The sequence below is a fragment of the Perognathus longimembris genome, chromosome 2, assembly GCF_023159225.1.
Source record: "Perognathus longimembris pacificus isolate PPM17 chromosome 2, ASM2315922v1, whole genome shotgun sequence".
In the NCBI taxonomy this organism is placed as follows: domain Eukaryota; kingdom Metazoa; phylum Chordata; class Mammalia; order Rodentia; family Heteromyidae; genus Perognathus; species Perognathus longimembris.
The window spans coordinates 109,903,876-109,957,760 of NC_063162.1; the positions used below are offsets into that span (position 1 = coordinate 109,903,876).

The 53,885-nt window shown below is 35.0% G+C and overlaps 1 long non-coding RNA gene across 1 annotated transcript; it reads left to right on the top strand.

Annotated features, from left to right (window-relative positions):
- The first annotated feature begins 43,050 nt into the window (after positions 1-43,050).
- On the top strand, positions 43,051-53,557 carry LOC125345910. Its single transcript, XR_007209815.1, has 4 exons — positions 43,051-43,179; positions 44,461-44,465; positions 48,574-48,580; positions 53,545-53,557. It is a non-coding gene; the product is annotated as an uncharacterized LOC125345910 (long non-coding RNA).
- Positions 53,558-53,885: the final 328 nt, after the last annotated feature.

Genomic DNA, 53,885 nt, shown 5'->3' on the forward strand with positions numbered 1-53,885 from the left:
TCTTCTATTTCCTCCATAAATTAAAGCAATGTAAGGTAGTAAAATAGGTCCTAGTAATCTAGTATGTAGTTGACAATAACTGTTGAGAGAATGAATAATCCAGTTTAGGAGGTAATATTATTTATTATGACATTTTAATAAACTCACTATACCCTTAATTACAGAGATAGACCATGTTTATTGGGAAAATAATGCTGAATTCGTTTAGATTTTTATTTAAAAAGTAACACAATTGCCTCCAGTTAGAGTTGTCATTATTTAAGGAAAAAGAGGACACATTTTAAGGAAATGCTAATGATGTCAACACTTTTTTCCTTCTTAGAGTGACAAAAGAACTGAACAAAGTTTTATGACAATAACTCCATTATCTATCCACACTAACACATGCTTCTGTCTAGGAAATTTGGAATTTATGGACAGAGTGGTTTAGTTGGTGGGGACAAGCTCTTGTATTTGTTTGAGTATCTAAGTGATTACATAATTACACAAATTTGCTAGGTATATCAATACAGTGTTAAATTGTACATGAGATTAGATACTTTAGACATGATCTCTTTGCTATGAGATTTGTTGGGAATCATGTCAGTGCATACAAGAATCTAAAGAACCAAGCCAGATACAATAAAGAAAATAATTAATGCTCAGATAGCCAGATGTCTGTGCAATTCTTTAGCCTGAAACTTGCTAACATTTATCAATTGCTTAGACTTTCAGTTTTGATCTGAATCCTAATCTTAACCCCCCATGCCCACACAAAAGATTCTCTTGTAATTATACTTGTATATAATCTTCAACTCTATATCTAAAGATTCCTAAAATCTTCCTGAAACTATTTTTTCTAATTGAAAGGAATTTTTCATATACCTATAATATATCAAGCACAGGAAAATTTATAAAGTATTTTATAGATAAATTATAATTCAAATGAATATATTTTAAATATTTTAGAAGGTATGTTTTAATATTCTAATGTATAATATACAATAAATATTTTGCTGATTTAACTAATTCCATTAGTAAAAAAAGTAGCCTCAAAGCCAGATGCAATCCCAGAGGTACTCATCTGAAAGCATAGTGAATTCCTTTGAAAAAAATACTGGTATATTGGTTCAATGTAGACACTTAGTTCACTAAATTAATTTGAATTTGGGGGGTCTCAGAGGGCAATATTGACGTTAAGGACATGGAGAGTATAAGTTGGTTAGAATTAAAAAGTCAAAGATGTCAGAAGAGTTAGAAACTATTTTATTCGTGCAATTGGAATGCTTTCCCTGCTTACCTCAAATTTTCTATTTACACAACTGGCTTCTGCTTAAATCTCTATGTTTTGTCTCATACTCACTGATGAATGGCTTCTCTGGTCTTACATTAGATAGATGCTGTCTATAGTCTCTCAGTATTTTCTCTACTATATGAACCTCATTTCTCTGCAAAGTGTTTCCTTTGAAGCATATTACCCTGTGCTTCAGTGACAAATACTCCTCTGTTCTAGCTCTGTTCTAGCTCTGTACTAGCTCATTAAAACAGCTTCTTTTCTGATTTTTTCCACCCTTATATACCACACAATTTTGTCTCAGAACTACTATCCCAATTCTCTTTCTTACATTCTGAACAGTATACAATCAAATCCAATATTGTATTTTAGCTCTCTTAGCATTTCTGTCCTTGAAAGTGTATACTAATTTTAACTTATTTCCCCCATTTTCCTTAGTATTTAAACAATCAGAAGGACTGCCAATTTTTATTCACTACATCCCTCGTATCTACCTAATCCTCTATTTTCCATTCTAAAAGGATCTGGAAATAGATCATTTTCTAGAACCTAAAATGCTACACACTTTTAAATTCCTAATGTCAATATTCTTTCCAGCTGGTCTTTGCCAGGAATTCAATCTTCTATGAATATTTTCCTATTTCTGCATGACCTGAAATTTCTGAACAGTACTGACAAAATAGATTCAAGAATAGCTGAATGGTAAAGATACCTTTCAAGGAATTGCTCTGGAAAACATCAAGATATTTACTATGGTTTGATATTGCATGTCCCTAAAATATAATGTAATATAAAATATATTATAATAAATATAATAAATAAAATGTAAAATATATAAAATGTGAACTGTAATACACAATATAATACAAATGAGAAGTAGTATGTTTTTAGGAAGTGATTAGGCAATGAGAAAAAAGGTCCTATGAGTGGAATGAATGCCATTCTAAAAGATGCCCAAGGAAATGTTTGTCCTTTCCACCAAGTGTGGAGACAAAGAATATGCTATAATCTAGAGAGAATAAGTCCACATACTTTACCCAACTTCTGGTATCTTTCATAACTGTAAGGACAAATTACTGTTACATATAAATTACCCAGACTAATGCATTTTGTTATGGGAACCTGAGAGGACTGAGACAACTCCCAAAGTTGTTTTCTTACATGTTTAATGTAATAATAAAGAATATGTTTTTCCTTTCTCCCTTCATGAAGTAAGAATGTCTTACAGCAAGGGTCAAGATGTAAGTTTCCATTATTTTCTCTATATATAATGACTTTTTTGATGGGCTTTCTTTTTCAGGAGGTGAACTTCTGATGCTTAAACAGAAAATATTTAATCAAGGCAGCCAAATAGAGTCTCAGTGAAAGTATTCTCACTTATTACATAAGTATACTTTTGTTATATAAGTAACCTCAAAGGTACAAACAGTACTATTAACTTCATTTTTATTTCTGTAAAACAAAAAGATCAGCTTCATACTTGGCATGCTAGAATTAAGTCTCATAGCACAATCCACTTTCCTTATCAATTGTCAAGGTCTTTTATGACAAAGTAATCACTCTTTTGTTAGCAATTATTTGCTATATAGCATTGTATAACAGTTTAGTTGGTAAAAACATTGAAAAATCACATATATTTCAAATATTTTAACTACCTGTCAACAATTATATGGATTTAAATAGATTATAGAATCATCCAATAATACCAGCCCAAAATTTGTCTTTCTTTTGTATTAACCCTAATTTATTATTGATTTACATGGCTACACTTTTGGTAACACATTTTCTGAGTAATTAAGAATTTCAATTTATCATTGATTAGGTTTAAATCTTCAGGCCAATTATTCATAGGTATAACATGCTAAGAATATTTTAATTTAATCTTATACGGTGGATCTTGAACATTACTAGTAATCATCAGTTTTATTAGATTCTACAATTTAATTTATCTCTGTATAATACTGTATGAATGTGGTGTTATAGTTTCAATTATAGTTATAATATAAATCAAAGCCTTCATGATATAGTTATTTTCCTTGTAATAATGTTTACCTTTTCCATATGAGGAAAATACCTATGTCAAATTCATAGTCATATGCTCTGGACTAAATTATGTGCTTCCAAAGTTCATAAACTGCCTAATCTCCAATATTTTTTATGAAAGAATGCAACTGGTGTTTTCCTGCTATTATTGCTTAGGTTGTATCTTTTCTTTTATGCACTAAATAATCTCATATTCTTTTTTTATTAATTAAATTTTGTTGACAAGGTGCTTTGCAAGAGGGGTACAGTTACATAATAAGGCAGTGTGTACATTTCCTGTGGTATCTTACACCCTCATTTTTCTTTCCCTTCCCTATATCGGGTAGGCATATATACAATACCCAGTGTACCAAAATCATATACAGTAACCATGTGGCATACGCCAAAGGAAATATTTTATCCAACGTTTTATCATGAGACAAACTTTGAAGATGAGATCTTTAGATATGATTAGTAAAAATGAAGTGAAAAAATGGACCCTAATCCAATAATATTGATGTCTATATGAGAAATGGACGTTTGAGATATCAGGGTTACACATACAAACAGGAAAGTTCATGAGAGTTCGTGGAGGAAGGAAGCCACATGCAGGTCATGAAAAGAGGACTCAGCAGAAACCAAACCTGCTGACAACTGGCTCTTGGAATTCTTGCCTCAAACTCAAAATAAATTCATTTTGTTTAATCTATCCAGTCTTGGTATTGCATTATGTAGTCCCTCACAAAGTAATACTCCATGTCTCTGTTACTTTAATATCCCAAACATCTTGAGGACATAGCCTGATTCCCAAACTCAGATTGTACAGTTTAAGTAATATTCATTCTCATGAGAGTAGGCCCATAGCAGGGCTCATTATCAGCCACAAGAAATGCATTTAAAGTCTGTCTGATACCCACAAAGTGAGCCATATGAACAGAATCATTAGCACTTAGTCATGAACTTAAAGTTGTTCAGAACTCAGCAGGTTGTCTTTTCCAGTTAAAACTAATCTACTGGGTAGTTGAACAGTCTGCCATAGGTGTTTATCTTCAGCTTCCATTTTAAGAATTTGTAGACTTATTTCCTGGTATGACTTCAAATTTCACCTAAATCAATACACATAATAATAATCCATCTTGAATTAGTGTGAAAGATCATTTTGTGGATAGTTATGACATGTAATTTTAGTATTTGCTTTAATTGAAAGGTCTATTTTGCTAGAATTATGATATAGTTCTGGCTAGTTTGTCATCTTTTACCTCCCTCTTAGAACAGGATCACATTATGGTACACTGTTTGAAACAGAAAGCTTTTTCATTTCCTTAATACATTAAAAACAATCTCCAGAAGGCAATTACTTTTATCTTTGTTTCTAAATATTTTAAAGCTCCTTTTAAAATTTTTGAATGCTAGTAGTCTTTGATCTATTAAAAGTGAATGTGGCAATAAGGCATTAAGCACTATAGAATCAGTTAGGGACAACAATATTGAACCTATCAAGTTAAGGTACATGATGAGTAAGTAGGCCCTACTTACACTTCTCAATGTCATTTACATTGAATCTCTGGTTTCTCCTTCCTAGGAATGTAAACTGATCAAGTTACATCAAATTCTTTTCCTTTGTTAAGCCTTAATATTTTTTTCTTCTAATTGCCTACAAGTTTCTACACCTAAAATAAGGCAAATTGATAGGTTCTCACGTAAAATTATAATGGATAAAATCTTAACTGATTTTAAAACCACATGAGCACAATTAATAACCACTTAGTGTTCATCCAGATCATTTTTAATCAGCCTTTTCCTGATTCCTCTGGACACATGTTCTCACTGGTTTTTTCATGAAAAATATCCTTGATAATAGTTATATTTCAGTAAATTAAAACTCAAAGTAGTGGCCACACTAACATTGTTCTATACAGCCACACAGTCTTAAGTTCTCTATGTTCATTCATCCTTAGATTATATTCCATTCCCCAAACATTCATTAGGCTGACCATTGACATCACTTCTTGGTTCTATAAGTTAAAAAGAAACAGCCTGCAAAGTCCTTTACCCCAAGACACTTTTGGGACTAAACATATAAGTCTTATTTTCTTTCTTTCAACCTTCATTGCTCTTTTAAGTTAGAATATCTTTTAAAATTTACTGATCTATCAACTGTTTTTCCATTCAGCAAGAGTCATAACTTTTTTCAAGTTATCATTCATTTTAATCCAAACTATTTTTTATTTACTGATATAGCACCCCACTCCACACACACACACACACACACACACACACACACACACACACACACCCCACACACTTTAGCTAATTGGGTTAACTGTCTAACCTGAACAACAAGTGTTGTGTCAGCGCTTTCGATTTGATCCATTTGCAATATTTATGGAGTCAGAATAGATATGTATGTACAAGAGAAATAGAATAATCATCTCTGATTTAGTGAGGTATAGGGGAAAGATAAACCATTCACACATATTTTGGAATTCTATCAGTGATGTTTGACCTACCAGATGGTGAATTTTGGTACTGAACATTACTAGCTTTTGAGGTCTTTACTGTCAATTGTATTCAAAGACTATTGAGTCTGGCACTGACAAGAAAAAGTGTTACATAGGAATGATTTGTATGTTGTTCCCTATGAAATTTCTCAACCCCAATATTTTAATTCCATTTCCAAAGCATAAAAATTCATATAATGGTGACATGAAATTTGTTACCTCAATTGAAGTTCAAATCAAAATGCTGCACTTGTATAAATCAATTCTTCAATTCTTTACCACACCCCTTGTAGTTAAAGTACTTTTTACATTCCTATTTTAATTTCCTATTAATAAGGACTTAAAATTCTACTGAATATATTCTTTTGCTCACATTTTTAACATACCATGTGGGAAATAAAGTATATGCTTAGAACGGATAAGATGCAAGTTGGACAGTTAAATTATTTACAATATTTGGTGCATTATTGAGAATATCAGCAACATTAGTTTCCCTCAGTCATAAGCATAAACAAACCTAAAACCTTCAATATCTACTTAGTTTTGTCTGTCTAGTCTCAAAACTATGTTGAAGATATTTACTTAAACATCTTATTAGAACTAACAAACCACGTCTGAAGTTTGGTAAGAAGGTATTTATTCCCCTAGATGTCTCCTTCTATTAGATATTTTTCTTCTTTCCTGTGTTGGAATACTGGGGCTGAATTCATGGATTCAAGTATAGAAGACAGTTATTTTCCATTTCCTAGGCTGCATTTCATTGTCATAAAAAAAGAGAAAAGAATACCATGCTGGGCAGGAAAATCCTTAGTTTTCATGGCTCCCTATGTGTAATGAGATTGTAGGGGAGAATGTAGGAGTATGAAATGACACATGTTCATAGCAGGAAGCTGTTCAAATATGTATTAGGTTTTTTTTAATCCACTAAGCACTAAGTTGAAATAGTATTTTTCTATATTTGACTTAATCTTCCTTTGAATTAATTTCCAAACAAATAATGTAAGATTTTTACTGGAGAAATGAGTAAATCCTGAAATAAAAATTCAACTTTCTAATTAAACAGAAAACATGTCATCAATCATTCATTCAACTATAGATGTCACTCCTTTCTCAGTTACCTTTAATTCCTTACTAGCTAAAGGGCACAGAGTAGAAGCTAAATGGAAAAAGATGTTGGAGTAGGCATGGGAGTTTGAGGAGGTGGAGGGAAATAAATGGGGTGTTTAATTATCTAAAAGTTATTTTTGTTACTAGCTTTTCTTTTGTTTCATAAAATAATTCAACATGAGTTTAAGCAGATTTACTTATTACAGTAGAGATCTCATGTTATCCTTCAGGAGGGTGTTTATTTGTGTTCACTAAGTCATATTTAAAACAAAAAAAAAAGAGGAAAGAATACATGTGTATGCTGTAAAGCAAGATTTGTGATCCGTTGACAGCTTATTTGCAAGCATACATTTTATGATAGCACTACAAATATATTTCCTATTTTTAATTGTGCCAAAATACACATTAACATTTTAAGATTAGAGTTTAGTGACAATTTAGCAATTATACTCATAGTGATGTGCAGCCATAAGTACCAACATCTCTGTGATTCCTTCCTTCTCTTAAAGCAAACTCTACACACCCATTAGCAGAAAAGGTCTGTTTCCCTCTTTCTCCAGCCCATTGGCAACCAACATTCTTCTATCTGTCCCTTTGATTTTTTATTACTATTTTAACTATGTCATATAGGTATACTGTTTTTCTTTTTGTGACTGGGTCATTTTATTTAACATAATGTCTTCAAACTTCATTTATATCATCCCATATGTCATGATTTCCATCCTAGCTAATAATGAACAGCACATTATATTAGGTAAAGACCACATTTTAATTCGATAAATGTATCAATGGACTCAGATTGCTTATATATTTTAGTGCTGCTCTGAACATAGAGACACAAATATCTCTTCTTGACTTGATTTGTGTACCTACTTTATGCATTTATTCAATTATTTATTAATTCATTTATTTATTTATTTTTGCAACTCCTGGGGCTTGGGACTCAGGGCCTGAGCACTATCCTTTGCTTCTTTGCTTAAAGCTAGCACTCTACCACTTGAGTCACAGAACCACTTAGGCTTTTTCTGTTTATGTGGTGCTCAGGAATCGAACCCAGGGCTAGGCAAGCACTCTACCACCAAGCCACATTCCCAGTCCACATTCATTTAATTTTTATCCTAGAGATTGAACCCAGCATGTTGTAGATGTTCAACAAGTTATATCCCTAAATTTTTTGATTTATTTATTGTCAAAGGGATGTACAGAAAGGTTATAGTTTCATATGTAAGGCATTTAGCACTCTTCTTATAAAACTTGTTACCTCCTCCCTCATTTTTCTCTCACCTTCCCCAATTCCCTTGCCCCCTCAAGTTGTATAGTTGGTTTACAGTATATAGTTTTGTAAGTATTGCTATTGCATTTATTCACCTTTGTCTCTCTATTTTGATGTTCCCCTTCCCTTCTCTACTTACAATAAATGTATGTACAATACGCAGAGTACAAAAATCAGTTTTGGTGATATCAGGGGTAAAACCATGGGAAAAAAAGACAAAAGAAAATGGAATAATTTTACATGGTACATTGAGCATAACAACAATAATAAACCAGTTATTTCCATAACTTGGAGTTCATTTCCCTTAGCATCATCTTATGGGTTCATATGTACAAAGCTATTTAACTATTGTGATCTTCTGCTAGGACTATCCTAGACTTATACTAATTATTACCAATGAGGGAAACCATAGACTCTATGTTTCTTTGGGTCTGCTTCATTTCATTTATTATGATTTTTTTCCCAAGTCTTTCTATTTCTTTATGAATGAGGCAATGCCATTCTTTCTGATAGAAGCATAGATTTCTGTTGTGTATATGTACCACATTTCATTGATCCATTCACCTACTGAGAAGCATCTGGGTTAGTTCCATATTTTAGCTATTGCAAAATGCACTGCAATGAACATACTTGTGCTGGTGGCTTTAATGTGGTCTTGTCGTAATCTTTTGGGTAGATGCCCAAAAGCTGAGCTTCTGGGTCATAGGGAAGCTCCATGTTTAGCCTTTTGAGGAACCTCCATACTGCTTTCCAAAGTGGTTGAGTAAGTTTACATTCCCACCAACAGTGTCCTAGGATTCCCTTTTGGCCACATCCCCTCCAGCATCTGTTGTTATTGGTTTTCTTGGTAATGGACATTCTTTTTGGGGTGAGGTGGAATCTGAATGTTGTCTTGATTTGTATGTCTTTTATGGCGAGTGATGTTCAGCATTTCTTCATGTGTCTCTTGGCCATTCTCATATCCTCTTCAGAGAAATCTCTTTGTAGGTCATTAGCCCATTTATTAACGGGGCAGTTGTTTCTTTCAGGTCATAACTTTCTTAATAAAGACCTGGCAGCACAACAAATCAGAGAAAGGTTGGACAGATGGGATTGTATCAAATGAATACATTTGTAAGATATTTACTATTTTATAAATAAGTTTATATTATATTTACTATTGTATATTTAATAATCAATATTCTATCTGTGAGGTATTCACATTAGAACCAGCCATGGCTGTCATTGATGCTTCTGTGAGACTGTTCATAATGGCGAGCTCTAAAATAATAACATTTGTTTTAATCTTCAGTATTATTTTCTTATATTTTCTATGAGTTTGGTTTACTCTTTTTTCCCTAGTTCTTTTGTTTTTTTGGCCAGTCCTGGGGCTTGGACTCAGGGCCTGAGCACTGTCCCTGGCTTGTTTTTGCTCAAGGCTAGCACTCTGCCACTTGAGCCACAGCACCACTTCTGTCCGTTTTCTGTATATGTGGTGCTGGGGAATTGAACCCAGGGCTTCATGTATACAAAGCAAGCACTCTTGCCACTAGGCCATATCCTCAGCCCTTTTCCCTAGTTCTTTATGGCTGAAGATTGGGGTTTTGATTCCAGGATTTCTCTCCTGATATATACATCTGATTATACAACATCACCTACACTTTGATATGCTATGATTGTGATTTCATTCATCTAAAGCAATGCTTATTCATGCATTCCACTTAGATGTCTTGGTTGATGTTCCTATTTAATTTCCATATATTTGTGAATTTTCTAATATTTTATTGTTATTTCTCAATAATTTCATTCTGTAGCAGTCAGAAACATTACTTTGTGTGATTTCTGTTTTTTTCAATTTATTGAGATATTTTTTGATAGCCTTACAAAATGGTAATTCTCAATGTGAGCAACAGAAAAAATATATGTTTTGCTGTTACAAGATGATATTTGAAAAAAAATCACTGGTTATCTTTTCATTTTTTTATTTCAAGTATTCTTAGTGTAGAGAAGTTTAGGCTAATTTTCTTCTTTCACCACTCTATGATGTTCTATGTCGGTTGGATGGCATTATCATGACCAGTAGTTGTATTTCTTACCATCACTTCCATGAATCTTTCTTCATGTCTTATTTTTGGTGGGGCAGGGGGATTCCTAGGGCTTGAACTCAGGGCCTGAGCACTATCTTTGGCTTCTTCTTCTTTTTTTTTTTAAAGTCAAGGCTAGCACTCTACTTGAGCCATGGCACCACCTCCAGCCTTTTCTGTTTATGTGGTACTTAGGAATCAAACCCAGGGCTTTGTGCATGCTAAGCAAGCACTCTACCACTAAGCCACAGTCCCAGCCATTTCTTTCTTTCTTTTTTTTTTTTTCAATTCAACTCTGAATTTCCTAGGTGAAACTTTGTATTCAGGACAAGAAGTTACTGAATGTACAAATTACTTTGTGCTCATGTACATATTTTATTTTAGAGTCTATTATCTTTTTCTGCCTTCACCTTCAAATTTCATTTCTATTTTGCTCAGTAAAGTCATTTCTCACTTTTCGCTCTTTCTAAATTACTCCTTCATGAGTCACTCAAATTGTTTCTTTACAGAAAATATCAGAACATTAAAAAAAGTGGTTCAGTCTTACCAACAAGATATTGATTTATTATTTCTTAGACTATTTCAAGAAAAATTTATATGGCATGTTGAAAGTAAATACAACAATTATATAACACTCCACATTTTGGAAACGAGTGTTATATCACTGTTATAATTACTTTCAACATGCCATGTGAAACAGTAGCTTTGTTTTGTTGTTGTTGATGATCCTCTTGCATCCCTTCCTGTGGTTGTCCCTGCACTATCAGTGTATCTCATCTGAGTACCCTGGATACTGTATCTACTGATATTAGAACTAGGGAAGGGAAAGAGAATATCAAAATCAAGAGGCAAAGGATAAGACAAATGACTCCAAAAGCAATACTTGCAAAACCATTTGGTGTAAACCAACTGAATAACTGATGGGAGAAGAGGGGAAGGAGGAGGGGGGAGGGAGGGAAATGAGGGAGGAGCTAGCAAGTTGTACAATAAATGTACCCACTGCCTTACTTATGAAACTATAACCCCTCTGTACATCAATTTGACAATAAATAATTATTTGAAAAAAGAAAAATTTATAAATCTCAATGCACACTATTACCCCCTCAGTTACCTTTACTTATTTAATAAATAATAAATAAACTTAGCAAGGTACTCTAATTAATATAGATCAGTTCTGGAATAGAAGAAAAAGTTCATTTGGAATTGTCAAGGCAATGTACAGAAGGGTCACAGTTACATATGTAAGGTAGTGAGTACATTTCTTGTCAAACTTGTTACTTCCTCCCTCATTTTTCTCCCACCCTCTTCTCAGAATTGATATTTGAAGTTGTCAGTTCCCTTCCACTGTGCATAAACTACAAACAGGATGGTTATAACATCGTCAGAATGCTCTAATAATGGTTGAGTACAAAGGAATATTTAGTGTTCTCAAATACAGTCTTGCCATGAAGCTTCTTAAACACTAATTATAAAAAAAAACAATAATTTAGTTACGTATATACGTTTTTTAATCTTCAAAAGTGTCCTGTGCTTCTCCTGTTTTTAATTAATTCATGGGTCTAAGTAATGAGTCAGTGCTCTTCAGAAAAAGCAGTTTAAGTACCTCTTGTAATTATATTGAGATATGGATAAGATAGATGGCATAATCTTCCCATTACTATTACAAAAGGGATCTGGTTATAATGACTAGATAACCAGTTACCAATAATGATAAAACAAGGAAACCAAGAAGTATATGAAAATCCATGGAAAATACTATTTGAAAATGAAAACTAAAAGTTGAATTTAATTTAAAACAAATATTTGACAAAAATGTAAAGCTTCTGAAATGATAATTAAGAATTAAGTTTAATATCTAATCAATTCATTGAAAAAGCAGATCCTGAATTTCAAGTGTTACTTCTTTTTGTATAAAAATATTTCAACTTTGAAATTATAACAAATAGTTGCAGCTTTTTATCTGAACATTGAAAAAATATGAAAAAACTTGTTGCTATTTTAAGAGGGGTTTCAATATTAATCTAGTAATGTTTGCAGCAAATAAGTTTGTATATATTGTTTGATGTTTGAAATGTTTTGAAGTTTTAAAGGGAATTGATTAAACAAATTTGCCACCAGTGTTTAAATATTTAAGGGATTTAAGTTTCATCATTGATAAATATTTCAAAAATAGTTTTGAAATATTTACTTTACTAGATTATGAGCATTAAAAAGTGTCCCAATAGTTTAATCTCTTTTCACATGAAAAACCCTCAAATAATATGGAAACTACCAATATTTTAGAATGAATATGAATTCTCAAATTTTTTTTCTAATAAACTTACCTGTTCAATCTATACTCTCTTACATATACAAATGTAAATATATGAATGCTTGTATAAACAGGATTTCATATGTGTATGAAAAATATCTGACATAGATTCACGCTTTCTATTTTCCTATTTGTTATTTTGAAAATCCACAGTTGCATACTTAAATAGCCACTGTTCTTCACCTCTGAAGTTGGCTGTATTGTGTGAGATGGCTACAGAGTTGACATAGAGTTTTAGAGATGAAACTCAAACACTGAGTTTAGGTTATTTCTTCTGAGTTACTATTAAAAGCAATATAAAAATATAGATGGGATTAAATAACTTTCCTCCTACATCATTAATAAGTATAAGTGGAAGGATTGAGACATACTAGGGTAAATGTTGATAAATTTGAAATAAGTTGCCAAGAATATTTGCTATAAACATAATTATTTTCTATTAAACGTAGTGTGATATGATGACAAGTGTCTATTTTTTTTCAGCACCAATCCCTGTGGCTTGAGAATAAGCAGATGCCCCTGCTGTCATGTGCAAAAAGTATATGGCTTCTTAGCTTCCAAGTCCAAAGACAAGAAGTATGCTTAAGTATGCTGACTCTTGAAGAACTTTACAAGTAATTATTAGCCTTCAGGGTTAGAGAAAACACTTGGATTACTAATGAAAGGATCCTGAAAAGACAAAGGAAAAACCTCTAGAAGAAGTGTTCAATTCTAAAATGGCCTTTGCTTACCAAAGAAAATTGAGTTCGTAAAACAGCACAATGATTTTCAAGAATCTAAAACATGCTTTCATAAGCATATTCCATGCATTATTGATATTGAATAAATATCCAGAAAGACTAAAATGTAGTATAAGTGACATTTCTAAAACAATGACATCATCAAGACAATAATATATTTTCCAAGGGCGTTGACCTGTGGAAATACATGGAAATTACACAATTTCTAAAGATTATTCTTTTTATTTTCATAGCTGATTCTTTAACATGAAGTGCAAAGACTGTTGACATGTCACAATCTGAGCCTAAAAGTTATTGAATATAGAAAAAAGTAATGATATTTTTCCAAACAGCATCAAACTTTTTGCTAAAGTATTTCAAGACTTGATTTTTTTTTATTTTAATCTTTTTTCTTGGGGCCTATATTTCATTCTAAAATGCTCTAACTCATTTAAAGAATGCTTATGGTTTAATTACTATGTAGTAGGTGCTTTGTTATTCTCCATTTTATACAATAAACAAAATGAAAAAATGTCCTTATTAAATTCTACTTAGTAAGAATGTATCTTTAAAAAAGACCTGCATAATAATAAATATTTAGAATAGGGAATGTGCTGAGGAACAACTTCTCCAGTACATTTTTTTTAGACCTAAAATCATGGAAATTGATTCAAGGAAAAGCTAAACGACAGTGGGGTGCTGGTGGCTCATGCCTGTAATCCTAGCTACTCAGGAGGCTGAGATCTGAGGATTGCAGTTTGAAGCCATCCCTGGCAGAAAAGTCCCCTTGAGACTCTTATCTTCAATAAAAACAGCTCACAAAAAAAACCAGAAGTGGCACTTTGGTTGAAGTGGTAGAGTGCTAGCCTTGAGCACAAATATACTCTAGGACAGCAACAGACCTGGAGTTCAAGCCCCAAGACATGTAGAGGCAGGCAGACAGACAGACAGACAGACACACACACACACATTCACACAAAACAAAAGAGTAATACAAGGTTTTTGAAACACAAGAAATGAGATGATTTAATTATATTACATTGAGTTGTTAAAGCTCAATGTGTGGCTTTGTGGCTTTGTTTTTTAATGTAAGTTGATGCTACCTGTCACTACATACAGATTTATATGTTCCTTGTTGCCTTGACATTAGGATATATTAAAAATTGCATTCCATAATGTGCCAATCACTTAGTTCTTACCACGTAGCCTTTGGGAATTATCCCCACTTGTTTCTTAAAGCACCTCTTCCAGAGACTATCATGCATATCTCAGTAAACAAATACGAGTTGTTACCTTACTCCTCCTGGATATGTCACCTCCTGGATATGTCACCTCCTGGATATGACTTATTTTCATGACTCAACAAAATATTATGGAGGCATTTCATATCAGTTATAATGTTTCTTTAGTTTTTATGGCTGCATAGGACTCAGTTTTGTAAGTGCATAATGCTTTTTCTATTTTTAGATAATTGATATCCAACTATTGATATTATAACCAGGTAAAGATAGACAACTGGGTACTAAGATCAATTACAATGATAGCAGGGGTAAAAACACAGGAAGGGAATAGGAGAGAAATAAGAAAGGTATGGTATATGGTATACGTGTACTGGAACTAGGGAATGGAAAGGCAATACCAAAATCAAGAGACAAAAGATAAATGACAAACTATTGCAAAACCAATACTTAGAAAACCATTTGGAGTAAACCAACTGTACAACTCAGGGGGCGAGAGGGAAGGGGGAGGAGGTAACAAGTTAAATAAGAAATGTGCTTGCCTTACAGTTTCCCCTCTATACTTCACTTTGATAATAAAGAATAAAAAATATAAACGTAAATAAAAAAATAAAAAGATAGAAAACTGGTTAGTGGTACTTTTACTGTAGTTTAAAATATCTATTCTACTTTTATGTTTATTGTATTTTAATCTGATAGGAACAAATCTGTTCTATAAATAAATGCTTCTGTTATGTTTAAACGCATTTAGCTATTTTAGGAAAAATGTTGGGGTACTTGAATCTTGTCTTTTTATTCAAGTAGAAGTAACCATACAAAAACATTTGTAAAATGGAAAAAAAGAAAAAGAAAAAAAGACTTGGACTCAATGCATCTAAGAAGTGACTAAAACACTGAGTTTTTAAAGGACAGGGAATAGGACTGTTCTAAAAGAGGCAAAATTCAGAAATGAAGGCCGAAAGATATCCATATTTATGCTATAAAAATTAGCTGAGGTGGCCGTTTTCCATATATGTGGCGCTAGGGAATCGAACTGAGAGCTTCATGTGTAGGAGGCAAGCACTCTTGCCACTAGGCCATATTCCCAGCAACTTACACATTTTACAATGATAAATTTTCACATAGCAAGAAAACACAAGAACATGAAGTCTACGATCAAAGAAAGAGAATAATCATTGAAAGGACAATTTGTGGTGATTGTATGAACTTGTAGTCCTGACTTTGCCTTTCTTCATTATGAACCAGATTTCCTTTGGGGAAGCTTCATTTGTATTAATTTATTAGTACATTTACCTAATGAAGTGGCTGTCACGCTATTCCAGCTGCAATAAATGCACTCCTGATTCCGGGAGCAGTGTTTCTGCTAACAAATCTGTGTTTTGTTGTTCCAGACCGAGGAGTTGAGACTTTGGCTCAGGTATATTGTAACATGTTCATGTGTTTCTACCCACTTTGCATAGGTATGGAGTTTAAGATTGCAACAGGCCTGTTGCCACCAAAAGGGAAGTGAATCTGTCCTACATCTTCCAATGGATTAGGCTGGTGCACAGAGCAGTGAGCTCCAGGGACATCACAGTGAGGTGGCACCACAGCTCTATTCACACCAGGCTTCACATGGGAAGTTTTAGGTATATTATCTTTAAAAAAAATTTCATCTTTCAAGTATTTAAGTATTTTTTGTGTTTTCTATTTTTCTATGTTGGAAGTATTATTAAGCTATTTTAAAAGACGAAGGGAGAAGATGTAGCAAGGAGAGGAGCCAGAAGGTAGACTTGGCCTACTATGTGCATTTAGGAATTCCATTCAATTTCTCAGTATAATTGTTTTGGGAAAAGGGATGGGCAAACAAAATTTCAATTGTGTATAATGTTTCTGTATCTCTAGCTGTCTATATTTCTAAACTCTATACTTGCTTTTTAGTCAGAATTCATGTTTGTGCCTTCAATTATTTCTATAACTTCCTGTGCATGTCTATATTGTAACAGATATTCCTGTCATCGCTCAATATATTACTTTTCTATTATTAAGTTGTATCATTTAAAAGACTCAAAAGTAATTTGAACATAGGAAGTAATTAAATTTATTCTATAGTCATTAACCAGGTCAGAGCTACTATGGATCAAACCAGAAAAAACACACATTAAAAACATAGTAAAATTTATTCCTTGTTTCTGTGTTCAGTGGGTTATTTTTAAATGTGAATCATAAAGATACCCATGTAATAATATAGATCACATATGATTCTACAGAAGGAATATGGGATATTTGAACCAAGCATTCTGTATCATTTTCAAAGTCCCCTAGACTAGGTGTCATATCAAAAAGAAAATAAATAATTTTTGACACGCTCAAGCCACTATGAAAAGACAGAGAATTTGAAATTGAAAACCCATCCTATAGCTATTTATGAGTTATAGAAGAAAACTTGCTTTGTAGTGAGCTCTGCCTGAGACTCTTATGAATAAATAACAATATCTACCATGCATTTCCCAAGGAATAACTGAAATAAGATTTGATGAATGTAGGAAAAATAGTTTTAACAGTGTTTTTACAACATTTATTACTAGCAGTGATATTTTACATTTGCAACAAAGGTATGCCATAGTGATTATACTTCATTTCTTTCTTATAGTTGTGCACAGAGTAATGACAGTAATATAATATGGTAAATAGGTGCACTGGATGATAATGACCTAGCAGAAAAAGTAGTAAGACATACCTATCATACTTTGTATACTTCCTGTATATGCTTCTTAATCTTTGCCATTAGTTATTTAATGTTCTCCCTTTCACATTAAAAATGTTCCTAGAATACAAGTTGTAAGATCACTCCACTGAGGAAATTAAATAGGGGAAGGATAATAGGCTAACTAGAGGAAAGATGAATGTATCCAAACACATAAATAATTCTCTCCTTGTTATAAAAACATGTGCAAACAGCATGTGGAATTGGGAAGTTTATTTGAAAATTTTAATTCTCCACCCTTTCAACTTGCCTTTCAGGATACTATTTCTCATTTCTTATTCTATCTTGCCTTTATGTATGTTAAACCACACATTTTAAGTTAGAACAATCAGCTAATTATGGACTAAGCCATCTCTGTAATCAGATTGGACAAAAGAGCAGGAGAAAAGGAGGGAGGGAAGCTGAATAATACTATAGCACATGATCTACTACATTTTATTAACCTTAGTAAGAAAGTTTTAATTGCACTGCAGAATGCAGTATAACAAGAGGTAATCTAAAAGCAAGACAACATCTTTCAGGAACACATATTTATTTAAACATGTATGCTTACTAGTCAAGCTCTTAGTAATTTTACCCTACTTTATTAAATTGTACCCTGCAATATTAAACCAAAGACACTGCAGTTGGAGCATGCCATTTAGTTTCATGACTTCTATGCTGCCCTTAGCCAAATGACTATGCTGAAGATTTCAGTGCTTACTGCTGCAGGTCACTGATGAAGTGAGGGTGAATGTTGTAAAAAGTATCTACAATGGAAATCCTCCTGCAAGCTTTAGGTCTTCCTGTGTAGCTAGGATTATCTACTCATACAAATTGAAATTTTATGAGTGACACATTTTGCTGTGGGCCACAGATTTTATGTTATACAGCTCTAAATCTTTTTTTTTTCTTTTTTTTGGCCAGTCATGGGCCTTGGATTCAGGGCCTGAGCACTGTCCCTGTCTTCTTTTTGCTCAAGGCTAGCACTCTGCCACTTGAGCCACAGCGCCACTTCAGGGTTTTTTTCTATACGTGGTGCTAGGGAATTGAACCCAGGGCTTCATGTAAACGAGGCAAGCACTCTTGCCACTAGGCCATATTCCCAGCCCCACCGCTTTAAATCTTATGCTGGAAGTTCTTTTTATTCCCCATGTCTTTTATTTGTCAAGTGCATTTCTTCTGTTAATATACACTATGGAGTGCATCAGTCTAAATACAGCTATAGCACTATCTTTCCCATTTTACTTCCTCCCAGTTCCCTGTATATATACACAGAAGTTAGGGAGAGAACTATGAAATGGCAGTGCTGCCTGGATGTTGCGTGGCTGTGAAATACTCGGCTGTGTGGAGGTTGCTAGGAAGCTTAAACTGCTCTGTCACTAGAAATCAGTGGCTTGTTACCATCAACTGGATAAACAAGCTTATTTGGGATGACTAGGGAGATTCTGAGCTCTATATTTTGGCTGAGATTGCTATCCTAGCCACATTTTTATCTGATTAAAATATAGAAATAAAAATATATTTATACTACCACCCTATCTTATCCTGGAGTATTCTATTTCTGCATAGCCAACAAATCCACACACAGAATTATAGGACAGATGATTCCACAAAAGGAGAAAAATGTATCCCGCAATTTCTTCATTTCTTTCAGATTTATCTTATGAGTGATTTTCTCAGAATCTATGACCCAGAAATATTTTTTTCTCGTATCTCTCACCCAAGAAAGGTGTCTGTAGTTGAGTCAAATTTATTCTATTTAAGCCTGGGCACTGTTACCAATGTGAAGTTGATGAATCAGCTGAGTGGCTCTCTGCTAGTCTCTAATCTTAGCAAGGGTGAGGATGACATTTCCTGCAAATACTGCCTCAACAACTCATTCTCAGAAAAAAGAAGGGACATGTCATAGGAAAAACGATTTTGAACAATATATAGTACTACAAAATATGAGATACCATGATGTAGTTTTTATTGTTTGTTTTAGTTATTATCCTCCAGCTGCACACCTGTTCAGAAGAATTTCCTGAAATGATCAAAAGAATCATTGCAAATCATTGCAAAGAATCATGGGCAAGTGGAATGGGCCAGATGTGACTGAAAAACTAAAATTAGATGTTTATTTAATTTTAATGAATTTAAAATTAAATGAGCACTTAAGAGCTACAAGCAACCATATCAGATGGAAGACCTGTATGGCATTCACTAATTTTATTAGTTACTGTCTACCAAGACACTTAAATATTTGCCAATAAATAATTGCTAACCTAATACTGCAGATCAATCTTGAGGAGATAGAAATTATGGACATTTATCTAGGCTTCTCTGGAGTAGCCTATTAAAAACATTTCAGATTAAGACAGTAATTTATTAATAACTATACTGCTAAGGAGCACATTTTATAACTACATCATTATAGGGCTAAGAAAGAATTGTTTTACTCTAAGAATATATGTATACACACATATACATACATACACACATTCATGAAATCTATTTCTTTGTGAACTATATTCTATCATTTTTGATTGTGTAATAGTTCATTAGAGAGTCAAGAAACTCGAATATGAGATCTTGATTATTGTACATTTGTATATGCTGTTGGCTCATTTACTCATTTACTTTTTTCCTCAAACACAGTTAATGATTTCCTGTCAGCTGTAGAACAGAATCCTGAGTCTTCAGCAGAGCTTTCAGAATGGGCCTCCTTGTCATATACAACTGCCTACAATGACCATACCCAGTTTCACTTTCCCTGCTTTTTATGTTTAACAGATCATTAGTAGAATTAGAGACAAGATACTTTGCTAGATTCTAAGAATATAATGAACAAAATAATAAGTCTGTTACTTGTCATAATTACATTTATTAATACATACTAAGAAAAACTTTCATAATTTCATACATAATATTAAAATGGTATTATACGCTATGAAAACAAAATGTTTGATTGAAAGTACTCTGGGGCACTGGTTTGCTTTGTTTGCTCTTTTTGTTTGTTTGTTTTTTGCCATTCCTGGGGCTTGAACTCAGGGCCTGAGCGTTGTCCCTGGCTTCTAGCACTCTACTACTGGAGCCACAGTGCCACTTCTGGCCTTTTCTATATATGTGGTGCTGAGCAATTGAACCCACAGCTTCCTGTACATGAGGAAAGCACTCTATCACTAGGTCATATTCCTAGCCCCACTGACTTGCTTTGTGAAGGTCCAAAAGTCTTTTCCTTTAGAAATGACAGTTGACTAGCAATTGACTAAAGATCAGTAGTGTTTTTCCTAATGAGTAAGAGCTCTGCCTTTACCTTCTCTGCCACTTGGTGAGCCTCTCTTTTCTCCATCAAAGTTACATATCAGCACTTTTGGAAAATAATCACTAAAACTGTTACATTTAATTTGTGTGTGTCACAGTGTCACAATCTTACTTGTAATTGTATTTCTCTTATTCACCTTTCTACTCTGGAGAGAGTATTTTCATATTTTTTATCTTCTATCATTTTTTTTCTTGAAGGGCTCTGAATAAATATGAATGCTTAAGGAATAAATAACACAAACTCCCTTCCCTTTAAGAGTAGACATTTTTATCATTCTATTTGGTCCAAGCTATCATAGAAACCTCCCAAGGCACAACAGAAGTAGGTAAACAAATCGTTTGTATCGTATGATAAAATTTAGTCTGTAGTGATTTATAGAAGAGCTTCTAGGATAAAGACTGGTAAAGACAGCCCTCATCTAATAAGATATAATAAAAAGTAGAGATAAAAAATAAACCAGTCTCTGAATATAAATCCACTACAAATATTGTGCCTATTGAAATATCCTTTTACTGTTGCTAACTAAATTTATAGTGTGGGAAACCACAGGCTTGAGCCTATTTTTCCTTCCAAAAATATCACAGCCAGATGAATGAGAGCAGGAACTTCTAGAGTATTCCATGTAGCTTCCTAAAGCATTAATGCCAAAACATAAATTTGGAGGCTGGGAATATGGCCCAGTGGTATACTTTTCGCCTCATATACATGAAGCCCTGGGTTCGATTTCTCAACACCACATATATAGAAAAAGCCAGAAGTGGTGGAAGTGGCGCTGTGGCTCAAGTGGTATAGTGCTAGCCTTGAGCAAAAAGAAGCCAGGGACTGTGCTCAGGCCCTGAGATCAAGCCCTGGGACTGTCAAAAAACAAACAAACAAAAAAAACCGAAACAAAACAAAAACATAAATTTGGAAGCACTGATTTAAATAAAATTCATAAAGTTTCCTTACAATGATTGTTTTCAGAATCTATGGTGGGCAAATAAGCAACATGACTCACTTGAGGGTCTTATATTTTTTTCTCAAATCTAGAAGGCTGTGAATCAGTCATGCATACAATGCCAATTTATGATATTATATATAAAAGGAAAATATATAGTTTTATGAAATAGAGTAACCTAGTTTAGATTTTGTGACCTAGGAACACTTCTCTATGATATGAAAGATGGAGTGAAATCATGTGGAGAATTAGAAAACAGGAAGTAGTATGCAGGGATTCCCTGATGATGAAAATCTTCTGGGTTCACTTGCTTAAGGTGCTGAACCTTGGAAACAAGAGAGAAGTTCAGAGAAATGGAGATAGAGACACAGAGCTACATTCTTCACTGAGGAAATCTTGGTAAGAAAGGAAAAAATTCAGCTTAATTCAACAATGTGAATAACTACATGACTGATTTTTTTCATCTGTAAGTAGATTATCTTATGGTAAATCTATAAAAAAAGTTCATTGTCTGTTACTTTGAGAGATTTCAGGAGCTTAAATTCAATTCTAAATGCAATGGAAAGCTACTGAGTACATTTTAGCAGAAAAGTAATACTCATTAGGCAGAAATTCACCATGAATGTGATAAGAACCGAGGATGGATGTTTCTGCCCTAACTCTGTTTACTTCTACAATCTAAAATCTGCTATTGCCTGGTGTTGTTGGTGAGTCTGACTCTACTTATGTCCTGTGCAAAGGAAAGGGGAATAAAATTTCCATTTTAATATTTTAGTGAAGATAGTGATCCTCAAAAATCACTATCTTAATACTCACATTCATCCTAATGCTCTTTTTATTTTTGTCTATACTGACCCTTTTCTTTCTAAAAGTAGATTTTCAAAGCCTAAGTATTCAAAATATGGATGTCACTGTCTCTTATACATTGTAGTTCCTTTGTGAAGGAAGAATAACGTATTTGCAACTGCATGTGGCTCCACCTTGTGACCCAGAAAGTAATTGCTTTAAGTGAGTAGAGGACCAGTACATTGCAATGTGATATATTTCATAATTTACACCAAAATTTAGAGGTATTATTTTAAGTGTAGTCTTCAGAAAGTCTATCCTATTTCAATTAAAATTATGTTAGATCAAAGACAGGTCAAGGTCAGGATAATAATGTACTTAAGGGTTTAGAGTTCCTACTGAATACTCTGTTTTGATGACATCACAATGATATTTCCTCAAAAGCCTCATTCAAGAAATTATTCTCTTCATTTGCAGCACACAATTCAGATATAGCCCTGAGATATTTTCAAATGTACATAGGCATTACTTTCTGGCTTACAAAAAGTTCTTGCCTTGTAACCTTGGAGCATGAGTGATTATTTAATTGTCACCATGGCCCTTCCTCTACTTGATATATTCATCTAGAATAAACACGTTTAAAAAAAAGACTAGGAAGGTTTTTTTTTTCTTTCTATATAAGTACTCCTTTGTGAATGCATAAGAAAACATTTCTGTTATTTGTGAACATAGACATGATATGACACACAAATTCACAAATTTTTAGATTTTTCCATTTTATTCACAGTGTTCTCAAATACTGCTCTAAGAATCTAGCTTGTTCTGATCTCCTGCAAAGAACTGGATGGAATAATTTATTATGTACAATTTAGTAAGTCTTAGTGAGACGAAGTATACAAAGGGTTGACCATAGAAGCAGAAAACAATCATAGAAGATTTCCATTTTTCTTCTTTTGGGGAAATAAAATATATCCTTATGTAATGAACATTTATAATATCATAAACTAAGAAATATTATAATTTTATAGATGTATTTTCTACTAAGAAACATTTGAGTCTTCTAAAAGTTTGAAATAGGTAATCAGAAGAAATAGCATTAAGAATAACATTCAAGGAATAACATCAGGGGAAAAAAAATAAGAAAATAATGGAACTCTATGGTAATCATTTGTGAAAGCCCTAGAATCCAATTACTTCTAGGCTCAGTTTAAAGTAATACATATATTAGAAAGTTCCTTAATTTTTACTCTATTTGTGAAATGGAATTTTCCTTAAAAATAAATGGGGACTCTGTTGCAAGGACTGAACAAAAGAGCTAAAGATCTGCTTACTTACAAAGTTTTTTTTTTTTTTTTTATAATTCAGACATCTGGACAGCTGTGTTTAATCTGTACTCAGTGTAACTCTACTTGCATACAAATTTTCCTTAAAAACCAAATGTAAAACATGCATATTCAATTTCATCTTTAAAATTTTTAGTATTTCAATGAATCATCTAATTTAGACAAGCAAGGATGAATTCTGCTCTTAAACTCCAGAATTTCTTCAAGGTGGCTACAGATCCTTGGGGAGAAGAAACATTAAAATGTTGTCCAGATTTTAACTGAGTCACAAAGTTAACACTGAGGCTGAGATTTGATTCAAAAATAGAAATAGCAAGTATATAAACACTTGAGAAAGAAAAAAATCTTTTTTAATCCAATATTTCTACACAATGTAGAAATTTCACATAACTTTTAAAGAATTGTAGCACATGGATTCAAGATACCTTTGCTGAAAAGCTGTTTTAAAAATCCTCTAGGTAAACAACATGTCTCAAAATGTACATGTAGAAGAAACTAAGGGCAACTAGGAATTGGGCATGGTAGAGGAGACATAAACAGATATTACAAGTCTATCTAGTACCTCTGAGAGTCAAATCTTCAGTTGGATTCCTTTAGTTTTATACAGAGCAAGTAAAGTCTCCTTAAGAAATACAACTGTTTCTGGGTGCCAATGGGCTTAAAATCCAACTTTGTCAGGAGTCTGAGAAGACCGGATTGTTGGGGTCCATCTTCCCCCCTAGATGGAAGGGGCCTGATGCACCTCCCCCAGCTGGGGAATGCGGCCCTTCCATCTTCTCTACATTGGAATCCGGAGAAACCGGTCGGGCAAAGAGACCCCCGACTTAGCTGGCAGCCAGCCTGGCGCCTACCAGCCCCGCCCTGGTTTGGCGCGCTCAGAGTGACGTAGCCCCTTGGAGGTCAAGTGACCAGCCCCTTGGAGGTCATCTGACAGCTCATGGCCTATGGGAATCCTGGCCAACCCCCTTCCCCTGATCATCTCCCCTTGCCACTCTCTCAATAAAGTTAGTTCGCTCTCAGAAGCTGACCCGTGGTCTATGTCCGTAGCTCCCAGGGTAGGATAGCGGTCACATTGCCACGCGGGTCGCGCGCACGCCAGGACGGAGACGCCCCTACGTCTCACCCTGACAGACCTGCAGGCCGAGGGTTAGGGGAGAGGACGATACGAGGGTAATAAGAGAGAAAGGAATAAGCATTTGAGCCGGAGCAGAGAAAGCAGACCCCACACCGGATGATTGATTTTTGAGGCTAGCCCTGGCTAGGAAGCCCCTGAGACTCTTAACTCCAATGAACTACCATACAAACCTGCGAGTGGATCTGTGGCTGAATTGGTAGAGCACTTGCCTTGAACAGAAAAGCTCAAAGTCAGTGACCAGACCTTGAGTTCAAGCCTCAGGATCAGCAAACATAAATAAACAAATAAGAAGGAAAATAAACCTGTTCAGTTGGGTGCTACTAATGGATTGATATTTAGGAAATTGAGATCTGGAAGGCCATATTTCAAAACAAGACAAGTCTCCAAGATTCCATCTCCAAAAGTAACCAACAAAAAGTTGGGTTTGAAACATGGACTAAGTAGTAAAGCACAAGACCCTAAATTGTAACTATGGGTATGGACCAGAAGCATATCATAACCCTGTATGTCCAGTTGTATAACAAAGACTCATGGGTCTGACATTTCCCACCCTTGAATTAGAGCTAAAAGAAGATAGTTTGACGAACAACAGATTAGGGTACTCCGTGTATCAATTAAATTCTAAAATGAATTTCAGTAGTTTGGATAGATTTGCCAAGGGAAAACTACCCTTTAACAAAACATAAAAAAGTTAAATAATGTTCAAAAAGTAATTTGGATAATACATGGTTTTGTGATAAAGACTTATTTCCAATGTTAAAATAAAACATACTCCAATCTGGTAAATATCTAAGTGCCTTTATCTCTTAAGTTTCTGAATCTTATTTATGTTTATAGCATACCTTTCTATGGTCTAGCAATTAAATTAAAATCTTGTACAATGTATTATTTTGAATACAACTGTTCTTAACCAAGACAAATCTTGATATCTCCTCTGTACTTAAAAGGCCTTCTTTTATCTCCATAGCTTTCTCCACATGATTATTCTAGAACACTTCCCAATTAATAATATTAATATCCTGTATCTGCTCAGTATTTGCACTACTCTAAATTATAGCACCAACAGCACATATTCCACATGCTCACTACAACGCTGCCTCTCCCTTTTTCCTTTTCATGCTAAAGAGTCTTGTACCCCTTTTATATGAATTCTAAGTATAGCTACATTCTTCATCACAGAATAATTGCATATGTTACCTACAATACTATAAAAAGCCAATGGATTCTCCCATCTTTAATTCTTAGGTATCAAATCTGTAGCTGTGTTGAATGAAGAAATTCTAAAATGGCCAGTCTTATCAAAGACTTCAATGTAAGTCCAAATACCATGAAAATATTACAGGGAAGGATGAGGGAAGCACTAGGGTCCTATGCACAGGTCAGAACTTTCTAAGTAAAGCTCCAGAATCACAAGAAATCAAAGGAAGATTATCTTAGGTAAATAGAATCGCATCAGACTGAAGAGTTTCTGGATGACAAAGGACATAGCTAACAAGATAAATAGAAAGGCCACAGAATGCAACAAGATCTTTACTAGCTATGCATCAAAGGCTTCATATTTAAAATATACTTAGAGGTAGACAAAATTACCCCCCCCCAATAACTCCTCAAAAAAACAACAACCCAATTAACAAATGGACTGAAGATTTAAAGAGTGACTTCTCAGAGCCAGAAGTGAGAATGGCCAATAGATATGCCAAGCAATGTTCAACATCTCTGGCCATAAAAGTACTGAAAATCAAAAGAACACTGAGATTACACCTCACCCCAGTTAGAATGGCCATTATCAAGAAAAATACAGTAACAGATACTGGCAGGGTGATGGTTATTGTTGGTGAGAATGTAAACTTGTTCTGCTACTCTAGAAATAAGTATGAAGGTTCCTCAAAAGACTGTATAGAGCATTTTTATGACTCAGCAACTTCACTCCTGGGTATTTACCCAAATGAAATAAACAAGACCACACTAAAGTTACCAGCACAACCATGTTCATTGCAGCATTGTGTATCATAGCCAAGATATGGAATCGACGCAGATGCTCCTTAGTGGACGAAGGGATCAAGAAACTGCAATGGAATTCAATACTTCAGTCAGAAACAATGATATTGCCCATTTGTAAGGAAATGAAAAGACTTGGAAAAAAATATATCAAGTGAAGTAAGCCAAACACTAAGAAACAGGTTGTAACATTTCTCTCATTTGTTGTAACTAGATTTTAACTATAAATTTAAAAGTACAGAGACTAGATGGTAAAAGATAAAAAAATTTTCACTTGGATGAGGAAAATTAAACAGGACTCTAATCAATCAAACAGTGCAACAAATGGAGGACAATCTTCAGAGAGACTCACAAAAACTCAATAGTTTTGTGCATAAAATCATGTAAAATGATTTTTATTTAAATGAACTCCAAAAAATGAAAGCAAGAGATGTTTTGTTTTAGTTTTTGTGTCCCTCACTCCCATCCCTGTTTTTTACTTCAGTAGTTTTTGTTTGCTATGTAAGTTTATCTGTTGGGGAAAATTAATGGGAAACACAGAAAAGGTGGGACAAAGGGTAAACTAAGGCAGTAGTGATATTCATTAGACATTATGTGAAAAATGAACTATATAACTTATGGAGGAAGGGCATTGGGAGGAAATATTGGGAGAAAATGAGGGACAAAGTGACACTGTACAAACATATGCACATTACATTGCTTATGTAACTGTAATCCCTATGTGCATCACTTTTACTATAAAAATAAAAATAAAATAAAATAGCCTGTCTTTGGGGATATGGCCAAAAGGGAATGCTACTATACTGTTGGTGGAAATGTAAACAGGTTCAATCAATCTGGAAAGTAGTGTGGTGGTTTCTCAAAAAACTAAACATAAGCTCCCCTATTATCCAGCAATCTCACTGCTGGGCATTTACGCACATGATCACAATCAAGGCCACAGTAAAGTTACCAGCACAACCATTTTCATTGCAGCATTATTTACTACAGCTAAGATATGGAACCAACCCAGATGTGCAAATATACACAATGGAATTCTACACTTCCATCAGAAAGATGGGGAAGGGAAAGGGAATCAAAATGGAAGCCTAGAAATCCATTGTGTATATACGTAAATTGAAAGTAAAGTTAAGGAATGGAGAAGAAAACTGAAGATCAAAATGGAACAAAGAAACGTAATATATCAGTATGTATAATTCAGCAACACTGATAGCTATAAATGGGTATACACATTCCAGTGACAAAACTGAAAAAAAAGAAAGTAATCAAAATTAAACCAAAAAATTTTTCGTGTGTTTATATGTGGTGAGGGGAACTGAGAAGTCTGCTGTGGGGAAGTAAATAATTGTTAATTTATTGGCCCACAACGAGTCTTCTCAGCAATTTTTTTTTCTCAAATTTTTATTATCAAACTGATGTACAGAGAGGTTACAGTATCATACGTTGGGCATTGGATACATTTCTTGTACTGTTTGTTGCCTTGTCCCTCATGCCCTCCTCCCTCCCCCCCCTTTCCCTCCCCCCCTTCTCAGCAATTTTCTTTCCTTAATTTCACTAATCACAAAGATATTGTCCTTAAAGTAGTCTACTCAACTACATATTTATTTAGTTTCTTGATACATACACACACACACATGCCCATATATATATATATATATTATATATACACACATATATATGTATATGAAATGTGGTTAAAAAGACAGTTACCTAGCATTTATTGCACTTTAACCTGGGTATAGGTGCTTTTATGACCAGTATTTTTATGATTAGTATGATCAGTTTGGCATTGCTGTGCTTGTCTTGTGCCACATCCCTTTGGATCATTAGGAAAATGGTTGGTATTTTCTGCATGCATCCAAGCTATTTAATATTGTTGAAGTTACTCTAATTTTAGATTTATGTCTGATGCTAGCATAATTCACTGTCATTTTCCATGTAAGTCACATATACTAAGCCTGAATACTTGATGATTTTGAAGTTGTATTAAACAAGTTCATATCTTATGTTGCATCTTCTCACCCCAACCTCCTAGCCCCATCTACCCATAGATTTATCTAAAAAGTTAGTCAACACAAGCTGGAATTTCTCCAACCTCACTGCTTTTCTTTTCAATGGAATCAGGTTTTAAAAGTTGATTTCAACAATAATATACCACTTATTTCCAAAACTTGGAGTTCATTTTACTTAGCATCATCTTATGTGTTCATAGTACATAGTACATGTGTTCATACGTACATAGGTATTGAGCTATTGTGATCTTCTGCTAGGACTATCCTAGTCATGTACTAATTATTATCAATGAGGGAAATGATAGAATCTGTTTCTTTGGGTCTAGCTCACTTTACTTAGAATGATTTTTTTCCATTGTTGTTATATTCAAAGTACCATGTGAAATTATGCCATTTTCTTTTGTCTTTCTTTCCCATGGTTTTACCCCTGATGTCAATATAACTGATTTTCCTATCCTGAGTATTGTATATATGTTTATCAGAAGTAGGGAGAGAAGGGGAACATCAAAATGGACTGGCAAAGGGTAAAAGGCAAACCAATTCAACAGCAATATGTACAAAACTATATGCCATAAACCAACTGTACCACTTGTTGGGGGAATTGAGGGGGGAAGGTGGGAGGAAATGAGGGAGGAGGTAAAAAGTTTGATAAGAAATGTACTCATTGTCTTATGCATGAAACTGTAACCCTTCTATACATCACTTTGACAATAAATAAATCAATTTAAAAACGCTGATTTTAGGGTAGTACCCAAATTTCTGGGACTGATTCAAGAACAGACTGTAAACGTCAGCTTTAGGGTTTTCCTGTGTCTCCTGTAGTGTATGCTACTTATTCCATCCAGCCTGTAGTGGTTTCTTCAAAGAAGATTTAGTATTATGAGTCTCAATTCTGCATACTCTTTAAAACTAACCGAAAGGACTTTTAGACAGTTACTGGACTTACCCCAGTCAAATTAACTCAGAATTTGTGTGTGTGGAAGGGGACATAATTTACATTAAAATATTGTCAGGGGGTTTAATGTGAGTTAAGATTGTGAACTACAAGACCAATGAGTTGAAAGAAACCTTGTATATAGATTTGGTACCTCTATGAAGTAATGAATTCGGTTTTGTTTTTTAATGAGTAAAGTATTATAATTTGTCTGCACCAACATTTGCCTGATAGTAAGTCTTATAGGGAGGCATCTATTATTCTGCCAAAACAGGTTAAGATGACAGCAGAGTGAAAGAAAGAGAGAACAGTGTTAATTTTCTGTGGTTATGATTAGATTTTAATTACAGCCTGGTCAGAAAAGACTCTGGGGTTCTTTTGTAACAACACAAATAAATATATATTCTCTATTGCTGTTAAGGGTTAAAAATTCTATATTCTGGGCTGGGGATATGGCCTAGTGGCAAGAGTGCTTGCCTATATACATGAGGCCCTGGGTTCGATTCCCCAGCACCACATGTACAGAAAACAGCCAGAAGTGGTGCTGTGGCTCAAGTGGCAGAGTGCTAACCTTGAGCAAAAAGAAGCCAGGGACAGTGCTCAGGCCCTGAGTCCAAGAACCAGGACTGGCCAAAAAAAAAAAATTCTATATTCTACCGTGGTGTGCATCTATTACCATGGTAATTGATTAGTACGCTAAAATGAGAATAAATGTAGTAAAGTTCTGCAATTAAAAGTATTTTTCATGTTACTTGAAGCTGCTGTACTAGAGAAGAGAGAGTTTCAGCATGCTAACCCAGCTGTTTCTCTCTCTCCATGGTGATCTGAGATAAACAAATTGAATATAAATTAAATTATTTAAGATACATCCAGCAGAAAATAACACACCTGATTCAAAGTGGCTGAAGAAGTGGAAGTTAAGAATCTGACTTAACTGGAAATCCAGAGTGGGTGATTCTAGGTATAAGCTAGTAGAACTTCAGATCCTCTGAGCCAGCCTTACTTCTTACAATCCTGTCCACTGCATTAGCACCAAGACAACATGCACCATAATTTTGACAAAAACTGGCAGTAGATAAAGAAAAGGGCTTAGTTTTGTATCACAGAAGAGATTCTCCATACGAACTCTCAAATACTCTGGCCCAAATCAGGATAAAGAAGAGAGGGGGGAAAAAAGAAGGAATATTTCCATTTGCAGCCTTGAAAATGGTTTTCAGTAGATAATCATTCATTGTCCAAAACACAGACCCTTCATAGCTAATGTTTATGTATTGAGTAAGCTATTTCTGCAAGTTATAAACATAAAAAGCAGAAAAAATTGAACTTAATTCTTCAGTGTGATGTGTGTTTCTACATCTAACTATCCATATTTCTCAAAATTTCCTAAGGATATCTAGTGTTTGCTTATTGCCTTAGTCTAAATGACACATGTGTGATACTAGGTATAAAGCTAAGTCGTCAGTCAAGGCCAGGAACCAAATGGTCACTTGTTCTTAGTCCTTACTTAGGAAAACAGTCTACATTGGCAGCTAATAGTTACCCCAAGATAAGATTAATGAAGATTAATCTTCATATTTTTTAAGCTGTGACTCACGTTACTAAAAATCTGAAGAAGTATTGTTTATTCAAACCTAGTAACCTATACAGGAAATGGTTTCTATTTGCTCTTAGACTCTTTCCCATGATTAATATGTTCCGTCATAGGGACTCAGCCATTCTTATGCTGATAAATCTCCAGATATTGGACAAAAGCCCTGGCACACACTTCTATCCTCACCCTTGCCCATTATAAACAGGTAGTGCCCACAGCTTCACTCTCACTACGTTTAATTAATTGAGAACGCCACAGTCATCAGGAAATCATAAGCTCAGCATGCACTTGTGACAGGCCAACTTATCGGATTACCCTCTTCCTCAGGAAAGTTAATGTGCTATCTTGTTAAATTGCTTCCTGTCCTTATTTCAAATGACAGCTTTCCTCTTACTCTCCTTGGTTTGGGATGACTTTTTTTTTCTTCAAATTTTTATTATCAAACTGATGTACAGAGAGGTTACAGTTTCATACATTAGGCATTGGATACATTTCTTGTACTGTTTGTCCCTCATACCCCCCTCCCTCCCCCACATTCCCTCCCCCCCCCCCCCGGAGGTGTTCAGTTTGGGATGACTTTAAAAGTTCAAATCCTATTTATGTAATAGCAGAAACAAAACTATGTTTTTTAACATTTTAAGGATATAAAATTTTCTTGTAGACACCAAAGAAAATTTTCCCACCCAATTAAAGAATGATTGTCAAAAATGCCATAACAACTTTCAATACTTGGGCATGGACCTTCCCACTGTGGCCCTCCATTCCCAGAAATTCTTTGGTTTTTCCTTTTATCCTCATCTTTATGCACATGGTACTCTTTCATTATTCAAAAGCTAACAAATAAAAGTCAAAGTAAACTTTGTAGTGACTCATATTCCTCCATACAAGAACTCTCAAAAAGAAAAAGTAGACTTAATTATATAAACCTACAAAGAACAGTCATTTTTTAAAAAATTTTTTTGAAATTTTTATTATCAAACTGATGTACAGAGAGGTTACAGTTTCATACGTTAGGCATTGGATACATTTCTTGTACTGTTTGTTACATCGTCCCTCATTCCCCCTCCCTCCTCCCCCTTTCCCTTTCCCCTTCCCCCATGAGGTGTTCAGTTCACTTACACCAAAGAGTTTTGCAAGTATTGCTTTTGTAGTTGTTTCTCTTTTTTTACCCTGTGTCTCTCGATTTTGGTATTCCCTTTCAATTTCCTAGTTCTAATACGAGTATAAACGGTTTCCAATATACTCAGATAAGATTACAGAGATAGTGTAGATACAACCCACAGGAAGGTGATACAAGAACATCATCCATAGTAGAAGCTACAGATACACATGGGACGTTGAAAGTAGTTACAACTGTGATATAACAATCGTTTCCATAACATGGAGTTCATTTCACTTAGCATCATCTTATGTGATCATAAGGGTATAGCTATTGGGCTCTTGTGATCCTCTGCTGTGGCTTGCCTAAACCTGTGCTAATTATTTCCAATAAGGGAGACCATAAAGTCCATGTTTCTTTGGGTCTGGCTCACTTCACTTAGTATACTTTTTTCCAAGTCCTTCCATTTCCTTACAAATGGGGCAATGTCATTCTTTCTGATAGAGGCATAAAATTCCATTGTGTATATGTACCACATTTTCCTGATCCATTCGTCTACTGAGGGGCATCTGGGTTGGTTCCATATTGTAGCTATGACAAATGGTGCTGCGATGAACATTGTTGTGCTGGTGGCATTACTGTGATTTTGTTTGTGTATTTTTTGGATAGATACCCAAAAGTGGGGTTGCTGGGTCATAGGGGAGTTCTATATTTACCCTTCTGAGGAATCTCCATACTGCTTGCCAGAGTGGCTGAACCCGTTTACATTTTCACCAACAATGAAGTAGGGTTCCCTTTTGGCCACATCCCCTCCAACAATTGTTATTGTTAGTTTTCTTGACATAGGACATTCTTACTGGGGTGAGATAGAATCTCAATGTTGTTTTGATTTGCATTTCTTTTATGTCCAGTGATGGAGAGCACTGTTTCATATGTCTCTTGGCCATCCTCATTTCCTCATCAGAGAAGTCTCTTTTTAATTCTCTATCCCACTTGATGAGGGGGCTATTGAAACTTTGCAGTTTTGTTTTGGTGGAAGGTAATTTTTTTTTAGTTCTGCATATATTTTATATATGAGGCCTTTGTCCGTTGAATGGCCGGTAAAGATCTTCTCCCAGTCTGTGGGCTTTCTGTTTATCTTGCGAGCTATATCTTTTGCCGTGCAGAAGCTCTGCAGTTTGATGCAGTCCCATTTGTCCAACCTTTCTTTGATTTGTATCCATTCTGGGTCTTTGTTAAGGAAGTGCCATCCTGCGCCAAGGAGCCCAAGTTTTTCTGTCGTGGCTGTTTGAGTTGAGCTCTAATTTTATTCCATTGAGGTCTGAGAGAATGCATGGAATGGTTATGATACTTCTGAATTTGTACAGATTTTCTTTGTGCCCTATGATTTGATCTATTTTGGAGAAGGTTCCATGTGCTGCGGAGAAGAATATGTAATCTGTTGTTGCTGGGTGGAATAGTCTGTAGATGTCGGTTAAGTCTAGTTGGTCTATGCAATTATTAAGTTCTGTGGTTTCTTTGTTCAGTTTTTGGCGTGTTGATCTGTCCAGAGGTGATAGTGGAGTGTTAAAGTCCCCAACTAACAATGTGTTTGGGTCTATGAGTGTTTTTAGAGTCAGTAGTTTTTGTTTGATGAAGTTGGGTGCTCCTGCATTTGGTGTGTAGTTATTTAGAATGGTTATATCTTCCTGTAGGAGAGATCCCTTTACTAGTATGTAGTAACCTTCTTTGTCTCTTACCTTTTTAAATTTGAAGTCAATTTTGTCTGATACTAGGATTGCAACTCCAGCCTGTTTATGGGGGCCATTTGCTTGATAGATTTGATTCCAGCCTTTCACTTGTAGAAGATGTTTACTTTTTCTGGGTAGATGTGTCTCTTGGAGGCAGCAGAAAGATGGATCTTGATTTTTGATCCAACTTATGAGCTTATGTCGTTTGATTGGAGAATTAAGTCCATTAATGTTGAGAGTTAGGATTGAGAGATGATTGTTTGTTCCTTTCATTACCACTGTCTTGGTAAAAGCTGTCTTCCCATTTCTTGATCTGATGTTTACTATTTAGGGTTCATTTCTCTGTCTGTATTGGGATCTTGATTATTTTCCCTGTATAGTACATATTTGAGGATTTTCTGTAAAGCTGGTTTGGTGGAGATATATTGTTTCAGTTTTTCCTTACTGTGGAAGACTTCTATTTGACCTTCGGCTATGAATGAGAGTTTGGCTGGGTACAGTATTCTTGGTTGGTAGTTATTTTTATTTAGTGTTTGGTATACCTCATTCCAGGCTCTCCTTGCTTTCATGGTCTCTGCTGAGAAATCTGGGGTAATTCTGATTGCTTTTCCTTTATATGTGATTGTTTTCTTCTCCCTGACAGCTTTAAGGATTATTTCCTTGTACTCTACTGATCCTGTTTTGATCACAGTGTGTCGGTGGGATGTCCTATTCTGGTCTGGTTGGTTTGGGGTTCTAAATGCTTCCTGTATCTGTATAGGCCTATTCTTCTGGATATTTGGGAAGTTCTCAGCTAATATTCTCTTAAATAGGTTGCCTAGACCATTAACTTCTTTCTCCAAGTTTTCCCCAATACCTATTATTCTTAAATTGGGCTTCCTGATCGTGTCTTGAATCTCCTGTAGTGATCTGTTTGTTGACTGGACTGGATTTGTATTGATTTTTGATCTTTCTCCATAGATTCTAGGGAATCTTCAGCTCCTGAGATTCGATCCTCTGCTTCAGTTAGTCGGGACTGTAGGCTAGCTACTTGATTTTGAATTTCTTTTTCTTCTGACTTGTCTTTCCTGATGATTTCCATGTCATCTCTTAGGTCTTGTGAGGACTTCTTTTCTTCATTAATTTGGTTTTGAGTGCTATCTCTCAAATCTTTTACCTGGGTAGCTATCTTTTCATTTGACTCTTGAATTTCATTTATCTTTCTATTTGTTGAGGCCATGAAATCATCTATTACTTTATGGAAGGATTGCTGTATTGATTCAAACTTTTCATTTAACATGTTCATCAGTAGACTTTGCATTTTGAGGGTTCTCTTCTAGGTCTTTGGCTGACTGCTCTGTTTCTTGCTTGTTTTGAGTGGGAGAAAAGACTCCATTGTTTTTCATCTTTCTTGTTTTCCTTCTGCCCATTTGGATTGGGAATGCCAATCTATAAGCACCTATGAGCACCATTTTAGACCCAAAGCAGCCCTTACCAAGCACTGTTGTGTAAATCTTATAAGTTCACAATTATATACAGATATCTTGCATACCTGTCTATAAACTTAGATTTGGTGTTCCTAAAGAATACAATTTCAATATAACTACTGATCCTGGGCCCTGTATTCAGTAGTTACTTATTTACTGTTACAACCCTATGAGCAATTCTTGTTCTTATATTAAGTTCTTTAGGACTGGCTTTCTCTATGAACCCCTTTGATTCACTAGATTAAGCAGGGATACCCTCTATCCAATAACCAGGAGTCAATGGAAACTGGAGGTCCTGGCAGTAAGTCAGGAGGGAAAGTTAGAGGTAGTAAAGAGAATAGAGTAAAATATATTGGGTGGAGGGGTGGTGATGTTTTGGTTTAGTTTCAGTGACGTGGAAATGTGGAGAAGAGTAGAATCCGTAGAAAGAACAAGGTTAAAATGATAGACAATGGAGAGTTAGCAGAAAAGAGTGGAGATGTCTTTTGTAGGAAAGTAATTTTTAAAGAAAGAGAACACGAAGAGAGAAATAAAGCAAAAATACTGGAAGACAGATGCACAAAACAGAGAAAAATTATTTAAAAAAATAAAATAAAAAATAAAAAGAAAAAAACAGAAAAACAAACAACCAAAAAAAAAAAAACTTGATAAAACAAACAGGAAAAATGGAAAACAAAAAAACCAACGACGTTTCAGAAGTAAAAAAATTTTTGTTTTAAAGTTTAAAATGTTTGAAAAGAAAAAAAAAGGAATCCTCCTTGTTTGGGTGGTCTTTCGCCAGTCTCTGGTTTCCTTGAGATGGTCTGCAGTCTATTTTCCTGATTGGCTGGTTTGACTTGCTTTCAGTTTGCAGGGGGTGGATCTGTTCTGACCCTTCTCCCCTGTTGGTGCAATCCTGGGTCTCTGTGGTTCGCACAGTTTGCAGGTAGGCCTTGGGCGTCCTCTATAGATGGGGACGTGAGCAGTCTCGGGAACCATGGCTCCTCTGTCTGCTATGGGGCCGCGGCCTTTAATGCCTGGCTTTGAATAGGCTGTGGACTCAGCAATGCGGGGCACCTCTGGCCTGGTTACCCGGCTGAGAGTTTCTTGCCTGGGGGAGGTTCCTCCCTCCTGGGCGGGGCGGCCTCCAAGGCGGAGGTGGCTATGGAATTCAACTCCGTTTCGGGCTGGGAACTGGGCTTCCTCTGTGACGATACCGTTTATCTGTCTCAGGAACTGTTTTTTCTCCCATCTGGTGTTTCCGTGCCGCCGGTAGCTGCTCGCCAATTTCCCTTTAAATTTAGAAATTCCGGTGGGCAGGGCGGGGCACCTCTTGCTTAGCCGTGGCCCAGGACAAGCCTCCCTCCTGGGCAGGGGGCATTCTCCTGGGAAGAGCTGGCTCTCACTGGTTGGTCCCTCTTGCCCTTTTCAAAGATGGCTCCTTTTTCCTCACTTTCCCCAGGCCCGCTTTAGTTCCAGTCTGGTCTGACCCCTATGCCAGTGTCAAAGATGGCGCTTTGCCCTGGCAGTGTGGGAAGGGCTACCTTCCAGAAGCTGCTCTGTGGGCGCGAGTGAGAATATCGTCCATGGGGTAGTCACGCTTTCTCTGTGTTTTCAGCCCATCCATGCTCAGCCGCCGTCTGGAGGATTTCTCCCTTGTCTACGCTGTGTGCTTTAGCTGCGGAGTGTGGGTTGCTGTGCTGGGCGCTGGGCTGGCGCCGGCACTGGCATGATGGCGGGATGCCGCTCGGAGCTCAAATCTGTGCTTTCAGACAAGCAAAGTCAATTTTTCCTTCCTTTCTAGGAGTAAAAGTTTCTATGGGGTGAGAAAACTGCGATGTTGGAGCAGAACAGTGATCTTATTGCTTATTTTTAGTGTCTTCAAATGACCTGTTGATTCTGCAGTTGTGTGTCTTCATAACTACCACAATACCCTTGCTGGTTTCCATTCTTCTATGGTTGAGAGGAGCAGCCATTATCTCTCATGTCCATAAGCCAAAGTGTGGCACAATAGCTGTCATTTAAATATGCACTTATTGTGAAATTCTTCATGTAATTCATGTAAACAACTATGCATTTGAAAGTAGGTAGAGTCATGTTTTCTTCTGTACTACATGCATTTTCGTTTGTGTCTATTTAGATGAATAGAATTTGTAATATAATGTTGGAGAAATGTTGTGATTGGTTACAAATCTTAGTTAAGGTTTATTACTTTTCCCCCTTCAAAATAAAATTTGATGAATAAATCTGTAGATTTCCTTTATAAATTTGAAGTAATTTTTATTCCTACTATGTGAAGAATTTTAGAAATCATAAATTGATGTTATATTGGGTAAAAGGCTTCTTATGCATCAATTGGTTATCAATTTTTTTTCTCTTTACCTTATTGATATAGCAGATCACAGTGATTAATTGAGAAGACCAAACCAGCCTCAAATACCTGGAACAAATTAGATCTATTTAATAAATATAAGTTTTATACAGTTAAATTGTCATTTATTTTGTTGAATTTGTTTTTGTTTAATTTGTTATTTTAAACAAATGCATGAAATACATTATTCTGTATATTTGTCTTCTGTACAATCTCTTTCTTAAGTTAACTCATTACATATTGATTTTGATGTATGCATTTCTCTTAAACAAGAAAGCAGTAAAAAGTTCTAATCCATGCAGTCAGTGACAGATTTCCTTCTTGGTATTAAAGGTAAACTTTGAGGATAAATGGCATAAAAGAGAACTGCAATTCTATTAATTCTGTTAAACATAACTGCAATTCTCATATCTGTGTATTTCTCACTCACTTCATCCATCAGCACATCATTTGTAATTGAAATTCATTCCTACCAAGGCTTTACAACATGCAAGTGTGAAATCACTTGCAACACTCTCACCTGAAAAGATTTTTTAAAATTAAATTTTATTATCAAGGTGACATACAGATGTACAGTTACATACATAAGGTAGTGAGTACATTTCTTGTCAAACTCGTTATCTCCTCCCTCATTTTTGTCTGACCTTCCCATCTCCCCAATACCTCCTCAGAGTTGTACAGTTATTTTACAGCATATTGTCTTGTAAGTATTGCTGTTGATTTGGTTTACCTTTTGCACATTGTCTAACCATTTTGATGTTCTCCTTCTCTTCTCTTATTCAAGCAAATAAATACATGATACCCAGCGTACCAAAATCAAATGCAGTGACAACAAGGGATAAACCATAACGAAGATAAACAAAAGAAAAAATAATTTCATATAGTATGTTAAAAATAACAACAACAATGAAAAACTTCTAGCTTCCATATCTTGGAGTTCATTTCACTTAGCATCATTTTATATGATCATATGTACATAGCTATTGAGATATTGTGATCATTTGCTAGGATTATCCTAGACATATACTAATGATTACCAGTGTGGGAAACCATAGAGTCTATGTTTCTTTGCATTTGGCTCACTTCACTTAGTATGATTTTTTCCAAATCTTTCCATTTCCTTACAAATGAGGTAATGCCATTCCTTCTGATTGAAGCATAGAATTCCATTGCATGCATATATATCACAATTCCTTGATTCATTCATCTGCTGATAGGCATCTAGGTTGGTTTTAGCTATGGTAAATAATGCATCAGTGAGCATGGTTGTGCTGGTAGCTTTAGTATTGTCTTCTTTGTGATCCTTTTATTAAATGCCCTGAAATGGAGTTGCTGGGTCATGGGAGAGCTCTATGTTTTGCCTTTCGAAGAACCTCTATACTGCTTGCCAGAGTGCTTGAACCAGCTTACACTCCCACCAACAATGTAGTAGGGTTCTCCTTTGGTCATATCTCCACCAGCAACTGTTGTTATTAGTTTTCTTGATAATGGCCATTCTTACTGGGTTGAGGTGTAATCTCAATATTGTTTTGAGTTGCATTCCTTTTATGGCCAGTGATGTTGAACACTTCTTCATATGCCTCTTGGCCATTCTCATTTCCTCTTCAGAAAAGTCACTCTTTAAGTCTTTAGCCCATTTATCAAGGAGACAATTGTATCTTTGAGGATTTGTTTTGAGGGAATTTAATTTTTTGAGTTCTAGATATAATTTAGATACTAGGTCTTCATCTGTTGCATAGCCAGTGAAGATTTCCAAATCTTTGAAATTTCTATTTATCTTGCAAGCTATGTCCTTTGCCATGCAAATGCTCTGCAGTTTCATGCAATACTATTCATCCATCTTTTCTTTGATTTGTTGTGTTTCTGGATCTTTATTAAGAAAGTTTTGAACTGTGCCAAGGAGCCCTAGTTTTTCTCCTATTCTTTCTTGCAATGTTTTCAGAGTATTTTCTTTTACCTTAAGGTCTTTGATCCATTTGGAATTGATTCTGGTACAGGGTGATATATAAGGATCTAACTATAGTTTGGTTTTTTTTTTTTTTTTTACAGGTGCTTAACTTTTTTTTCCAGCACCAGTTGTTGAACAGCCTGTCTTTCTTCCATCCTATATTTTTGGTTCCTTTATCAAAGATTACGTGGCTATAGGTCTGCAGGTTTATTTCTATTCCATTCAGTTCTATTCTATTGGTCCTCAGGCCTGTTCTTGCGACAAATCCAAGCTTTTTATTACTATAGCTTTCTTTAATGTTTGTATGAATATTTCTCCAGCACTATTCTTCTTGTTAAGGATTATTTTTGATATTTGGGGACTTTTGTTTTTCCATATGAATTTTTTATTGCTTCCTCTATTTTATTAAAGAATAGTTGGGATATTGATGGGTACTACATTGAATTTGTAAATAGCCATTTTCACAATGCTAATCCTTCCAATCCAAGAGCATGGAAATTTTTTCACTTCCTTAGTTATGCTTTAATTTCCTTTTCCAGGTTTTTAAGGTTCTCATCATAGAGGTCTTTCACTTTTTTGGTTAAGATTATTTCTAGGTATTGTTTTTTAACACTATTGCAAAATGAGTTGCTTTCCAGATTTCAGCCTTGCTCTTCACATTGTTGACATAAAAAAAGCCATTGATTTTTGAGGATTAATTTTATACCCTGCTATTTTGCCAACATTTTGAATCAGCTCAAGTAACTTGGGAGTAGAGTCTATCAGATTCTTTAAATATAGAATCATGTCATCTGCAAAGAGAGAGAGTTTTACCTCATCTTTCCCTACTTGGAAACCCTTTATGCTTGCATCTTGCCTTATAGCTCTGGCTAGGAATTCTAGTGCTATCTTAAAGAGGAGTGGAGAGAGTAGACATACTTGTCTCACTCTGGAAGGAATTTTTAAAATGCCCATTCCTCACCCAGAATCATGAAATTCAGTGTTCCCAGGATAGTCATGGAAATCTATTTTAATTAATACATCCATTTAACTTTATGCTTAGTGAAGTTTTTGAAACTGGAATGATTCAAAATTCTTTAAAGAATGCATTTGCCAACTAGTAATAAAGCATTAATATTAGAAGAAGGACTTGGCTGAGGAAGAAAAGAATGCAAAAGTAAGAAAATCTGAGATGCTCTTGGAAGTGGTTGTGAATATCGCAGTTGTTCTGTATGCCCAGGGTAGAGAATACAATGAAATGGACAGGGGCATTATTGTTAGAACTTCAAAATGCTAAACATTGTAAAAATACAGACAATGCATAGCAAGGGATTCCTGCTCCATTAAAGTTTCCACAAACTTATGTTTATCAATTAAAGAGAAAGTTTATCAGTTAAAGGTGATTGTCAATATAGTAGGATCCTTTGATGTGTGTGTGTGTGTGTGTGTGTGTGTGTGTGTGTGTGTGTGTGTGACATACTAGTCTCTAAATGAGAACTCTAGAATATGTGAGTGCCTACGGCCTGAAATTGTCTTCCTGAAACATTATGCTACCTAATTTTCTTAGCTATTATCTAGTGTGTTTTGAGTTATCATTTACCTCGAACACATCACTATATTGGGGTCACATTTTGGGGGGAAATATACTTGATGTGATTATTATGCCAAGGACTAGTTGAGAGTAAAAGTGCTTGAAGTGTAGTATAAGTTATGGAAGTCTATAACTCACTGAGAAGTCTAATAGGACATTTGTCCTTCTACCCATATATCATTGCTTTTCTGCTGTATCTGCAGGGATCTCAACAGAAGCATTTTCTCATGTTAAATTTCCCAAGTATACAGCAGAAACTAAAAAGAAATCATTACAATGTAGTATTTACCTTTTGATTTTGTAATTTTCAAAGATGTCAAGAGTAAATTAAGTCTTACTAAATTTGTTCTATATAGTTTATCTGACAATTTTTCAGAGACTTGAGATGATAATTTAGAGCAAAGTTATATACAAACAAATTTAAATTTCATCTTCTTCTAGAAATTGGAAAAATTATAGCTTGAATTGCACAAAATGTTTATATAAAGAGATGGGGGAGAGTTACCAAAGGGGTGTCATTGATCAAGATCATTGTACTAATAAACTTACATCTTGACTAGAAACCTCTTTGTACATTTAATGAAAGATAATAAATAAATAAAATAATAAATATAGCAAACATGACACATTTTCAATACATAATTAGGATACAAGTTATAGCTTTATGATTCAGAATGTAGATTAAAACTACTTTATACCCAGGACATATATATTCATATAAGAGAACAATGTGTCTATCTGATGAACGATGTAGAAGAAAAGACTGGCCAGCTCCTTTAACGACACAACTAACACAAATTATGAAAAATGTACTTTTTTAAGCCTTTAAATTTTACAAAGGGTTTTGAAAGTCCACTAATGCTTAGGACTAGCTTGCCCTTCGTGAAGAAGATAAATAAATCATAGGATTCTCAATGGAAGAATGTTTTGATGTTTGATGGAAACTCTTTTGCAAAGGTATGGAGAGAAAGATCAGGAGATAGATTACCAGTCACAATGATTTAAGAATAGTATCAGTGGGTCTCCCACCTCTCCTAAAGTTTTTCCTTAGGAAACATGAATGTTTCCAGAAACAGAAACAGCTTGAAAAATTGCCTGAAAACTTAACTGAGAAGAGAGGCTAAAACACAAACTGTTCTAGAGGAATGTCCAAATTTTCTATTTTATTTCTTAACTTAAACTGAATTGTGGCTTGGGGCATTTATGTACCATCATGTTTTCTTTCAAATAAATATATATTTATACTTACATGTATGTATTTCTCCAACATTGTTTGTTATGGTTATTTCATAGTGATAAATAAGAAGGAAAAACTACATTACACCTGATACGTAGAACTCTGAAAACATCCATATAAATCTGGTATCAATGGTACTCATTGTCAGTAGTAGCAATGCTTACCCTTCCTTTTAAATTTTTCACAGTGTCAAATTTCCTAAAGTGTTTGTAATTTATTTATTTATTGTCAAAGTGATGTACAGAGAGGTTAAAGTTTCATACATAAGGCAGTGAGTACATTTCTTATCCAACTTGTTACATCCTCCCTCATTTTTCCCACTTTCTCTTCTCCCCATTTCCCTAACCAATTTCTCAAGAGTTGTACAACTGATTTATAGCATATAGTTTTGTAAGCACTGCTGTTGCACTGGTTCGTCTTTTATCCTTTGCCTCTCCATTTTGATGTTCCCCTTCCCTTCCCTAGTTCTAGTGAGTGTTTATACAATACCCATGGGTACCAAAAGTGTTTTTTAATTCACTTTTGCTTAGTTTATTAACAAAAGTTCACATAAAAAATAGAAATGAAAACTATGCATACACAAAATCTTCACATATGTGTTCATAGCAACTTTCTTTTTAAGAGTTCATGTTGTTTTAAAATGTTGTTTTTAATTTTTAATATCTTTAAGTAGATGTACAAAGGAGTTGCCATTTAACAAAGCAATTTCTGAATGCAAGATATCTTGATCAATGTCACGCACTTCAACATTCTCAACCATCCCTCTTCTACACACCACTGTTTCAAACTATATGTAGTGAAATCATCAAAAACAAATGTATATGTGGTTGGCAAAAGGTAAAACAACTGTTATAATCAAATAGCTGAATAATGCTCCAAAATACAGATAAGGTATTAGGCTGGGGTATAGCTTAATGCATAACATGGGAATGAAAAAAAAATTAAAAATGAAGCAAACTAGCAAACTGCAACAATCTGGCTGCATCTCAAGTTCATTACCAACAACGAAAAAGCCAATCCTCAAACATAGCATACTATGCAATTCTATTACATTGAAAAAGAAATTTCAGGAACAGAAAACATACTGGTGGTTGCCAGAGGCTAGAAATGGTACTGGTGGGTGATTGTGAAAGGTGAAGTGAGGCTTGTGTTCTGTGGTGAAGGGTCAGTTTTGCATCGTGTGTGGTGATCATCACACAAGCCTACATATATGACAACATGAGTAGAACTGCATGCATACATGGTACCAATGCTGATTGCCTGAATGTACATTGTACTATGGTTTTGCAAAATATAAACACTAGAGATAATTAGGTAAATGTTATAAGAAACTTCTGTGTAATATCTTTTTAATTCCACTAAACTTATAATTTTCTTAAAACAAGAAATTTTAAACAAAAATGTTACTTTTTTCTTGGTAGGTAAGAATTATCTGCATCAGCATTTTGTCTGTCAGTGTTCCTTTATAAGGAATAAATTTATTGATTTTGTTTTCTGGAAAAGGAAATATGAAATCAGTATTAAAACACATAATCATACGATTAAATTCAAGTATAGTATCACAGAGACTAAACTCCTTGAAATAAGATGGGGACAATGTGAATGGGCTTTGGGAAAGGGAATAATGCTCAATGAAAAATTACTGTAGTGAATAACCCAGATTTGGTCTCTTATCTCAGAAAGTATACAGTATATTAAGCAGATAGACAATAAGGGGCAATGTAAAAATAAAATAAGCAAATAATGTATCCAAACTATTCATGCCAGAAACAGAACTGTGATAAGTAACAGTGGTATCTAATGTAGGGGGATAGCCTGAGGAGCTTTCTTCGGGAGGTGATATTTAAACTGAGATTTGCAGTAGTCAGCTCCACATTGATTAAGAAACTTCCCAGGACATTAAAAAAATTTTGTGCAAAGAATATGTACAAAACATAATAGGACAGACATATTTGTCACATGGTTTTGTAGAATATTGTTATATTTACCCACATCTAAGAGTTCATGACACATAATACATACTTGTGTTTTAAATCAATTCTTAAGTATTAATTCCATTTGTAAGCACATAAAACTCAAAAGAAAGGCAATGGGAATACAATGTTTTATATAAAACTAATTTGAAAAATAAGTTTCTGTCTTCATGTTCATAATTGAGTTCTAAAAGTTAAAACATATTTGATCTTATTACCGTAATACAATTGTTTGAGGTTTTTATGTTCAATGGGGGTAATAAAAAACACATCACTATGCCCTCAAATTCAATAAAAACCACAAAGAAGTCCTATAATTATTGAAATTCTAGATAAGGGAAAAAAGATGGGTATGTTTAGGGTTGGAATAACTCTACATTCAGAAGTGACCATGGTGAATCTTTCCTACTTCAACTTTATTATTATTCCTTAAACAGGATTCTATTACTATATTTTTGGACTTTTTACTTTGCATGTTAATAAAATGACAAAATGTTAAGAATAGTATGCTGCCTTTCAAAGATTTCAGTCTGTCTAACCAGAAATGTAAAAGATTTACTTTTTTCTTTATTTGCCAAGTGACATTATTTAATGGCTTGAATAGTGTTTAGTAGTCTTATTGACATTAGGGTTCTACTGTGGATGCTAAGAGCAAAGTCCGATACTGGGTCTGCTATGTTCCTGCATTAGCCCTTATTTTACCTTGTGTGGCCACTTCTGAATCATCTGCTCCTAGGTCTGGAATCTGGCCTGGTGATCAATTACTGGGATTGAAAAAAAATAATGCTCACTCAGCTTTCAACTTCAAGTGATGAGAATCTTTCAGACTCAGCTTCAAAGCCAAATTCCAAAAATAAATGGGTCTGTGTTCATTCTATGGCCAGTGGATTTTTTTTCCTCTCAGCAAAAAGTATGAGCATAGTGTGCAGATCCAGTTTAACATCTGCAAGTGCAGAGGCAGATTAGAGTCAGTAAACCTTAACCTAGTTGTACCTCTAGAGTAATCACCTCAGGGTACTCATAATAGAAATATAGACATACCTCAGCAGGACCATCAAATTTAGGTATTAATGTGTTTTGATAATGATTTAACAGGAACTACTATTCATATTTCTCCTGTCATTTATCACACCAAAAAATGTTGATAGAATCATAGAGTGTGGAATTAGTGTTCAGGAAAATCATGTAGGTCAAGGGACTCTGTCTCCATACTGAATGGTTCAATTTTTAAGGCCTGATCTATTTCTTTATTCTTGAATTTTTTATAGACAAGTGGCATTTTTTATTAAGTAATAAATATACTGACGTGCTACCTACACAAATGACTCTGATAGTGTCAGCACAATAGGAAAGTTTCTAGTAAAATATGCAAGCAAAACCAAGCCATAAACAGAAAACAAAATATAAGGAAAAGAACCAAAATTTTACTCTCAGATCCATTGTTTAAATCACCCAGCAAGGGCTACTCTATATGTGTATAGTGTATGAATATCTAATCTGCCAGTAGTGAATCACTATTGTCAGGCAGAAGCACCAACGGAAAGAGGGGGAGTGATGTTGGCAGCATCTACTCTAATGTGACAGACTGCAAGTTCCAAAATTAGCTAACTTCATGAAATATGAATTCATGCATTCCTGAAAAAGGTCATGCACTCCTGTTGCTTGTTTAAGGATAATTGAGGAGACAAAACTTTCACAATATCAGCACTTACATATGAATTACTATTTTAACAGTGATGAAAAAACAATTCTAGGAAAAAGCCTTTATTTTTCAACCTCATAGATGATGCATAGTCTTTTGAATAGAGCAATCAGAATGAAACATAAATCTAGCTTTCCAAGGCACTTAATATTGTGTGCATTTTAGTCAGACTATTGCTCTATTAAAATCATTTTAACACAGATAAAATGCAGTCTTAAATTTCTTGCCTCACTGAAAATCAATTAGCAGCGATGGCTGATTGATAGAATCATATACAGTGGTACAAATACATGGAGAGATGACACATTTATCAGCTTTCAGTGGTCACCTTTCCAGCCCGCTCTTACCTTAGTAATTCTCAAGGTCAGGTCTCACTTTATGCCTCTCTGGCATGGCATGGCATCTTTCCATTTGTACTTCTCATGTCACTGGGGATGATATACATGGGCGACTGCACGCAGCCACTGAGTACAATGGAATATTTCAAAATTTATATCTAGACTGGCCTCTGACTGCAATCCTTCAATCTGTACCTTCCCAAATGCTAGTATTGCAGGCTTGAACCAGCCTGCCTGACTCAGCACATACTTTAAACACTAAAACTTTTCTTTAACTTATACAGCATGAGACAACATAGAAAGAAAGGGGAACTGCAGATTTGGGTTTAAGCTGTGTTATTCTAAGGAAGAATAATTAACATGAGGGCTAATTATGGGCTGGATTCAATAAAGAATCAGATAAATTCAACAATTTGATATCTTAGTGACTTGTTTGTGAGGTGAAAGAATGAATGATAGTGGATATCATTCCAAAGTAGACAGTAATTACTTAGGGGAAAAAAGGTTAGTCATTTTTTAAGTAGGATGTGACTGTTTAAAAACATTTTGTTCTCTTTCCTTGTCTCTGTTCTTTGGAATTGGTGGTACTCTTTTATTATGAATATTAAGATCTCAACAATTACCATGTTATAAAATATCTCATTTTTATCAAACTCTATGTCCTTCATGAGTCACAAAATTGTGACAAAAGAAGTACTAGCAGGTTATATAAAAAACATTGAAAAACAAGAATTAAATAAAATGCTTCTTAGTTTTAAAACAAACACTTGCATTGAACTGTGTGAAAGAGTAAAATTATTTTTTAGTAACTTCATTAATCTGACATGAAAAAATAACTTACTTTTTCCAAGATAGATATTCATGTAGGATAATTATCCACACCTTGCTGATGTTTTAAAAGGTTAAAATCACCTCAAAGAACCAAAGACTCAAAAAAGATAAATATACTCAGGAGGACTCACTCACTTAGGCCCACTATTAGTAGTAAGAATTTATATACATCTCTAAGAATTATTTTATGCATTTAATACTTATATATAACTATTTTTTCTTGTGAAATGCAAGGTATAACACTTGCATCTGGGCTTCCTGGTTTAGGACATCCTTCTCTTTAGGACTGAGGCACAGGAAATGTCAATCACCCCCATCTGTAACACTGCAACTGACACAGAGCTTTTCCCCTGCTCACTGCCTGCTTTCTGTCCTGCCTTGGAGGAATGCAATCACGAACTCCCAGTCAGCATATCTTGAGTTCAAGTCCTTGGACTGGCAAATAATGAAAACTAAAAATTAGTTAGATATTGGAATTGTTTGATTCAATTTCTCTTAAGGGTAGATGTATCTTGTTTGTAATTTCATCTGTTGGGTTTCACATATTCCCCATGGCTTGTTTACTTCTTTCAGAAATTGTATCATGTATGTAGCAGTGAAAGTTCATTCGTCCTCATACTTCTTATCTTCCAGAATGGTTCAGAACTCTATGTACAATTGTTTATTCTAGGAATCATTACAAGGCTACTGAAGTATTTGTAAATCCAAGATATTTCTAAATAATTGATGAATTATTTATTAACTGTGAATAATTTAAAACTTCATAATCACAATAAATATTAGTATCACTGCTGTTTTATTATTTGAAAACTAATCTTAGGAATGTACAATTTCTGTTACAAGTTTCTTCTTCTTTTGCTTTTGAATATTTCTGTGTGTATTCTATTGAAATCTCATCTGTACTGACTCATAAAAATTTAGTGCCTAAGGGAATGCAGAATTCACCACACATAAAGAGATAGCTCCATCCCCTTACCAGTGCTCATTTAGTATGAATTTATTAGATTCTTCAGCATGCTTTCCTGTCTTTGCTCCTATCAGCCCTGAAATACAGCCCTGGGGTCATGAGGTCTGACTATTAATTTCCCTCTCTTACCTCAGAGATCCTCTCACTTTCCCAGTACCTGATCAAGATGAGGTAGAGATGCCTCGACTTCTTTTACTTCCCAGGACTTGCACACTTGTATAATTATTCTTAGTCACTTAGAGATGTGCAGAGGTTCACTAAATGTCCTCCCTAATATTCTGAAACACAATTTATTTTCCTAGTTCCCAATTATGGAGCTCACTGATCTTCCAAATGATGTAAATATTAGTGGCAGACTGTGGAATCACCATAAACCTTGAGAACAAATCACATGGCTACCTGTGCAGACAAAAAGAAAAAATATGCTAGTCAGTAAATTATTGAGGGTAATTGTTTCCCAGAGTTACATATTCTTTGTGTGGGATACCATATATTTTCTGCTAATTTGTTTACATCTATGAAATCAACAATCCTATCTCTATGTTGACCAAAATGTTTCCAGTTAATAGAGCACATAGTCATGCTAAAGATTCTATAAAACTAAGCTGATTTATGCATTTCTGTCAACATAATCAAAGGTCCTTGACTGGAATATGTAATGTAGAATATCATGGTGGTGACTGAAGGATTAAATAAGTCATCCTGAGGGTTCCAGGAGAGGTGTTTGAGTTAGGAAGATGAAATAGAAGCAGGAATGAACATTATTCAATCAAAGGTCCTTGACTGGAATATGTAATGTAGAATATCATGGTGGTGACTGAAGGATTAAATAAGTCATCCTGAGGGTTCCAGGAGAGGTGTTTGAGTTAGGAAGATGAAATAGAAGCAGGAATGAACATTATTCTGATAATCTAATACATGTTTCTTCCTTTAAAGAAATGATGCAATATAATCTCATGTAACTGTGGGCCACATGGGAGTGGCGCCATATCTCAGGCTCAGCAAGGGCTCTTACTAAAATAAAGTTGATCACTCAGCTGTAGTAGTTTCCAAAGGATACTTATGCAAAAATACATAACCTAAATTCTCTTTTTTTTCAAATTTTTATTATCAAACCGATGTACAGAGAGGTTACATTTTCATACGTTAGGCATTGGATACATTTCTTGTACTATTTGTTACCTTGTCCCTCATACCCCCCTCCCTCCCCCCCTTTCCCTTCCCCCCACCAGGTGTTCAGTTCACTTACACCAAACAGTTTTGCAAGTATTGCTTTTGTAGTTGTTTCTCTTTTCTTACCTTGTGTCTCTCAAATTTGGTATTCCCTTTGAATTTCCTACTTCCAATACCAGTAAACACGGTTTCCAATATACTCAGATAAGATTACAAAGATAGTGTAGGTACAACCACAGGAATGTGATACAAGAACATCATCAATAATAGAAGCTACAGATACACATAGGACGTTGAAAGTAGTTACAACTGTGATATAACAATTGTTTCCAAAACATGGAGTTCATTTCACGTAGCAACATCTTATGTGTTCATAAATAACCTAAATTCTTTAATCAGGCTTGGCCAAGGCCAAGATTAAGTTTATCTCCTGTTTTGTTTAGTTTAGAAAGACAGCCTAAAGCTTTATGGATTTCAGTGCTCCTCTTATCATGTGATGTTTAAACTGTGTGGAGAGAAAGGGTTCTCTAAGTTCTTACAGTGTCCATGATCTGGTTGTGGCTGAGTAACCTGATGGTGTTGAATCTGCTCCATCAGTCCTATTACCCTAAGTGTTAGCCTTCTCTTTAAAGGTCCTGAGAAAGTTCCATAACCTCAATTTTCTTAATTGTAGCCACTTTTACAATCAGTCTTCCAATAACTAAAACAAAAAAAGTTAAGTCCACTCTTAGGCATTCTAGCAAACACATCAAGTCTTGATTTGTGCAGGAATATATTCACATCATCAAGTTTAGGCACATCCAACTTATATTTTATTCTTGTTTTTTCAACTTCAGACTACATTCCTATCTCTGCTCACCAGCTCTTCATATTGATAGAAGGCTGACTTCGTGAAAATGGAAAGTATAGTAATGGCTTTCTGTGTGTGGAGACAGTAATTGGGAGGAAAGAATGGAAGAGAATGACACAATGGATAATACATTACAGTTAGATAAGAGAAACAAGTTTTGGTGTGGTATCGCATATTTAGATGACTATCATAGTAATATAATACCATATAATTTTAATAAGTAGAAAAAAGGAATTATGAGTTTCAACAAAAAGAAATAGAAAGATATTGAAGAAATACATATACTTATCAAAATTTTAACATTACATAATATATATATACATGTATCAGCACATCATATGTTGCTCCATAACTATGTATAATTTTGTGTTGATTTAATTTTAATGTGAAAGAAGAATTATAATTTGGAATCTGGCTAGAATTGAATCCTAAATGTATTTAGTTTCTCTGCTTGGAAGAAATTCCACTCTTGTTTTTTGGTAATATGCTGGAAAACTAACACCTGGCGTAAACCTTGAAAAGAAGGGCTGCATGAGCGTATCACTGGGAAGAGTCTGTTGCTAAGGGGAGGTCTGTTTTCCAGAGTGAACATCTTCAAAAGTAATCATGGGAGGCTTTGTATTTTTGCTTTTGTTTTTGTTCCCATTTTAGTCTATATGCCCTGAATGTTAGTCTAAGACATAGATTCAAACTCTTTATTTCCCAGATCACTCGTCTTAAATGACAAATCAAGAGACAAATAATATTATGGGGTAGAGGAATGTTTTATTACACTAGCATGAGAAGAGGAAAGAAAGCATTACAACCCATCGTCTTTTGATAGACACTGTTGTGTGGGGCACTCTGGCCTACATCCCTTGCATTTTTAAGAGGCAATTAGTTAGCCCTGCCTGTTTTCCCAGCCCTGGGGCTGTGTGACTGTTATGCCAGAACGTGGAAAGGAGGTTCTAGGTGGCCCCACCTCCAAGCCTTGGGACCACGTGTGGCTAAGATGGCGCCTGGTATTGAAACCGGAGCCAGTCTGTGGGCTGTGACATAGAATTAGGCTGCCTCTTAGGATTGGTCCCTTGGTCCTCCACCCTTGATGGACTGGTCAGGCAGCCCTTCACCATCCCTAGATAGGTGCACATAAACCCCCCCTTTCCTGCCACTCTCTGACCTATTTTAAGAGCAGAGCTCTTCCAATAAAGCAAGGCATGCGCAGACATTTCCTCCCGGACTCTGTCTGATTGTGAGGTGGGGCTGGCTGCGGGGGTCCGTTGACCCTTCTCCTTTCTTGTCCATCCCTGGTCGGGAAAGATTTCCCATCTCTCCCATGGGCTGGGAGAGCACTGGGGGCTGAGACCCTGACACTGTTGTAAATAGAAAGAAGAATTGAAGGCAGGGACAAAAGTATGCATAATTGTTAACCAATCCCTATGACAGATGTGTTACAGTGGCCACAGATGGTTTAGTCCCAAGTCAGCAAAAGCAGCTTTTAAGTACTTATTACATTGGGTCCCACTAGTGTCCTTTGATAGCATGACAGTTTTCAAACATTTTGCCTCTGGTCCATTCCTGAGTTTAAAAGTTATTGACAACTTCAAAACTTCCTTATTATGTGGATTATATTTTCCATAGTTAATATTTCTAGCTTGAAACTAAGAAAAATTTCAAGACACAAGACTACCAATGATCCCATTAACTGATAGAGAAATTGCTTTATCTTACTTCATTGATAACTGCAAAGAGCATGGGATTGAAGAAAACAAATACAATCTTTGTTTTTTATTATAAAAACAAAGTTGACCTCTTGTCTAGTAGGACAGTTTTAGACTTTCTTCTTGAGGCAGGATAAATAGTGAATTTGCATATTAAGCTTGCATTATGACCATGACTATAACACTCATACCCAGGCTTAGGAACAGAATTTTATAACCTATCTGTCTTAGAATCATTCCAATTATATGATTCTGGGTCATCCTGGAATTCTTGGAATTCTACCTGTGCTTTGAATTGATCATTGCTGGAAGAGAAGATAACAATCACACATACACACACACACACGTCACAAATACACATACAAGCACATACACACATCCAAATACTATTCTTTTTTTTTTTTTTTTTGGCCAGTTCTGGGCCTTGGACTCAGGGCCTGAGCACTGTCCCTGGCTTCCTTTTGCTCAAGGCTAGCACTCTGCCACTTGAGCCACAGTGCCACTTCTGGCCGTTTTCTGTATATGTGGTGCTGGGGAATCGAACCCAGAGCCTCATGTATACAAGGCAAGCTCTCCTGCCACTAGGCCATATCCCCAGCCCCCCCAAATACTATTCTTCCTGCAACAAGAAGCTTTCAACAAATCCTGTTATCTTTGCAATCACCAACTCTTCAATGGCCAAGAAGTACTACAATGTCTTGCTCTTTGAGCACATTCTATGGACACTTCAATTCTTAATAACTTAAGTAATTGTAGTGTTTCTGCATGTCACAGGTCAATTAAGTTCTAGCTTTCCTTTAAAATAAAACTAGATTGGGTTCTAAGTTTAGTTCTATCTTCTGGAGATATTCAAGTGTCTATTTCTATGTGATCTACTCAAAACCAGAATTTGTTATTGGTTCTATTTTCTGAAACCACCCATGAATCATCCACATAAAGAAAAGGAAGGCATGGAGGGCAGTCTTTAACTAAAGACAATTCAACGAAAGACTACTCAGAGGCATGTGGAAGTAAAGAAGAAATATCAGCAGAGGGGAGACTGGGCTTCTTCAACATTTCTAAGACTGAAATGGCAGAGTAGGTAGTAGAGTTATCAGAGCTTGGAAGCAGGTTGAGCTGTGTAACAGGAACACTGGGACAAGATCCTTGGTGTCTGAGAAGCTTTCAGATTCAAAGCAAAGCTAGCCCAAGAAAATATAATTGATGACCTGAAACTCACAGCGTGAATACTCTGACCTGCTTTTGTTACCTACTTTTGTCTGATGCCATCTGAAACCCAGACAAGTCATTGCTTTTTGGTGTTTGACTTCAGAGAATAAGTAGCATGTAACAAAGGAAGAAAGAAAAATATGCATGCGGATCAGATGAGAAATCCAAGATATACTCCATTCAAATAGTGACAAAGTATAAAGGTATTTTTAACTAAAGATCTATTGTGAACATAAAGCAAATCTTCCTAACTTGTAAGTCCAAAATGAGCAAGACTATTCAAGTATAATTTTTGTGTTCTTAGGATATTTGTATATATGATTTAAAAATACCAATATTCCAGTATTGAAAACAGAGAAGAAACTCTTAAGAATTCAAATTATTTTGAATGATATTTGATATCTTATGCAAATATAACATATATAATGTATCCCCTTGCTTGAGGCAGAAGGCATCATATTGTTTAA